Genomic DNA, 72089 nt, shown 5'->3' with positions numbered 1-72089 from the left:
GGTGAGATCCTCACTAATTCGCAAAAAAGAAAGAGAGATCCTCACTTCGGTCTCACACTTATCTGCGTACTGTCGCCATCGGCGCATCCCCACCTCACGTGCGTACGTCTGAACATCTTCAAAGATAAGTCGGCCAGTGTGGGCGTTCACCACTAACACAACAGAGGCCAGACAGATCGCGAGAGGATCATACCTTGCATACAGTATTACACTATTACTCAGTCGATTGGGCGACCTGAATCTCGGTAGATCGGCAATAATAATCCACCCATCTTGCATTGCATGCAGACCCTTCAAGGCATTTGATCGCATGCAATTGATGGCCGTGTTATTTATCACGGCAGCTAGCGCTGGTTTTAAGTTTGCAAATGCAGGGGACTAATTCACCGATCAATCGGCCCTGCCAGCACGCATTTATCAGGTAGTTAGATATAGATGCTGATGAATGATGAGCAGCCGGTAATTCATTCATCCAATTCTGCATGGTCCAAGATCTTGCTGAGTAAAACATAGATCATCATGATTCAGTCACCGATCCTTTGAAATGTCAATAGGAGGCTCGGCAGTGATCCAAATGGTGGCTACGATATGCAAGACTATGCTATCATCTTGATCTGAACTCTGAAGCGTTGAAACCCACAGCATGATAGACTCCTCTCGTGAGTACAGAACCGAACTCTGGTGGTCTTCTGTAGTCTGTACAAACAAGATAGTACATCCATAATAGTGCGAATAGTATGAAACCCTTACTTAGTCTCTTAGAGACACTGTTTCTATGCGAATAATCGAACGAGCGGACGTTACGGCGCCCGGACTCAATCCCGCGCGTCTGGTTCTGCTGGGAGATTCGTGCATCACCGTTTTGCAAAAAAGACCCCGTACTTCCTGCAAATCACGATATGGTCCAATGAAAGCTCTGTATAAATATCTCCCAGCCCCCGTAGAAACCCTAGATCGGACCATTTTTCCCCTCGCCGCCATCCCCGCCTCCCATCGCCTGTCCCCTCGACGCCGCCCCTCGCCGCCGCCCCTCGCCGCCATCCCTCTCCGACGTGCCTCGTCGCCCTCCCCGGCCGTCCCGGGGCCGCTTCCTTCTCGCCGCCACCTCGCGCCGGCTCTGCATCGGGTCCTCGGCCTCCCTTCGACGGGCGCACGCCGCCCTCGTCGGCCTGGGCCGCCTTCCGCCGGCTATCTCCGGCGCCAGCACGGCCGACCGAGGCGGAGTTCGCCGCCAGCCAGCACGGCCGAGCCGGCGGCTGGACAGGAGCCGGCGTTTTTTTCTTTTTTTTCTTTGTAAAGATCTTTGTTTGGATCTTTTTGTATCTACTGGATCCTGTTGTTGTTTGGATCTTGTTGTATCTACTGGATACTGTTTGGATCTTGTAATTTTTTGTTAGAGATACTTTCTCGTCTGTGTTTTGATCTATGAAGATCTATGAAGCATTCTACAGAGATCTGATAAATAATACTTATAATAGCAACAATGGATACCTACTACATTTTTGTGAAGAACTTTTTGACTGTTAGATCTTTATCTTCAATTTCTGAAGAACTTGATACTGACATTATTGGATCTATATGAAAAGTTGTGAAGAACTTCATACAAAATAATGGATCCACACATTATATGTGAAGAACTTTAGAACAGCATTAAGGATCTTCTGAGAGAAATTTGATAAAACATAGGAGTTTTTTGCAAAAATGAAGCACTAATCTTGATGCAGTGGACGGTGGCCGATTGGGTCCTGGCGCCATAAGGTCCGGTAGGAATCCACGTCCGAACATATACTTCGTTTCAACGCTTTTCTGCAGGAAGCTGGAAGTCGGATCTTATTTGGTCATGGCTGACGACGTAACAAATTAATAAGAAGTAACATGGTTAACTAGTACAACTCTGTGCACATCCACATCGATCAAAACAAATCTGCGAGTGTTAAATACCCACGCTGCCACGCAGTGATAACTGATACAAACAACTCTTTCTTTTTCGTTCGAGAAGGCACCATCTCTTTGCCGTCATGTGTAGGATAATCTACTTACACGAAGAGGAGCGTGACACTTAAAACCGATACCAATAAGGAATCCAGATCATAGTTTGTGCACCTGCAGAAGCACATCAGAAAATTTGCAGCTGCCGGCCTGCAGCCAGCATTTTTTTTTTTCTTATGGAGGCTGCCCTGTATCTCAAGTCTTTTTTTTCTTGAGAATTGCTCTGCGAGTGCTCACGTCATTCCTTCAAGACTGTTGCCTCAGAACGGGCCTCATTCTACCTTGGAGAAGGGAAAACATTAATCCGTATGCCTTAGAGAGGTCAGAACCAAAGCTGGCCACCAGGGCCGGCCCAGGTAAAATGGCACCGATGACCAAAGCAGCAAAGGAAAGGGGGCGAGAATACCTTTATCGCCCAGCTGCGGGCGGATTAACAGCGAGTGGGCTGCCCATCTTTTTGGTATTCCGGTTTTACCAACTTTCTAGAACTTTTTGGTTGGGGCTTTTTATTTCCAAAAAAAATTCTTTGGTTCTTCTCTGGTTTGATCTGTTTTATGCCTTTTTTATTTTTTGTCATTTTCTGTTTTTTTGAACATTTTGAATTTAAACTTTTCAAACTTGTTTTTTTAATTTGAACTTTTCAAAAAATTGAACTTTTTTAGGTTTGAACTTTTCCAGATTTGAACTTTCATGAAATTTGAAATTTGAAATTTGAAATTTGAAATTTTGAACATTTTGAAATCTATACAATTTTTCAAATCTGGATTTTCCCAAGAAAATAGAAAAAGAAATATCAGAAAAAGAAACATCAGAAAAAGAGAAAAACTTGGAGAAGATGCTTTACGTGGGTCGACCCACCGCGGGAGCCACTGCAGGCGGATGAAGCGACGCCTACTTGCACGCAGGCAGCCGATAGGGTCACCCGAGGTTCTGTATGCCGACCGGGTCGGCACGTAGGAGGTATAGCACACCCTCCTTGAAAGGACGAGATGTCACCAAGAGGGGTGGGTGAATAGGTGTTTAAAAACTCTTAGGGATTTGGCTTGTAAGAATGTGGAATTAAACTAACATTTAGTTTACAAACACAACCCCTAAATATGCTAGGCTCAACTAAGTGCAATAACAACAACTAGAGCTAAGCAAGATAGGAACAATATATATGTAGCACAAGTGAGAGCAAGATATATGTACTTCAAGCACGATGGCTATCACAAGGAAAGAAAGCTCGGGTATAGAAATAACCGAGGCACGCAGAGACGAGGATGTATTCCCGTGTTCCCTTCCTTTGCAAGAAGGTACGTCACGTTTGGAGGAGTGGAGGTCCCTCGAAGGATTCCCCAATGCCACGAAGGCTCACCTTATTCTCCGAGCCAAACCCACGAAGGATAATGATCCTTTCCTTATGGTTAGTTTTTCCTCCACTCCGGAGATGGCAAGCTCCACAACCACTTCACAAGCCCGGGCCTCTTCACAATCTTCCTTGAAGAGATCACCGGAGCACCAACCGCCAAGCCAACTAGGAGGTCTCCCTCCAAGAGTAACAAGCTCACGGTCTCTCACTCGAACTAATCGTGGTGGAGAGCTCAACACTATGCAGTGATGCAAATCAAGAACACTAGAGGTGTTCAAGTCCTTCACACTCAAATCTCACCAAAGCAACAAATGCTAGGATGAGATTAGAAAGGAAGAACAAATAGGGAATCAACAAATGAGTCCAAGATCTAGATCCAAAGGGTTCCCCTCACTTAGAGGAGAGATGGATTGGTGGGGATTGTAGATCGAGATCTCCTCTCTTAGATCTCTCAAGAATGAGCAAGAATCATGGGGAAATCAAGAGATAGGGCAAGTTCTTCAAAGACAACAATGGAGGAGAGAGAGTGTAAGAACTTAACAGCCCAAGGTGGAAGAAGGGCTATTTATAGCCCAAGGGAGAAAATAACCGTTGGGGAAGGAAGGCTTTGAGGAATCCGGTCAACCGGGCCTGGGACCGGGTGGTCCGGCACAGGGCCCGGTCAGACCGAGCCACAGACCGGGACATCCGGCCCAAACCGGACCGAGCGCCGGGCCATGAACGGGCTAAGGAGTCGGCGATACTGGATGGCGCCCGGATGGCACCGGTCCAGGGGACGGTTGCAACCGGGCCAGCCGGTGCCACGGCCGGTCCAACCGGACCACAGACCGGCCAGGGGCGAAACAACTTTTCTTCATTTTAAACAGAAAATGCTCCCGAACTTCGATTGACATGAAACCAATTTTGTTGGAAAGATAACGACAAATAGAACCCAACAAACGGTGAATTTTTTAGATGGAGACTCCTCACAGAATATTTTTAGATGAATTTAGAGAGGGAGTCTCCCACCGTCAAGAAACGGTGAAGACATCCAAACTCGAAAAACGCAATAGAAGATGCATGCAGATTCCGTTTTCGATGAACTTGGGCTTGTTGTAAAGGTAGCAACAAGCTCAAGAACCTCACACAGAGAAAAACCAAGAAGCAATAGGGATATGCAAAGTATGCAAAGGGTTGAGCTTCCTAAGATGATGTGATCAAGTTACCCAACTGAAAGTCACTCTTGATACTGCGGCTATCTATCCTATAATCCGGTCTCCCAACATCCACCTTGAGACCGGTAAAAGAAAAACCTAGCAAGGTCATACCTTTGCCTTGCGCATACCGGGTGAGGGACCGGACCGGCCGGCGCATGGCCTGGTCAGACCGGACCAGGGACCGGACCGGTCGGTCCAAACCGGGTCGGGGACCGGATCCAGACCGGATGAGCATTTTTGAAATACTAGACATCGTCCAGTTGGCACAGACGTGGCAGCCGGTTAGACGCCGGAGCGCCCAGTCCTGCACCCGGTCGACTGGGCCAGAGACCGGATCGGCCGGTTCGAAACCGGGCTGGCGACCGGACGAATCTTATGAGGGTACTGGACCCTATCCAGTTGGCACCAGTCATGGGGCCGGTCGGCGCCGGGCTGGCCGGTGCCAGGGCCGGTCTGACCGGGCCACAGACCGGCCAGGCAGAAACCTCTTGTTGATTTTTCATCGAATTGGGGGGGGGGGGGTCTCCCATTGCCTTCTTGTCCCATTGATACACCATTATACCTCTTTGGCTAATACCTGGGAATCATCTAGTAGACATGTATTAGACCAAATACTCTAGCACGATGTCATAGTTACCAAAATAATGGATAAGGGTAAAATACCCTTACAACAAGGCTTACCATACCACGTGACTTTATGTGGCACATTCTTCATGCTTCATGTGTTGACCAAGCTTGAATGTATTATTCACTCTTTGTATTGGTCAACCTTGTATCCTCTCATGCTCTATCATACTATCTTGAGGTGTATAACAAACTCTTCATTTGTTTGCATGCTCTAAATCTTAGTCAACCATGGCTCAACTCATGAACCTATCATGACACCGACTTAGAGACATATCTTGAGTTCTTCACTTGTAATCAAGCACTCAAGATCTTGATCATTCATTGCTTATCACATAAGCTAGAGCATGGATAATATTGAGTTCCACATAAGAACTCCATCTTCATTTCTTCTTCTTGATCATATCACATATATATATTCAAATCGATGATCTTGATACCAATACACAAGGTATATCTTTATCTTCATGGCATCCATACTTGAATCCAACACATGGAATACAAGTAGTACATATGGAATATTCCTTCATATAAACTCAATGAAAACATTAGTCCATAGGGGTTGTCATTAATTACCAAAACCACACATAGGGGCAATGTACCCTGATGTCTACTCATGCTTCTTTTCCTGTAGACAGTGTTGGGCCTCCAAGAGCAGAGGTTTGTAGAACAGCATCAAGTTTTCCCTTAAGTGGATCACCCAAGGTTTATCGAACTCAGGGAGGAAGAGGTCTGATGTCTACGCCCCCCTCCTTTTCCTGTAGACAGTGTTGGGCCTCCAAGAGCAGAGGTTTGTAGAACAGCAGCAAGTTTTCCCTTAAGTGGATCACCCAAGGTTTATCGAACTCAGGGAGGAAGAGGTCAAAGATATCCCTCTCATGCAACCCTGCAACCACAAAGCAAGAAGTCTCTTGTGTCCCCAACACACCTAATAGGTGCACTAGTTCGGCGAAGAGATGGTGAAATACAGGTGGTATAAATAAGTAGTAGCAACGGCACCAGAAAAGTGCTTTGCTCAGGACAGTAAACAAGCAGTAGTAACGCAGCAGTAACGCGATAAAACGAAACAAGCAGTAATAGCAGTATTTAGGAACAAGGCCTAGGGATCATACTTTCACTAGTGGACACTCTCAACATTGATCACATAACAGAATAGATAAATGCATACTCTACACTCTTGTTGGATGATGAACACCATTGCGTAGGATTACACGAACCCTCAATGCCGGAGTTAACAAGCTCCACAATTCAATGTTCATATTTAAATAACCTTAGAGTGTAAGATAGATCAACACAACTAAACCAAGTACTAACGTAGCATGCACACTGTCACCTTCATGCTAAGAAAGGAGGAATAGATCATATCAATACCATCATAGCAATAGTTAACTTCATAATCTACAAGAGATCATAATCATAGCCTACGCCAAGTACTAACACGGATGCACACACTGTCACCATTACACCGTGCAGGAGGAATAAAACTACTTTAATAACATCACTAGAGTAGCACATAGATAAATTGTGATACAAAACTCATATGAATCTCAATCATGTAAAGCAGCTCATGAGATTATTGTATTGAGGTACATGGGAGAGAGATGAACCACATAGCTACAGCGGAGCCCTCAGCCTCGGGGGTGTATTACTCCCTCCTCATCATGGAGGCAGCGATGGCGGTGAAGATGGCGGTGGAGACGGCGGTGGAGATGGCTCCGGGGGCAATTCCCCGTCCCGGCAGGGTGCCGGAACAGCGACTTCTGTCCCCCGAATTGGACTTTCGCGATGGCGGCGGCTCTGGATGGTTTTCTCTGTTTCCGTCGAACTGGTCGATGTTTTTAGGTCAGGGACAAATATATAGGCGGAGAGGCGGCACAAGGAGGCGGCTGGGGCCCCCACACCATAGGCTGGCGCGGCCAGGGGGTCACCCGCGCCGCCTTATGGTGTGGGCCCCCTGCTGCCCGCCTCCGACTCTCCTTTGGTGTTCCGGAAGCTTCCGGGAATTCTAAGACTTTCGGTGTTGATTTCGTCCGATTCCGAAAATATTTCCTTACTAGGATTTCTGAAACCAAAAACAGCAGAAAAAGAATCGGCCTTTCGGCATCTCGTCAATAGGTTAGTTACGAAAACGCATAAATATGACATAAAATGTGAACAAAACATGTCGGTATCATCAATAATGTGGCATGGAACATAAGAAATTATCGATACGTCGGAGACGTATCAGCATCCCCAAGCTTAGTTCCTGCTCGTCCCGAGCAGGTAAACGATAAACAAAGATAATTTCTGGAGTGACATGCCATCATAACCTTGATCATAATATTGTAAGCATATGTAATGAATGCAGCGATCAAAACAATGGTAATGACATGAGTAACCAAATGAACCATATAGCAAAGACTTTTCATGAATAGTACTTCCAAGACAAGCATCAATAAGTCTTGCATAAGAGTTAACTCATAAAGCAATAATTCAAAGTAAAGGTATTGAAGCAACACAAAGGAAGATGAAGTTTCAGCGGTTGCTTTCAACTTGTAACATGTATATCTCATGGATATTGTCAACATAGAGTAATATAACAAGTGCAATATGCAAGTATGTAGGAATCAATGCACAGTTCACACAAGTGTTTGCTTCTTGAGGTGGAGAGAAATAGGTGAACTGACTCAACATAAAAGTAAAAAGAATGGTCCTCCATAGAGGAAAAGCATCGATTGCTATATTTGTGCTAGAGCTTTGATTTTGAAACATGAAACAATTTTGTCAACGGTAGTAATAAAGCATATGAGTTATGTAAATTATATCTTACAAGTTGCAAGCCTCATGCATAGTATACTAATAGTGCCCGCACCTTGTCCTAATTAGCTTGGACTACCGGGATCATCGCAATGCACATGTTTTAACCAAGTGTCACAAAGGGGTACCTCTATGCCGCCTGTACAAAGGTCTAAGGAGAAAGCTCGCATTGGATTTCTCGCTATTGATTATTCTCAACTTAGACATCCATACCGGGACAACATAGACAACATATAATGGACTCCTCTTTTATGCATAAGCATGTGGCAACAATTATTTTTCTTATATGAGATTGAGGATATATGTCCAAAACTGAAACTTCCACCATGGATCATGGCTTTAGTTAGCGGCCCAATGTTCTTCTCTAACAATATGCATGCTCCAACCATAAGGTGGTAGATCGCTCTTACTTCAGACAAGACGAACATGCATAGCAACTCACATGAAATTCAACAAAGAGTAGTTGATGGCGTCCCCAGGAACATGGTTATCGCACAACAAGCAACTTAATAAGAGATAAAGTGCATAAGTACATATTCAATACCACAATAGTTTTTAAGCTATTTGTCCCATGAGCTATATATTGCAAAGGTGAATGATGGAATTTTAAAGGTAGCACTCAAGCAATTTACTTTGGAATGGCGGAGAAATACCATGTAGTAGGTGGGTATGGTGGACACAAATGGCATAGTGGTTGGCTCAAGGATTTTGGATGCATGAGAAGTAATCCCTCTCGATACAAGGTTTAGGCTAGCAAGGTTATTTGAAACAAACACAAGGATGAACTGATGCAACAAAACTCACATAAAAGACATATTGAAAACATTATAAGACTCTACACCGTCTTCCTTGTTGTTCAAACTCAATACTAGAAATTATCTAGACCTTAGAGAGACCAATTATGCAAACCAAATTTTAGCATGCTCTATGTATTTCTTCACTAATGGGTGCAAAGTATATGATGCAAGAGCTTAAACATGAGCACAACAATTGCCAAGTATCACATTATCCAAGACATTTTAGCAATTTACTACATGTATCATTTTCCAATTCCAACCATATAACAATTTAATGAAGAAGAAACTTCGCCATGAATATTATGAGTAAAGTCTAAGGACATACTTGTCCATATGCTACAGCGGAGCGTGTCTCTCTCCCACAAAGTGAATGCTAGGATCCATTTATTCAAGCAAAAAACAAAAACAAAAACAAACCGACGCTCCAAGAAAAGCACATAATATGTGATGGAATAAAAATATAGTTTCAGGGGAGGAACCTGATAATGTTGTCGATGAAGAAGGGGATGCCTTGGGCATCCCCAAGCTTAGACGCTTGAGTCTTCTTAGAATATGCAGGGGTGAACCACCGGGGCATCCCCAAGCTTAGAGCTTTCACTCTCCTTGATCATATTGCATCATACTCCTCTCTTGATCCTTTGAAACTTCCTCCACACCAAACTTAGAACAACTCATTAGAGGGTTAGTGGACAATAAAAATTAACATGTTCAGAGGTGACACAATCATTCTTAACACTTCTGGACATTGCACAAAGCTACTGAAAGTCAATGGGATCGAAATATCCATCGAACATAACAAAACTGGCAATGCGAAATAAAAGGCAGAATCTGTCAAAACAGAACAGTTCGTATTGACGAATTTTATCGAGGCACCAGACTTGCTCAAATGAAAATGCTCAAATTGAATGAAAGTTGCATACATATCTGAGGATTACTCACGTAAATTGGCATAATTTTCTGAGTTACCTACAGAGAAAACAGCCCAGATTCGTGACAGCAAAGAAATCTGTTTCTGCGCAGTAATCCAAATCTAGTATGAACTTTACTATCAAAGGCTTTACTTGGCACAACAAAACACAAAACTAAGATAAGGATAGGTTGCTACAGTAGTAAACAACTTCCAAGACACAAATATAAAACAAAGTACTGTAGCAAAATAACACATGGGTTATCTCCCAAGAAGTTCTTTCTTTTTAGCCATTAAGATGGGCTCAGCAGTTTTAATGATGCACTCGCAAGAAATAGTATTTGAAGCAAAAGAGAGCATCAAGAGGCAAATTCAAAACACACTTAAGTCTAACATGCTTCCTATGAAAAGATATCTTGTAAATAAACAAGTTCAAGAAGCATAATGCAACAAGCATAGAAAGATAAAACAAGTGTAGCTTGAAAAATTTCAGCACATAGAGAGGTGTTTTAGTAACATGAAAATTTTTACAACCATATTTTCCTCTCTCATAATAACTTTCAGTAGTGTCATGAGCAAACTCAACAATATAACTATCACATAAAGCATTCTTATTATGAGTCTCATGCATAAAATTATTACTCTCCACATAAGCATAATCAATTTTATTAGTTGTAGTGGGAGCAAATTCAACAAAGTAGCTATCATCATATATAGGAGGCATATTGTAATCATAATCAAAATTATCCTCCATAACAGGCGGTACCATAAGACTACTATCATTATAATCATCATAAATAGGAGGTAAAGTATCATCAAAGTAAATTTTCTCCTCAATGCTTGGGGGACTAAAAAGATCATGAAAACCAGCCTCCCCAAGCTTAGAACTTTCTATATCATTATCAACAATGGTGTTCAAAGCGTTCATACTAATATTACTACCAGCATGCAAATAAGATTCCATAGGTTTTTTAATTTTCGCATCAAACAATCCATGTTTTAAATCAGGAAATAGAATAAGAAGCTCATTCTTGTCCATTATGCCAAACTAGTGTAAACAAGAAACAAAAAGATGCAATTGCAGGATTGATGCGTCCAATTTGCATCACTATTTTATATCATAATTTGCTGTTATTCATTGATATATTTCATATTGGGACACAATACTTATGTTATTTCATCTATTTTGCATGTTTCATCATTATTGGAGGATCAAGCACCGGAGCCAGGATTCTGCTGGAAAAAGCACCGTCAGAACGCAATATTTCGGAAGATCAACTGTGGAAGGAAATTATACCAAAAATCCTATTTTTCAAGATGACGAAGGAAGCCAGAAGAAGGAGCCATGAGGAGCCAGGGTGGGCCCACACCCTAGGGCGGCGCGGCCCATGCCCTGGCCGCGCCGCCATGTGGTGTGGAGGGCCCACGACCCCTTTCGCCTCCTTTTCTTCGCGAAATCCTTCGTCCCGAAAACCTAAGCCACAGAGGGTACCTCGCGAAGAGTTACAGCCGCCTCTGCGGGGCGGAGAACACCAGAGAGAAAAGAGCTCTCCGGCGGGCTGAGATCCGTCGGGGAAATTCCCTCCGGGAGGGGGAAATCGACGCCATCGTCACCGTCATCGAGCTGGACATCATCTCCATCACCATCATCATCATCTCCACCATCATCACCGCCGTCTCCACCGCTGGACACCGTCACCGCCGTAGCAATTTGGGTTTGATCTTGATTGTTTGATAGGGGAAACTCTCCCGGTATCGATTTCTACTTGTTGTTGATGCTATTGAGTGAAACCATTGAACCAAGTTTATGTTCAGATTGTTATTCATCATCATATCACCTCTGATCATGTTCCATATGATGTCTTGTGAGTAGTTCGTTTAGTTCTTGAGGACATGGGTGAAGTCTAATTGTTAGTAGTGAACTATGGTTGAGTAATATTCAATGGTATGATATTTAAGTTGTGGTGTTATTCTTCTAGTGGTGTCATGTGAACGTCGACTACATGACACTTCACCATTTATGGGCCTAGGGGAATGCATCTTGTATTCGTTTGCTAATTGCGGGGTTGCCGGAGTGACAGAAACCTAAACCCCCGTTGGTATATCGATGCAGGAGGGATCGCAGGATCTCAGAGTTTAAGGCTGTGGTTAGATTTATTCTTAATTACTTTCTTGTAGTTGCGGATGCTTGCCAGGGGTATAATCACAAGTATGTATTAGTCCTAGGAAGGGCGGTGCATTAGCATAGGTTCACCCACACAACACTTATCATAACAATGAAGATTATTTAGCCGTATGTAGCGAAAGCACTAGACTAAAATCCCGTGTGTCCTCGAGAACGTTTGGTCATTATAAGTAAACAAACTGGCTTGTCCTGTGTGCTAAAAAGGATTGGGCCACTCGCTGCAATTGTTACTCTCGCACTTTACTTACTCGTACTTTATTCATCTGTTATATCAAAACCCCCTGAATATTTGTCTGTGAGCATTTACAGTGAATCCTTCATCGAAACTGCTTGTCAACACCTTCTGCTCCTCGTTGGGATCGACATTCTTACTTATCGAAAATACTACGATACACCCCCTATACTTGTGGGTCATCAAGACTATTTTCTGGCGCCGTTGCCGGGGAGTGAAGCGCTATTGGTAAGTGGAATTGGTAAGGAAAACCTTTACTGTTTGTGCTGATTTTATTTCTGCCTGCTGCTATAAGTCATTATGGAGAGATCTTCTCTTCAATTTTTATTTGGGAAATCTACTACTACTGCAACGGTAGTGGATGAGGCGCCAGGTGAGGAAGTGATACCATATAAAATACCTATGAAAATTATTGAACGTGTTATGGATAACCGCTATGAAGGGGATGGAACTGTCCATCCTGGTGATCATTTACTGTTTTTGTATGAATTATGCGGGTTATTCAAATGTGCAGGTATTGCTATGGATGAAGTGAGGAAGAAACTATTCTCTTTATCGCTGTCTGGTAAGGCGGCACATTGGTATAAATTACTGGATAATGGGGATTCTCTTGAATGGAATGATATTGTGCCCCGGTTTTATTCTAAGTTCTATCCTCCAAGTGAAATTCATAAGGATCGGAATCGCATATATAATTTTTGGCCTCATGATGGAGAGAGTATTGCCCAAGCTTGGGGGAGATTGAAGTCTTTAATGCTCAAATGCCCCATTCATGAGCTTCCTGGTAATGTTATTATTGATAATTTCTATGCAAGACTTTCTTTTCAAGACAAGACCTTGCTGGATACTTCTTGTTCTGGATCATTTACACGCAACAAAGAAGAGTTTAAAAGGGACCTTCTTGATCGGATCCAAGAAAATACTGAAGGTTGGGAGAACGACAAGGATAGAGAATCAGGTATAATTTATGATTATAAATGCATTGAAGCTTTTATGGATACTGATAAATTTCGTAATATGAGTGCTACATATGGTCTTGATTCTCAAGTTGCTGCAAATCTTTATAAAGCTTTTGCCTCTCATTATGAATTGCCAAAGAAGAATTTTGATAAGTATCATGAACCTTATAAAGATAAAATTGATTCATCTATTAATAAATACGTTGTAGTTGAAACTGCTGATCATGTTATTCCTGAAGCTTATATTGAAAAAACTCCTTTCCCTGCTAAAATGAAGGAGTACTCTGTTATAAATAGTGCGGTTCATAAAAGTGAAAAGAAACCTGTAGAACCTGAAGAACAAATAAAAGTTGAACCTGCTGTTGCAATAATTAAAGATCTTGTGACTGAAAATGTGGAGGATGGTCATATTATTTTCTGTGAAGATGCTTCTAATATTGTTTCACATCCTAATAAAGCCAAACAAGCTAGTGTTCCTATGCTATCTGTTAGAATTGGTGACCATTGCTATTATGGATTATGTGATATTGGTGCAAGTGTTAGTGCTATTCCTTATGAGCTTTACACGGAGATTATGCACGAAATTGATTCTTGCGAACTTGAAGATATTGATGTGGTTATTCAGCTGGCTAATAGAGAAACTATTTCTCCAATTGGTATTGTTCGAGATGTGGAAGTATTATGTGGTAAGATTAAATATCCTGCTGACTTTTTGGTACTTGGTTCTGCTGCTAGTGATTATTGTCCTATTATTTTTGGTAGACCTTTTCTAAATACTTGTGGAGCTATTATAGATTGCAAGAAAGAGAAAATTTTGACTAAATTTGCTGGTGAATCTTATGAGTTTAACTTCTCTAAATTTACCAAAACTCCTTATAAAGCTGACTTGCCTAGTAATGATTTTAAAATGGAGCAATGTGCATCTATTGTTCTTGTTCCTAACAATCCTTTGCAGCAACATTTGGAGGATAGCGAGAGTGAAGTTTTTAGGAAAGAAAGAGATGAGCTTGAGGAAATTTTTCTTCGCCAACCTATTCTCAAGCATGATTTACCGGTGGAAGATCTGGGTACAACACCGCCACCAAAGGAAGATCCTGTTTTTGATTTAAAGCCTTTGCCTGATAATCTTAAATATGCTCATATTGATGATAAGAAAATATATCATGTTATTATTAGTTCTAAGCTTTCAGAGTTTGAAGAAGAAAGGTTATTGGAAATATTGAAGAAGCACCGAGGAGCTATTGGCTACACTCTTGATGATTTGAAAGGGATTTCTCCTTCTATTTGCCAACATGCTATTAATATGGAAGATGATGCAAAGCCTGTTGTTGAACATCAGCGTCGTCTAATTCCGAAGATGAAGGAAGTGGTAAGGAATGAGGTATTAAGACTTCTTGAAGCTGGTATTATATATCCTATTGCTGATAGTAGATGGGTTAGTCCTGTGCATTGCGTTCCCAAGAAAGGAGGAATGATCACAGTTGTGCCTAATGATAATGATGAGCTCATCCCTCAAAGAGTAGTTGTAGGGTATAGAATGTGCATTGATTTTTGAAAAGTTAATAAAGTTACTAAGAAAGATCATTACCCTTTACCATTTATTGATCAAATGTTAGAAAGATTGTCTAAAAATACTCATTTTTGTTTTCTTGATGGTTATTCTGGGTTTTCACAAATTGCTGTTAAAGCTAAAGATCAAGAGAAAACCACCTTTACTTGTCCCTATGGAACTTATGCTTATAGACATATGCCTTTTGGTTTATGTAATGCTCCTGCTACTTTTCAAAGATGCATGTCTGCTATTTTTCATGGTTTTTGTGAAAGTATTGTAGAGGTATTCATGGATGATTTCTCCGTCTATGGGAATTCTTTTGATAGTTGCTTGCGAAACCTCGATAAAGTTTTGCAGAGATGTGAAGAAACTAACCTTGTTCTTAATTGGGAGAAATGCCACTTTATGGTTAATGAAGGAATTGTATTGGGACATAAAATTTCTGAGAGAGGTATTGAAGTTGATAGAGCTAAAGTTGAAGCAATTGAGAAGATGCCCTATCCTAGGGATGTTAAAGGTATTCGTAGTGTTCTTGGTCATGCTGGGTTTTATAGGAGATTTATTAAAGATTTCTCCAAGATTTCAAAGCCTCTTACTAATCTTCTTCAAAAAGACGTACCTTTTGTTTTTGATGATGATTGTAAGGAAGCTTTTGAAACTCTTAAGAAAGCCTTAACAACAGCTCCTATAGTTGAACCTCCTGATTGGAACTTACCATTTGAAATTATGTGTGATGCTAGTGATTTTATTTGTAGGCGCTGTTCTTGGACAGCGAGTAGATAAAAAACTGAATGTTATTCATTATGCTAGTAAAACTCTTGATGCTGCTCAACGAAATTATGCTACGACTGAAAAAGAATTATTAGCTGTAGTTTTTGCTTGTGATAAATTTAGATCTTATATTGTTGATTCAAAAGTTACTATTCATACTGATCATGCTGCAATTAGATATCTTATGACAAAGAAAGATGCTAAGCCGAGACTTATTAGATGGGTACTTCTGTTGCAAGAATTTGATTTACATATTGTAGATAGGAAAGGTGCTGATAATCCTGTTGCTGATAATTTGTCTAGATTGGAAAATATTGCTTATGATCCTATTCCTGTTAATGATAGTTTTCCAAATGAACAATTGGCTGTAATAAAGGTGAGCTCGCGAGACAGTCCTTGGTATGCTGATTACGCTAACTTTATTGTTTCCAAGTACTTGCCTCCAACCTTTTCAGCTCAGCAAAGGAGGAAATTCTTTTATGATTTGAGGCATTATTTCTGGGATGACCCACACTTATATAAAGAAGGAGTGGATGGTATTATGCGAAGATGTGTTCCCGAATATGAACAACAAGAGATATTGAGTAAATGTCATGGTAGTGCTTATGGAGGACATCACGCCGGAGAAAGAACCGCGCAAAAGGTTCTACAATCAGGTTTTTATTGGCCAACTCTCTTCAAGGATGCGAGAAAGTTTATTTTATCTTGTGATGAATGCCAAAGGGTTGGTAATATCTCCAGACGTAATGAAATGCCTATGAATTATACTCTTGTTATTGAACCGTTTGATTGTTGGGGATTTGACTTCATGGGACCTTTTCCGTCTTCAGAAGGTAACACTCATATACTTGTTGCTGTTGATTATGTTACTAAATGGGTGGAAGCCATACCTACAAAAAGTGCTGATGGTGAGACCTCTTTGAGAATGCTTTTAGATATTATTTTTCCTAGATTTGGAGTACCTAGATATATTATGACTGATGGAGGTTCTCATTTTATTCATGGAGGTTTTAGAAAAACTCTTGCTAAGTATGGTATTAATCATAGAATTGCTTCCGCTTATCATCCTCAAACTAGTGGTCAAGTAGAATTATCAAATAGAGAGATTAAATCTATTTTGGGAAAGACCGTTAATAAAACTAGAAAGAATTGGGCTAGTAAATTGAAGGATGCACTATGGGCTTATAGAACTGCTTATAAAAATCCCATGGGAATGTCACCTTATAAAATGGTTTATGGGAAAGCTTGTCATTTACCTTTAGAACTAGAGCACAAAGCTTATTGGGCTGTTAGAGAATTAAATAAAGATCCTAAACTTGCCGGTGATAAGAGGTTGTTACAATTAAGTTCTCTAGATGAATGGAGAAGTGAAGCTTATGAAAATGCTAAACTCTTTAAAGAGAAAGTTAAAAAATGGCATGATAGAAGGATTATCAAAAGAGAATTTAATATTGGGGATAAAGTCCTATTGTATCGGTCTCGTCTCAGATTCTTTGCAGGGAAATTACTCTCGAAATGGGAAGGACCATATGTTGTCGAGGAGGTGTATCGTTCAGGAGCAATCAAAATTAGCTCTCTCCAAGGCAATGCTACGCAAGTGGTGAATGGACAAAGACTCAAGCATTATATCTCGGGTGATTCTTATAATGTTGATGTTGATATTATTCAAGTGGAAACACCGGAGGCTTACATCAAAGGCCAAATTGACAAATTCGCCGTAACTCGACTTTGAATAGGTAACGATCGATAATGAAAAGTACGCAATTTACTTTCCGAACAATATTTTCGCTGTTTTTGGAAAATATGAAAAATTACGAGTTCGAAACGGAGTGGAAAGGACGCACGAGGGGGCGCCACCATAGGCCGGCGCGGCCAAGCCTGGGCCCGCGCCGCCCTATGGTTTGGCCACCCCGTCGCCCCTTTCCGACTCTGGTTTGATCTGGTACTTTCTGTTTGTCGTGAAAATTTTTGCTATATAATCCCCCGGACCCCTGGAGGTCCGTATATCGTTTTCTCGACGTCTTTTGTTTCGAGCTGTTTCTGCCAGGATCTGTTTTCAGTTTAGAAGCACCATGGTCTCCAAGAACAAGGGCAAGGGGCTTTCGGAGGAAGAAGTGAAGGAGGTGCCATCAAGACAAGAGCAGCAAGCCGGAAGGAGCAAGCAAATCTTAGTGGGATCTGTTGACACTCGACGTTCTTTTTCTCATAACCTGCAGGGACCTTTACCACCCGCTCTTAGCCTCGACTCCTTCCCCATGTTGGAAGAAGTTCTACGGACTACTGATGAGTTTTGTGATCAATATCGGGCTCTAAGAAGAGTGGGGAAATAACTCCAAGAGCTGGGACTCGCCGTCGGACAGACTCCTTAACCGCGTCGAGCACAATTCAGAGATGATTCGCAATCTCATATACAGGATTGATGAGCTTCAGGAGCTTATTGAGAAGCTTGTTAGGAATTCTTCACCACCATCGCCGAAGGAGTAATTCATCATCGGTATTGGCATCCCCTTGGTTTGTTCCAAGCTTGGGGGAGTGCCGCGGTATCACATTATCACTACCTTTTACTTTTATTGTCAAGTAGTGTCATATCATGAGTAGGGAAGTTATCATATAAGATGGGTTGCGTTTGGAAGTATCTCTCCTTTAGTTGGTTATCTATGTATCCCTTGGTGTGAGTTATCGTTATGGAATATTAATGAGAAGTTTTATCATTTACATATTGCACATCTTATTCTAGTTTGCAATCTCTATCATATGATTTACTTTGTTGTTAGTATTGGTATCACTTTGGGAGCATTGAATAAATCTATTTGGTTTTGGCAAACTTAGCATTGGTCAATAGCAACAACACTTTGAGGTTTAAATAGAAAAGAGAAATACATGTAGATGTTTCATTGTCTTTCTTTCTTGTTAGCTCATAGCTTATTATTCTGAAGATTAAAATTGTTTGTGCTTACAAGGAAGATGCATGAGTGTTTCTATCACATGTATATTTGTTTGTTTCCCTCGACTCTTATGCTTGCTAATTAACCTTGCTAGCCAAAGACCTGTACTGAGAGGGAATACTTCTCGTGCATCCAAACCTTAACCCAAACCTATGTCATTTGTGTCCACCATACCTACCTACTATATGGTATTTTCTGCCATTACAAGTAAATACTTTATGTGCTACCTTTAAACAATTCAAAACTTAGTATCTCTTATTTGTGTCAATGTTTCATAGCTCATGAGGAAGTATGTGGTGTTTTATCTTTCAATCTTGTTGGGCAACTTCCACCAATGGACTAGTGGCTTCATCCGCTTATCCAATAATTTTGCAAAAAGAGCTGGCAATGGGATTCCCAGTCCCAAATTAATTAAACTAAATAGACACTCCTCCATGGTATGTGATTGATGGACGGCACCCGAGGATTCGGTTAGCCATGGCTTGTGTAAGCAAAGGTTGGGGGGAGTGTCATCATCATAATAAAGCTAAGATAAAAAGGCACTCCTTCATGGTATGAGATTGTTGGCAGGCACCCGAGGATTCGGTTAGCCATGGTTTGTGAAAGAAAAGGTTGGAAGGAGTGCCACACAAAATGAAAATAATATGGGAGCCGCTCTTTGGAGGTTGTTTGGCAAGGGGGTTAGAGTACTCGCTACCAGTCGTTGACAACAACAAACACCTCTCAAAATGTTACTTTTATTCTCTTTATATGATTGCAAAACTGAAAAAGCTCTAGCACATGATTTAATCCCTGCTTCCCTCTGCGAAGGGCCTGTCTTTTACTTTATGTTGAGTCAGTAAACCTATTTCCCTCCATCTCAAGCAAGCATTTGAGTAGTTGTGATCAAACCATTATATTGTGATTTGCTTCATCATGTCTTTTATTCTTCCTTGTTTAGTACAAGTTTTATCTGAATGAATATAGCTTTGCAAGTTATCAATGATTATGAAAAGACCATTATGATTGAGTATGCAAGTTGTGCCTTATAAACTTTAACATGAGAGCGCTGCTCAATGAGATAAATATAATCTCTTAATTGTTCTCTGACCAAGAACGAAGTTTGCCATCACCAATTATGATTTCTTATGCACCTTTACTTGTGATTACCTTATACTTGTTTCAAGTTGAGTTATAAGAGGTTGTTTACTATAATGTCTTGTGTGAATGAATATGATGCTTCTTGTCCGTATTTTATTTATCGACTCTTCACTCCATAAACATGTGGTCCTGTCTATCGAGCTCAGTTTCGCTTGGGGACAAGCGAAGTCTAAGCTTGGGGGGAGTTGATACGTCCAATTTGCATCACTATTTTATATCATAATTTGCTGTTATTCATTGATATATTTCATATTGGGACACAATACTTATGTTATTTCATCTATTTTGCATGTTTCATCATTATTGGAGGATCAAGCACCGGAGCCAGGATTCTGCTGGAAAAAGCACCGTCAGAACGCAATATTTCGGAAGATCAACTGTGGAAGGAAATTATACCAAAAATCCTATTTTTCAAGATGACGAAGGAAGCCAGAAGGAGGAGCCAGGGTGGGCCCACACCCTAGGGCGGCGCGGCCCATGCCCTGGCCGCGCCGCCATGTGGTGTGGAGGGCCCACGACCCCTTTCGCCTCCTTTTCTTCGCGAAATCCTTCGTCCCGAAAACCTAAGCCACAGAGGGTACCTCGCGAAGAGTTACAGCCGCCTCTGCGGGGCGGAGAACACCAGAGAGAAAAGAGCTCTCCGGCGGGCAGGAATCCGCCGGGGAAATTCCCTCCGGGAGGGGGAAATCGACGCCATCGTCACCGTCATCGAGCTGGACATCATCTCCATCACCATCATCATCATCTCCACCATCATCACCGCCGTCTCCACCGCTGGACACCGTCACCGCCGTAGCAATTTGGGTTTGATCTTGATTGTTTGATAGGGGAAACTCTCCCGGTATCGATTTCTACTTGTTGTTGATGCTATTGAGTGAAACCATTGAACCAAGTTTATGTTCAGATTGTTATTCATCATCATATCACCTCTGATCATGTTCCATATGATGTCTTGTGAGTAGTTCGTTTAGTTCTTGAGGACATGGGTGAAGTCTGGAAGGAAGTAGGTAAACTGACTCAACATAAAGTAGGAGAATGGCCCTTAGCAGAGGGAAGCATGGATTGCTATATTTGTGCTAGAGCTTTTATTTTGAAAACAAGAAACAATTTTGTCAACGGTAGTAATAAAGCATATGTATTATGTATAAGATATCCTACAAGTTGCAAGCCTCATGCATAGTATACCAATAGTGCCCGCACCTTGTCCTAATTAGCTCGGATTACCTGGATTATCATTGCAATACATATGTTTTAACCAAGTATCACAAAGGGGTACCTCTATGCCGCCTGTACAAAGGTCTAAGGAGAAAGCTCGCATTGGATTTCTCGGTTTTGATTATTCTCAACTTAGACATCCATACCGGGACAACATAGACAACAGATAATGGACTCCTCTTTAATGCATAAGCATTCAACAACAGATAATATTCTCATAAGAGATTGAGGATTGTTGTCCAAACTGAAACTTCCACCATGGATCATGGCTTTAGTTAGCGGCCCAATGTTCTTCTCTAACAATATGCATACTCAAACCATTCAACTCATGGTAAATCGCCCTTACTTCAGACAAGACGAACATGCATAGCAACTCACATGATATTCAACAAAAGGTAGTTGATGGCGTCCCCAGGAACATGGTTATCGCACAACAAGCAACTTAATAGGAAATAAGATACATAAGTACATATTCAATACCACAATAGTTTTTAGGCTATTTTTCCCATGAGCTATATATTGCAAAGACAAAGAGTAGAATTTTAAAGGTAGCACTCAAGCAATTTACTTTGGAATGGCAGAGAAATACCACATAATAGGTAGGTATGGTGGACACAAATGGCATAGTTTTTGGCTCAAGGATTTTGGATGCATGAGAAGTAATCCCTCTCAATACAAGGCTTAGGCTAGCAAGGTTGTTTGAAGCAAACACAAGTATGAACCGGTACAGCAAAACTCACATAAGAACATATTGCAAGCATTATAAAACTCTACACCGTCTTCCTTGTTGCTCAAACCCTTACTAGAAAATATCTAGACCTTAGAGAGACCAATCATGCAAACCAAATTTTAGCAAGCTCTATGTATTTCTTCACTAATAGGTGCAAGGTATATGATGCAAGAGCTTAAACATGATCCTTATGAGCACAACAATTGCCAAGTATCTGATTATTCAAGACATTATACCAATTACTACATGTAGCATTTTCTGTTTCCAACCATATAACAATGAACGAAGCAGTTTCAACCTTCGCCATGAACATTAAAAGCTAAGAACACATTTGTTCATATGAACCAGCGGAGCGTGTCTCTCTCCCACACAAGCATTTATTCAGAAAATGAAAATAACAAAAACGAAAATAAAAGCACACAGACGCTCCAAGTAAAGCACATATGATGTGACGGAATAAAAATATAGTTTCACTAGAGGAACCTGATAATGTTGTTGATGAAGAAGGGGATGCCTTGGGCATCCCCAAGCTTAGATGCTTGAGTCTTCTTGAAATATGCAGGGATGAACCACCGGGGCATCCCCAAGCTTAGAGTTTTCACTCTTCTTGATCATATGTCATCCTCCTCTCTTGACCCTTGAAAACTTCCTCCACACCAAACTCAAAACAAACTCATTAGAGGGTTAGTGCATAATCAAAATTCACATGTTCAGAGGTGACATAATCATTTTTAACACTTCTGGACATTGCACAAAGATACTGAAAGTTAATGGAACAAAGAAATCCATTCAACACAGCAAAACCGGCAATGTGAAATAAAAGGCAGAATCTGTCAAAACAGAACAGTCCATAAAGATGAATTTTTAAGAGGCACCAGACTTGCTTAGATGAAAATGCTCAAATTGAATGAAAGTTGCGTACATATCTGAGGATCACTCACGTAAATTGGCAGAATTTTCTGAGTTACCTACAGAGAATTCAACCCAGATTCGTGACAGCAAGAAATCTGTTTCTGCGCAGTAATCCAAATCTAGTATGAACCTTACTATCAAAGACTTTACTTGGCACAACAATGCAATAAAGTAAGATAAGGAGAGGTTGCTACAGTAGTAACAACTTCCAAGACACAAATATAAAACAAAAGTACTGTAACTGACATAGGCATCCCCAATGGGCCTGCCGAAGATAGTACCCGGGGTTTACTGAAGGCCCACGACTCGAAGAATAAGAAGAATCGGAAGCCCAAATTGTTATTAAGGAAAGTTAGAGTTGTATTAGGAGATAATATTTGTAATCTTGCGGGATGAGTTGGAAACCCTCCCGGACTCTGTAACTTGTACAATACGATGGAGCCGAGGGACAAAGAAAGCATCGAATCATTGTCTCACAAACCCTAGTTTTCATATCGTCGAGTACTTTTCGGCTGAAACCTTCGAGATCTACTTGCCCTCTACTTCCAACTAAACCCTAGTCTACAACCCGTAGGCATTGACAAGTTAATCCCTTGTCAATTGGCGCCGACCGTGGGGATTAGAGGTGTCAAGGATCTGATCTCGATGGCACGTTCAAGATCGTCGACTTCATCAACAGCAAGCAACGCGATGGATCGAGGTAAACAGATCGCAACTGGACCTGTCGATTTTGTTCCTCACCCGCCCTCCCGTTTGGATGCATATGCGTATCTGGAGGAGCCTATGGAGATGACGTTCGGAAGATTCCACTTTTGCGTCGAGAAGGAGGGAGCGTATCGTCTCGAAATTCCGATCTCATCGGGATTGTCGGCGGTCGATTCCGATTTTTCAAACTTCACGTCGTCAATCGAGTCAGGCGAAGAGGAGACTTCATCGCCACGCTTCATCAGCACCAGGGCAAGCGAAAAGCTTGCCAAGATCTTCAGCGACATGTCCTTCGAGTCATCCGTGGACTCCTATATAAGCGATGACTCGAGCAGTGTCGACAGTTTCAACTTCATCGACAAATCCACTACAGTGGGCAAGGTCTTCACCAATCTTTATGATGGTGTCACCAAACCCAGCAGAGATCTGAATACAAAATATCATCAGATTTATGCCATCGGAGAGCCAAGCCGCGATCAGGAGGAAACGTCTGAGGTTTTCGACGATTTGGGAAATCCATACGTTGATCCCTCTGATTTACGACGAGGTCTAGGCAGCAAATATGTTGGACCTACACCACGAGTAGGGGGAGTTCACTTGGGACTCCTCCCCCTCTAGGGTTGGCCGGCCATGGAGGTGGAGTCCCTTTGGGACTCCGCCTTCCATAGTGGTTTCTTCCGGACTTTTCCAGAACCTTCTAGAACCTTCCATAGAACCTTCCGGATCATTTTAAATCTCATAAAATGACTTCCTATATATGAATCTTATTCTCCGGACCATTCTGGAACTCCTCGTGATGTCTAGGATCTCATCCGGGACTCCAAACAAATATTCGAACTCCATTCCATATTCAAGTTCTACCATTTCAACATCCAACTTTAAGTGTGTCACCCTACGGTTCGCGAACTATGCGGACATGGTTGAGTACTCACTCTGACCAATAACCAATAGCGGGATCTGGAGATCCATAATAGCTCCCACATATTCAACGATGACTTTAGTGATCGAATGAACCATTCACATACGATACCAATTCCCTTTGTCACATGATATTTTACTTGTCCGAGGTTTGATCATCGGTATCACTTCATACCTTGTTCAACCTCGTCTCCTGACAAGTACTCTTTACTCGTACCGTGGTATGTGGTCTCTTATGAACTTAATCATATGCTTGCAAGACATTAGACGACATTCCACCGAGAGGGCCCAGAGTATATCTATCCGTCATCGGGATGGACAAATCCCACTGTTGATCCATATGCCTCAACTCATACTTTCCGGATACTTAATCCCACCTTTATAACCACCCATTTACGCAGTGGCGTTTGGTGTAATCAAAGTACCTTTCCGGTATAAGTGATTTACATGATCTCATGGTCATAAGGACTAGGTAACTATGTATTGAAAGCTTATAGCAAATAACTTAATGACGTGATCTTATGCTACGCTTAATTGGGTGTATCCATGATGTCTACGGGAGCTTCTATTCTTGTCGACAGTGTTGGGCCTCCAAGAGCAGAGGGTTGTAGAACAGCAGCAATTTTCCCTTAAGTGGATCACCCAAGGTTTATCGATCTCAGGGAGGAAGAGGTCAAAGATATCCCTCTCAAGCAACCCTGCAACCACAAAGCAAGAAGTCTCTTGTGTCCCCAACACACCTAATACACTTGTCAGATGTATAGGTGCACTAGTTCGGCGAAGAGATAGTGAGATGCAAGTAATATGGATGAGTATGAGTGGTAATAGCAATCTGAATAAAATATGGCAGCGAGTAAACATGCAACAAAACAGTAAACAAACGGAGATTCGATGCTTGGAAGCAAGGCCCAGGGATCCTGCTTTCACTAGTGGACACTCTCAACGATGATCACATAATAGGACTACTCTACTGAAGGAGATATGCCCTAGAGGCAATAATAAAGTGGTTATTATTTATATCTTTATGTTTATGATAAATGTTTATATATCATGCTATAATTGTATTAACCGAAACATTAGTACATGTGTGATATGTAGACAACAAGAAGTCCCTAGTATGCCTCTTAAACTAGCTTGTTGATTAATGGATGATTAGTTTCATAATCATGAACATTGGATGTTATTAATAACAAGGTTATGTCATTGTATGAATGATGTAATGGACACACCCAATTAAGCGTAGCATAAGATCTCGTCATTAAGTTATTTGCTATAAGCTTTCGATACATAGTTACCTAGTCCTTATGACCATGAGATCATGTAAATCACTTATACCGGAAAGGTACTTTGATTACACCAAACACCACTGCGTAAATGGGTGGCTATAAAGGTGGGATTAAGTATCCGGAAAGTATGAGTTGAGGCATATGGATCAACAGTGGGATTTGTCCTTCCCGATGATGGATAGATATACTCTGGGCCCTCTCGGTGGAATGTCGTCTAATGTCTTGCAAGCATATGAATGAGTTCATAAGAGACCACATACCACGGTACGAGTAAAGAGTACTTGTCAGGAGACGAGGTTGAACAAGGTATAGAGTGATACCGAAGATCAAACCTCGGACAAGTAAAATATCGCGTGACAAAGGGAATTGGTATTGTATGTGAATGGTTCATTCGATCACTAAAGTCATCGTTGAATATGTGGGAGCCATTATGGATCTCCAGATCCCGCTATTGGTTATTGGTCGGAGTGAGTACTCAACCATGTCCGCATAGTTCACGAACCGTAGGGTGACACACTTAAAGTTGGATGTTGAAATGGTAGTACTTGAATATGGAATGGAGTTCGAATATTTGTTCGGAGTCCCGGATGAGATCCCGGACATCACGAGGAGTTCCGGAATGGTCCGGAGAATAAGATTCATATATAGGATGTCATTTTATGTGAATTAAATTGACGCGGAAGGTTCTATGGAAGGGTCTAGAAGGTTCTAGAAAAGTCCGGAAGAAACCACCAAGGAAGGTGGAGTCCACATGGGACTCCACCTCCATGGCCGGCCAACCCTAGTGGGGGAGGAGTCCCAAGTGGACTCCCCCTTAGGGGGTCGGGCCACCCCCCATATGGGAGGTGGAACTCCCACCTCTAGTGGGAGTCCTAGCTTGGCTAGGTTTCCCCTCCATATGGAAGGATTTTGGTTCGGGTCTTATTCGAAGACTTGGAGACCAACTCTTGGGGTTCCACCTATATAATGAGGGCCAAGGGGGAGGGGGCCGGCCACCTCAAACACCACCAAGGTGGCCGCACCCCATAGTGGCCGGCGCCCCCCTCTCCCCAAACCCTAGCCGCCCCGCTCCTCCACTTCCCGCACGCTTAGCGAAGCTCCGCCGGACTTCTCCACCACCACCGACACCACGCCGTCATGCTGTCGGATTCAAGAGGAGCTACTACTTCCGCTGCCCGCTGGAACGGGGAGGTGGACGTCATCTTCATCAACAACCGAACGTGTGACCGAGTACGGAGGTGCTGCCCGTTCGTGGCGCCGGAACCGATCGTGATCAAGATCTTCTACGCGCTTTTGCAAGCGGCAAGTGAACGTCTACCGCAGCAACAAGAGCCTCCTCTTGTAGGCTTTGGAATCTCTTCAAGGGTGAGACTCGATACCCCCTTGTTGCTACCGTCTTCTAGATTGCATCTTGGCTTGGATTGCGTGTTCGCGGTAGGAAATTTTTTGTTTTCTATGCAACATTATCCTACAGTGGTATCAGAGCCGTGTCTATGCATAGATGGTTGCACGAGTAGAACACAATGGTTTTGTGGGCGTTGATGCTCTTGATATCTTTAGTTTGAGTACTTTGCATCTTTGTGGCATAGTGGGATGAAGCGGCTCGGACTAACTTTACATGACCGCGTTCATGAGACTTGTTCCTCGTTCGACATGCAACTTGTATTGCATAAGAGGCTTTGCGGGTGTCTGTCTCTCCTACTATAGTGAAGATTCAATTTACTCTTCTATTGAAAACATTAGTATCAACGTTGTGGTTCATGTTCGTAGGTAGATTAGATCTCTCTCGAAAACCCTAAACCACGTAAAATATGCAAACCAAATTAGAGACGTCTAACTTGTTTTTGCAGGGTTTGGTGATGTGATATGGCCATTATGTGATGATGAATATGTATGAGATGATCATTATTGTATTGTGGCAACCGGCAGGAGCCTTATGGTTGTCTTTAAATTTCATGTTGAGTAGTATTTCAAAGTAGTTGTAATAGTTGCTACATGGAGGACAATCATGAAGACGGCGCCATTGACCTTGACGCTACGCCGACGATGATGGAGATCATGCCCGAAGATGATGGAAATCATGTCCGTGCTTTGGAGATGAAGATCAAAGGCGCAAAGACAAAAGGGCCATATCATATCACATATGAACTGCATGTGATGTTAATCCTTTTATGCATCTTATTTTGCTTAGGTCGCGACGGTAGCATTATAAGATGATCCCTCACTAAAATCTCAAGATAATAAAGTGTTCATCCTTAGTAGCACCGTTGCCAAGACTTGTCGTTTCGAAGCATCTCGTGATGATCGGGTGTGATAGAATCAACAAGTGCATACAACGGGTGCAAGACAGTTTTGCACATGCGGATACTAAGGTGGCCTTGACGAGCCTAGCATGTACAGACATGGTCTCGGAACACGTGATACCGAAAGGTAGAGCATGAATCATATGGTTGATATGATGAACACTTTGAGTGTTCGCCATTGAAATCACACCTTGTCTCGTGATTATCGGACATAGGTGCGGTGGATTTGGTTCGTGTGATCACTAAGACAATGCGAGGGATATTGTTTTGAGTGGGAGTTCACCTAGATTTTTAATTATGTTGAATTAAAATTTGAACTCAATTTGTCATAAACTTAGTCTAAACTTTTGCAAATATATGTTGTAGAGATGGCGTCCCCAATCAATTTTAATCAGTTCCTAGAGAAAGAGAAACTTAAGAGCAACGGTAGCAACTTCATCGGCTGGTTCCGACATGTGAGGATCTTCCTCTCTGGCGGAAATCTGCAATATGTGCTTGATGCACCGCTAGGTGACCCTCCTGCAGAAACTGAAACCGATGAAGTAGCAGCTGTTTACGAGACTCGGAAAATACGGTACTCTCAAGTTCAGTGTGCCATCCTATGCAGTCTGGAATCCGATCTTCAAAAACGTTTTGAGCACCACGATCCTCATGAGTTGATGAAAGAGCTGAAAGCTATTTTTGAGACTCATGCGGCCGTGGAATGCTATGAAGCATCGAAACAATTCTTCAGCTGCATGATGGAAGAAGGCAGCTCCGTTAGTGAGCAGATGTTCGCCATGACCGGGCATGCGAAGAAACTCAGGGTGTGTTTGGTAGCTCGGCTCACCTCAGAAATTCCCATCTCAACCTAGCTCAAGCCACTTTTTCTTGTTTGTTAGCCCGGGTCGGGTCAGCTCAGCAGTGCCCACCTCATACCAAAAACAGCTCTCAGCCAGGCCAGGATGAGAAGCTCAAATCGAGCTTCACAACCCAGCCAGGCTGAACTCATACCCGCAAAGCACTGTAGCATAGCCCCGCAGACCCCCAGACCCCTCACCCCACGTTTTTTCCTCTCTCATTTCCCCCCTTCTCTCCTTTTCACATCCGGCCAAGCTGGAGGTATGAGAGCAGCCGCCGCCGATGCCCTCCGGCCCGACGCCGTCGCCGGCGCCCTCCGGCCCGCCGCCGTCGACGAGGTCATTTCCCCTCCCGCTCCGGCCCTCCTCCAACTGCAGCAATGGGGACGAGGCGCCAGGGTCGCACCGAGCTCTGCCCGCGTCCGAGCTCCACTCCGCGCGCCCTCACCTTGACGTCGGGCTCCGCCGTCGACTCCTAGCCGGAGCTCCCTCGCTGGCGCCCTCCGGCATGCCGCCGTCGACGAGGCCGCTTGCCCTCCCGCTCCGGACCTCCTCCGCCTGCAGCGACGGGGACGAGGCGCCATGGCCGCGCCCGAGCTCGCCCCGAGCCTCCACTCCACGCTCGCGTCCGAACTCGAGAAGGAGCAGGGCGGCAGCAGCTCGCCAGCATAGGCAGCAAGTCGCGCCGGCGCGCCACCGCCCACCGCCCACCGCCGGTGCCCCGCGGCCCGCCGCCGCCAACAAGCTGGGTGTGGACGTGAGGTGGAGATGAGGGGCCCGATTGCTTTTTATTTATTTTATTTAGGGTCTTTTGTGTAATAGTTAGGACCTCTCTGTAATTGCTACTTTCTGGACCAAGCTCAACCCATACATGCCAACCAAACAAAGTATCAGCTCAGCTTATCTCAACACACACAGGCTACCAAACACATCACAAAATCTTAGGTAAGCTTGTATGAGATCAGATATCTCAAGTGAGAAAGAGAATCTGAACTGGCACAGGCTACCAAACACACCCTCAGTGACTTGGGAATAGTGATTCCTAACAGACTGGGGATTAATCGTGTCCTTCAATCACTGCCACCAAGTTACAAGAACTTTGTGATGAACTACAATATGCAGAACATGAACAAGGAGTTACCTGAACTCTTTGGCATGCTAAAAGCTGCTGAGATTGAGATCAAGAAAGAGCACCAAGTGTTGATGGTCAACATGACCACCAGTTTCAAGAAACAGGGCAAGTCTAAGGGAAAATTCAAGAAGGGTGGCAAGAAAGCTGCCACGCCTCCTGTGAAACCTAAGAACGGCCCTAAGCCTGATGCTGAGTGCTATTACTGCAAGGAGAAGGGACACTGGAAGCGTAATTGCTCCAAGTATCTGGCTGATCTGAAGAGCGGCCTTGTCAAGAAGAAGAAAGAAGGTATATCTGATATACATGTTATAGATGTTTATCTCACTGGTTCTCGTTCTAGTACCTGGGTATTTGATACTGGTTCGGTTGCTCATATTTGTAACTCGAAACAGGAACTAAAGAATAAACGAAGACTACTGAAAGATGAAGTGACGATGCGCGTTGGAAATGGATCCAAAGTCGATGTGATCGCTGTCGGCACACTTCCTCTACATCTACCTTCGGGATTAGTTTTAAGCCTAAATAATTGTTATTTTGTACCCGCGTTGAGCATGAACGTTATATCTGGATCTTGTTTAATGCAAGACGGTTATTCATTCAAGTCTGAGAATAATGGTTGTTCTATTTTTATGAATAATATCTTTTATGGTCGAGCACCACAAAAGAATGGCTTATTTCTATTAGATCTCGATAGTAGTGATACGCATATACATAACATAGATGCTAAGCGAATTAAATTGAATGATAATTCTACTTATATGTGGCACTGTCGTCTTGGTCATATTGGAGTGAAACGCATGAAGAAACTCCATACTGATGGATTACTTGAATCACTTGACTTTGAGTCACTTGATAGATGCGAAGCATGTCTAATGGGAAAAATGACAAAGACTCCATTTTCTGGTATGATGGAGCGAGCTACTGACTTATTGGAAATCATGCATACTGATGTATGTGGACCAATGAGCGTAGCATCGCGCGGTGGTTATCGTTATGTTCTAACCTTCACAGATGATCTGAGTAGATATGGGTATATCTATTTCATGAAACATAAATCCGAAACTTTCGAGAAGTTTAAGGAATTCCAAAGTGAAGTAGAAAATCAACGTAACAAGAAGATCAAATTTCTACGATCTGATCGTGGAGGTGAATATCTGAGTTATGAGTTTGGCATGCATTTAAAGAAATGCGGAATACTTTCACAATTGACACCGCCGGGAACACCTCAACGTAACGGTGTGTCCGAACGTCGTAATCGAACTCTCTTAGATATGGTTCGTTCTATGATGTCTCTTACTGATTTGCCGTTATCATTTTGGAGTTATGCATTAGAGACAGCCGCATTCACTTTAAATAGAGCACCATCAAAATCCGTAGAAACGACACCGTATGAATTATGGTTTAATAAGAAACCTAAGTCAGTTGCTCTGAAAGTTTGGGGTTGCGAAGCCTATGTAAAGAAGTTACAACCGGACAAGCTAGAACCCAAAGTGGAGAAATGCGTCTTCATAGGATACCCTAAGGAAACTATAGGGTATACTTTCTATCACAAATCCGAAGGCAAAATCTTTGTTGCTAAGAACGGAACCTTTCTTGAGAAAGAATTTATCACTAAAGAAGTGACTGGAAGAAAAGTAGAACTCGATGAGATTGATGAATCTATACTCGTTGATCAGAGTAGCGCAGTACCGCCTACACCGGCAACAGAGGAAGCTAATGATAATGATCATGAAACTTCGAACGAGGAAACTACTGAACCTCGCAGATCGACAAGGGAACGTACCACTCCTGATTGGTATGATCCTTGTCTAAATGTCATGATTGTGGATAACAATGATGAGGACCCTGCGACGTATGAAGAAGCGATGATGAGCCCAGATTCCAACAAATGGCAAGAAGCCATGAAATCCGAAATGGGATCCATGTATGATAACAAAGTATGGACTTTGGTAGACTTACCTGATAGCCGAAAGGCTGTCGAGAATAAATGGATCTTCAAGAGAAAAACAGATGCAGATGGTAATATTACTGTTTATAAAGCTCGACTTGTCGCAAAGGGTTTCCGACAAATTCAAGGAGTTGACTACGATGAGACTTTCTCACCTGTAGCGAAGCTAAAATCTGTGAGGATTTTGTTAGCAATAGCTGCATTTTTCGATTATGAGATTTGGCAGATGGATGTCAAAACGGCGTTCCTTAATGGAGACATTGAGGAAGAGTTGTATATGGTACAACCCAAAGGTTTTGTCGATCCTAAAAATGCTGACAAAGTATGCAAACTTCAGCGTTCAATCTATGGACTGAAGCAAGCATCAAGAAGTTGGAACCGACGCTTTGATAAGGTGATCAAAGACTTCGGGTTTATACAGTGTCATGGAGAGGCTTGTATTTACAAGAAAGTGAGTGGGAGCTCTGTAGCATTCCTGATATTATATGTAGATGTCATATTGTTGATCGGGAATGATATAGAACTATTAAGCAGTGTTAAAGGTTATTTGAATAATAGTTTTTCAATGAAAGACCTTGGTGAAGCATCGTATATATTAGGCATCAAGATTTATAGAGATAGATCAAGACGCCTAATAGGGCTATCACAGAGTACATATCTGGACAAGATTCTAAAGAAGTTTAGAATGGACGAAAGTAAGAAAGGATTCTTACCTATGTTACCAGGCAAAGTCTTGAGTAAGACTCAAGGACCGGCTACTACAGAAGAAAGAGAAAGGATGAGTAAAATCCCCTATGCCTCGGCGATAGGATCTATCATGTATGCCATGCTATGTACTAGACCGGATATAGCACATGCCGTTAGTTTGACTAGCAGATATCAAAGTGATCCAGAATGGAACACTGGACAGCGGTCAAGAATATCCTGAAGTACTTGAAAAGAACTAAGGATATGTTTCTTTGTTATGGAGGTGACCAAGAGCTCGTTGTAAGTGGTTACACCGATGCAAGTTGGAACACTAATCCTGATGACTCTAAGTCACAATCTGGGTACGTGTTTATATTGAATGGTGCTGCAGTAAGCTGGGCAAGCTCGAAGCAAAGGCACGGTGGCGAAGTCTTCAACAGAATCAGAGTACATAGCGGCTTCAGAGGCTTCATCAGAAGCGGTATGGATGAAGAGGTTCATTGTAGAGCTCGGTGTGGTTCCTAGTGCATTGGACCCATTAATCATATACTGTGATAACATGGGTGCCATCGCCAATGCACAAGAGCCAAGGTCACACAAGAGGCTGAAGCATATCAAGCTGCGTTACCACTCGATTCGTGAGTACATCGAAGATGGAGAAGTAAAGATTTGCAAAGTACACACTGATCTGAATGTAGCAGATCCGTTGACTAAAGCTCTCCCTAGGGCAAAGCATGACCAACACCAGAATGCCATGGGTGTTAGGTATATTACAATGTAATCTAGATTATTGACTCTAGTGCAAGTGGGAGATCAAGGAGATATGCCCTAGAGGCAATAATAAAGTGGTTATTATTTATATCTTTATGTTTATGAAAAATGTTTATATATCATGCTATAATTGTATTAACCGAAACATTAGTACATGTGTGATATGTAGACAACAAGAAGTCCCTAGTATGCCTCTTAAACTAGCTTGTTGATTAATGGATGATTAGTTTCATAATCATGAACATGGGATGTTATTAATAACAAGGTTATGTCATTGTATGAATGATGTAATGGACACACCCAATTAAGCGTAGCATAAGATCTCGTCATTAAGTTATTTGCTATAAGCTTTCGATACATAGTTACCTAGTCCTTATGACCATGAGATCATGTAAATCACTTATACCGGAAAGGTACTTTGATTACACCAAACACCACTGCGTAAATGGGTGGCTATAAAGGTGGGATTAAGTATCCGGAAAGTATGAGTTGAGGCATATGGATCAACAGTGGGATTAGTCCATCCCGATGACGGATAGATATACTCTGGGCCCTCTCGGTGGAATGTCGTCTAATGTCTTGCAAGCATATGAATGAGTTCATAAGAGACCACATACCACGGCATTTAGTAAAGAGTACTTGTCAGAGACGAGGTTGAACAAGGTATAGAGTGATACCGAAGATCAAACCTCGGACAAGTAAAATATCGCGTGACAAAGGGAATTGGTATTGTATGTGAATGGTTCATTCGATCACTAAAGTCATCGTTGAATATGTGGGAGCCATTATGGATCTCCAGATCCCTCTATTGGTTATTGGTCGGAGTGAGTACTCAACCATGTCCGCATAGTTCACGAACCGTAGGGTGACACACTTAAAGTTGGATGTTGAAATGGTAGTACTTGAATATGGAATGGAGTTCGAATATTTGTTCGGAGTCCCGGATGAGATCCCGGACATCACGAGGAGTTCCTGAATGGTCCGGAGAATAAGATTCATATATAGGATGTCATTTTATGTGAATTAAATTGACGCGGAAGGTTCTATGGAAGGTTCAAGAAGGTTCTAGAAAAGTCCAGAAGAAACCACCAAGGAAGGTGGAGTCCACATGGGACTCCACCTCCATGGCCGGCCAACCCTAGTGGGGGAGGAGTCCCAAGTGGACTCCCCCTTAGGGGGCCGGCCACCCCCCCCCATATGGGAGGTGGAACTCCCACCTCTAGTGGGAGTCCTAGCTTGGCTAGGTTTCCCCTACATATGGAAGGATTTTGGTTCGGGTCTTATTCGAAGACTTGGAGACCAACTCTTGGGGTTCCACCTATATAATGAGGGCCAAGGGGGAGGGGGCCGGCCACCTCAAACACCACCAAGGTGGCCGCACCCCATAGTGGCCGGCGCCCCCCTCTCCCCAAACCCTAGCCGCCCCGCTCCTCCACTTCCCGCACGCTTAGCGAAGCTCCGCCGGACTTCTCCACCACCACCGACACCACACCGTCGTGCTGTCGGATTCAAGAGGAGCTACTACTTCCGCTGCCCGCTGGAACGGGGAGGTGGACGTCGTCTTCATCAACAACCGAACGTGTGACCGAGTACGGAGGTGCTGCCCGTTCGTGGCGCCGGAACCGATCGTGATCAAGATCTTCTACGCGCTTTTGCAAGTGGCAAGTGAACGTCTACCGCAGCAACAAGAGCCTCCTCTTGTAGGCTTTGGAATCTCTTCAAGGGTGAGACTCGATACCCCCTCGTGGCTACCGTCTTCTAGATTGCATCTTGGCTTGGATTGCGTGTTCGCGGTAGGAAATTTTTTGTTTTCTATGCAACGTTATCCTACATCTACACCCTCTTGTTGGATGGTGAACACCACTAATTGTGTAGGATTACACGAACCCTCAATGCCGGAGTTAACAAGCTCCACAATATTCAATGTTCATATTTAAATAACCTTAGAGTGCAAGATAGATCAACACAACCAAACCAAGTACTAACATAGCATGCACACTGTTACTGTCACACTATGAAAGGAGGAATAGATCACATCAATACCATCATAGTAATAGTTAACTTCATAATCTACAAGAGATCACAATCATAGCATATACAAAGTACTTCATGATGCACACACTGCCAACATTACATCATGGAGGAGGAATAGACTACTTTAATAACATCACTAGAGTAGCACATAGATGATATTCAACTAGATCACAAAGAGAGAGAGATGAACCACATAGCTACAGCGGAGCCCTCAGCCCCGGGGGTGAATTACTCCCTCCTCATCATGGAGGCAGCGATGGCGGTGAAGATGGCGGTGGAGATGGCGGTGGAGATGACTCCGGGGGCAATTCCCTGTCCCGGCAGGGTGCCGGAATAGAGACTTTTGTCCCCCGAATTGGAGTTTCGCGATGGCGGCGGCTCTGGATGGTTTTCTCTGGTTTCGTCGAACGGGGGCGAGGTTTTAGGTCAGGGACGACTAAATAGGCGAAGAGTCAGAGTCGGAGGGGTCACAGAGGGCCCACACACTAGGGGGGCGCGCCCCCCCCTTGGCAGCGCCGCCCTGTGGGGTGGGGCCCCCCTGGCTCCCCTCTGTCCCTTCTTCGGTGCTCTGGAAGCTTCCGGGAATTCTAAGATCTTCGGTGTTGATTTCGTCCGATTCCGAAAATATTTCCTTACTAGGATTTCTGAAACCAAAAACAGCAGAAACAAAGAATCGGCCCTTCGGCATCTCGTCAATAGGTTAGTTCCGGAAAACGCATAAATATGACATAAAGTATGCATAAAACATGTAGATATCATCAATAATGTGGCATGGAACATAAGAAATTATCGATACGTCAGAGACGTATCAGCATCCCCAAGCTTAGCTTTCGTCGTCCCGAGCAGGTAAACGATAACAAAGATAATTTCTGGAGTGACATGCCATCATAACCTTGATCATACTATTGTAAGCACATGTAATGAATGCAGCGATCCAAACAATGGTAAATGACATGAGTAAACAAATGAATCATATAGCAAAGACTTTTGATGAATAGTACCTTCAAGACAAGCATCAATAAGTCTTGCATAAGCGTTTAACTCATAAAGCAATAATCTCAAAGTAAAGGTATTGAAGCAACACAAAAGAAGATTAAGTTTCAGCGGTTGCTTTCAACTTGTAACATGTATATCTCATGGATAGTTGTCAATGCAAAGTAATATAATAAGTGCAATATGCAAGTATGTAGGAATCAATGCACAGTTCACACAAATGTTTGCTTCTTGAGGTGGAGAGAAATAGGTGAACTGACTCAACATAAAAGTAAAAGAAAGGCCCTTCGCAGAGGGAAGCATCGATTGCTATATTTGTGCTAGAGCTTTGGTTTTGAAAACAAGAAACAATTTTGTCAACGGTAGTAATAAAGCATATGTGTCATGTAAATTATATCTTACAAGTTGCAAGCCTCATGCATAGTATACTAATAGTGCCCGCACCTTGTCCTAATTAGCTCGGATTACCTGGATTATCATTGCAATGCATATGTTTTAACCAAGTGTCACAAAGGGGTACCTCTATGCCGCATGTACAAAGGTCTAAGGAGAAAGCTCGCATCGGATTTCTCGCTATTGATTATTCTCAACTTAGACATCCATACCGGGACAACATAGACAACAGATAATGGACTCCTCTTTTATGCATAATCATTTAGCAACAATTAATTTTCTCATATGAGATTGAGGATATTTGTCCAGAACTGAAACTTCCACCATGGATCATGGCTTTAGTTAGCGGCCCAATGTTCTTCTCTAACATTATGCATGCTCTAACCATTCTAGCGGTAAATCTCCCTTACTTCAGACAAGACGGACATGCATAGCAACTCACATGATATTCAACAAAGAGTAGTTGATGGCGTCCCCAGGAACATGGTTATCGCACAACAAGCAACTTAATAAGAGATAAAGTGCATAAGTACATATTCAATACCACAATAGTTTTTAGGCTATTTGTCCCATGAGCTATATATTGAAAAGGTAGAGGATAGAAATTTTAAAGGTAGCACTCAAGCAATTTACTTTGGAATGGCGGAGAAATACCATGTAGTCGGTAGGTATGGTGGACACAAATGGCATAGTGGTTGGCTCAAGGATTTGGATGCATGAGAAGTATTCCCTCTCGATACAAGGTTTAGGCTAGCAAGGTTATTTGAAACAAACACAAGTATGAAGCGGTGCAGCAAAACTTACATAAAAGACATATTGTAAACATTATATGACTCTACACCGTCTTCCTTGTTGTTCAACTCTTACTAGAAATTATCTAGACCTTAGAGAGACCAATTATGCAAACCAGATTTTAGCATGCTCTATGTATTTCTTCATTAATAGGTGCAAAGTATATGATGCAAGAGCTTAAACATGAGCACAACAATTGCCAAGTATCACATTATCCAAGACATTTTACCAATTACTACATGTAGCATTTTCCGTTTCCAACCATATAACAATTTAACGAAGCAGTTTCAACCTTCGCCATGAAAATTAAAAGCTAAGAACACATGTGTTCATATGAACCAGCGAAGCGTGTCTCTCTCCCACACAAGCATGCATTTATTCAAACAAAAACAAAAACAAAAACAAACAGACGCTCCAAGTAAAGTACATAAGATGTGACCGAATAAAAATATAGTTTCAAGAGAAGGAACCTGATAATTTGTCGATGAACAAGGGGATGCCTTGGCATCCCCAAGCTTAGATGCTTGAGTCTTCTTGAAATATGCAGGGATGAACCACCGGGGCATCCCCAAGCTTAGACTTTTCACCCTTCTTGATCACATTGTATCATCCTCCTCTCTTGACCCTTGAAAACTTCCTCCACACCAAACTCGAAACAAACTCATTAGAGGGTTAGTGCATAATCAAAAATTCACATGTTCAGAGGTGACACAATCATTCTTAACACTTCTGGACATTGCCCAAAGCTTCTGAAAGTTAATGGAACAAAGAAATCCATTCAACACAGCAAAAGAGGCAATGCGAAATAAAAGGCAGAATCTGTGAAAACAGAACAGTCCGTAAAGACGAATTTCTAAGAGGCACCAGACTTGCTCAAATGAAAATGCTCAAATTGAATGAAAGTTGCGTACATATCTGAGGATCACTCACGTAAATTGGCATAATTTTCTGAGTTACCTACAGAGAATTAGGCCTAGATTCGTGACAGAAAGAAATCTGTTTCTGCGCAGTAATCCAAATCTAGTATGAACCTTACTATCAAAGACTTCACTTGGCACAACAATGCAACAAAACTAAGATAAGGAGAGGTTGATACAGTAGTAACAACTTCCAAGACTCAAATACAAAATAAAATTACTATAGCAAAATAAACACATGGGTTATCTCCCAAGAAGTTCTTTCTTTATAGCCATTAAGATGGGCTCAGCAGTTTTAATGATGCACTCGCAAGAAATAGTATTTGAAGCAAAAGAGAGCATCAAGAAGCAAATTCAAAAAAAAATTAAGTCTAACCCACTTCCTATGCAAAGGAATCTTGTACACAAATGAATTCATGAAGAACAAAGTGACAAGCATAAGAGGATAAAACACGAGTAACTTCAAGATTCTCAACATAAAGAGGGGAAACTTAATATTATTAAGATGCATATAACCATGTTTCCCTCTCTCATAATAACTTTCAGTAGCATCATTGATGAAATCCACAATATACCCATCACTTAAAACATTCTTATCATGGTTCATATGCATAGAAGTATCATTAATTTTGGCATAAGAAGAGTTCTTCTCATTAATAGTAACTGGAGCAGGATTATTATCAAGAATTTGAACATGGTAAACAAGTTGCATATTAAGGGAATTGTTTTTGGTAATCCAATCATGACTATGACAAGTTTCATAAGGATAGTTATAACCTATATCATAGCATTCTTTATAATAATCATCAAAGGTCGAAGGCACAGTGTCATCATAAGAAATAGAATAGTTATCTTTCACAGTCGGTTTATCTGTGACCATACCATCATTGTTATTAGAAGGAGATGTATCAAACACATAATGATTAGTAGCAAAAGGATTTTCAAATACCTCTTCCCCAAGCTTAAAGCTTTCTATATCATTATAGGAGGAAGCATGGATAGCACTGATACTATGGCAATTATTATCATCATCATTTTCAGAATTAGTTTCCCAGAGATTTGCAATATCAAAAGTAGTGTGCTCATTCAAATCATGATCACTAATGTATGTAAAGGGAATAGGAAGATCATTGTATTCAGATTCATTATCATAATAATCATTAGGAGCAACATACTTACGGTTACCTAGCGTTATCTCATTCACGCGGGGATATGCCGTTACCTCTTTCTCTTTATTCTCCTTCTTCTCCTTCTTTCCCTTCTTCTTCTTCTTCTCTTCCTTCTCCTCGTTCCCTTCTTTAGGAGGAAGAGGCTTGAAGGGTGGCTTGTCCGCATAACCTGATTTACTTTCAGAAACAATAGAAGAAACTTGGGAGGATTCCTCCTTTTCATTAATTAGTTCAAAACACACAACGGTCCTATCATATTTTGGGAAGGTGTCATCTTCTAAAATATTTTGTATGTAAGTATTTGTATGGCTATTATCAATGCAATAAGAAAAACACCCATGCAGGACGTCATCAATATCAAGATCACTCATATGTAACAAAGAGATTTTTCTTGAGAGCTCTTCACACCACAAAAATAAAGTAAGTTCGTCATGCTGATTAGGAGTAATTTCATCATCACAATACCAATTTGTAGCACTCATGGGGTTCAAATTATCATTGGAGGAGCATTGAAAATTAAAATGACCCACTCCATGGCAAAGTTCACAAATAAAAGGATAGAGGGCACACACTTTTTTACCAAGATCATCTAGAGCCCTAAACCACTTTCTAGTTTTTTCATTAATATGATGGATACAATATTCATCTTTGATTTGATTAATTCCACAAGGTCTATGCATTCCACAAAAGTTAACATGCTTATAGGAAATAGCATTCTTAGGAGTTTGAGCATGCTTATTGCAATCATTAACAACAATTTCATTCTTCATGCAAGCCTCTTTAAAAGGTTCATGATACTTATCAAAATTCTTTTTAGGCAATTCAAAATGAGAAGCAAAGGCTTTATAAAGATTTGCAGCAACTTGAGAGTCAAGACCATAAGTAGCACTCATATCTCGAAATTTATCAGTATCCATAAAAGCTTCAATGCATTCATAATCATAATTTATACCTGACTCTTTACCTTTGTTGTTCTCCCATCCTTCAGCGTTCTCCTCAATCCGATCAAGAAGATCCCACTTAGCTTCAACCTCCTTGCTTGTGAAAGATCCCTCCGAACAGGCATCTAGATAGTCCTTGTGATGTCCTGAAAGTCTTGCATAAAAATTATTAATAATAACATTACGGGGGAGCTCATGGATGGGACATTTGAGCATTAGTGACTTCAATCTCCCCCACGCTTGAGAAATACTCTCTCCATCACGAGGATAAAAGTTATAAATGTAATTCCTATCAATATGCACTTCATGAGGAGGATAAAATTTAGAAATAAAGAGAGATACAATTTCCTCCCAACCAAGAGAATGACTATTCTTCAACAATTTATACCAATGCGCCGCTTTACCAGACAGCGAAATAGAGAATAGCTTCTTCCTCACTTCATCCATAGAGATACCTGCACACTTGAATAACCCGCATAATTCATGCAAAAACAGTAAATGATCTCCAGGATGGACAGTTCCATCCCCTTCATAGCGGTTATCTATAACACGTTCAATAATTTTCGTGGGTATCTTGAAAGCAGTGCTTGCAGTTGGTGGATTTAAAATATCACAAGCGTCATTAGAGTTATCGCATATGGGAGATAAAGCATTATCAGAACAAATTTTCTCCCCTAAAGATGGGAAGCTAAAAAGATCACAGAAACTAGCTTCCCCAAGCTTAGACTTATCCATAGCATTAGCAGTGATTGCGTTCATACTAATAACATTGCTACTAGCATGCAATTGAGGCTCCATAGGTTCTTTAATTTTCGCATCACACAATTCATGTCTTAACTTAGGAAATAAATTAAAAAGCTCATAGTTATATTCCATTATGCCTAACTAGTGTAAAACAAGAAACAAAAAGATGCAATTGCAGGATCTAAAGGAAATAGCTTCGAGCACACACACAATGGCGCCAGAAAATCATATCTGAACCGGAGTATGAGTGCCTTTTACCTTTCCTCCCCGCAACGGCGCTTTAAAAGTGCTTGATGTCTACGGGAGCTTCTATTCTTGTAGACAGTGTTGGGCCTCCAAGAGCAGAGGGTTGTAGAACAGCAGCAAGTTTCCCTTAAGTGGATCACCCAAGGTTTATCGATCTCAGGGAGGAAGAGGTCAAAGATATCCCTCTCAAGCAACCCTGCAACCACAAAGCAAGAAGTCTCTTGTGTCCCCAACACACCTAATACACTTGTCAGATGTATAGGTGCACTAGTTCGGCGAAGAGATAGTGAGATGCAAGTAATATGGATGAGTATGAGTGGTAATAGCAATCTGAATAAAATATGGCAGCGAGTAAACATGCAACAAAACAGTAAACAAACGGAGATTCGATGCTTGGAAGCAAGGCCCAGGGATCCTGCTTTCACTAGTGGACACTCTCAATGATGATCACATAATAGGACTAATCTACACCCTCTTGTTGGATGATGAACACCACTAATTGTGTAGGATTACACGAACCCTCAATGCCGGAGTTAACAAGCTCCACAATATTCAATGTTCATATTTAAATAACCTTAGAGTGCAAGATAGATCAACACAACCAAACCAAGTACTAACATAGCATGCACACTGTTACCGTCACACTATGAAAGGAGGAATAGATCACATCAATACCATCATAGTAATAGTTAACTTCATAATCTACAAGAGATCACAATCATAGCATATACCAAGTACTTCATGATGCACACACTGCCAACATTACATCATGGAGGAGGAATAGACTACTTTAATAACATCACTAGAGTAGCACATAGATGATATTCAACTAGATCACAAAGAGAGAGATGAACCACATAGCTATAGCGGAGCCCTCAGCCCCGGGGGTGAATTACTCCCTCCTCATCATGGAGGCAGCGATGGCGGTGAAGATGGCGGTGGAGACGGCGGTGGAGATGACTCCGGGGGCAATTCCCCGTCCCGGCAGGGTGCCGGAACAGAGACTTCTGTCCCCCGAATTGGAGTTTCGCGATGGCGGCGGCTCTGGATGGTTTTCTCTGGTTTCGTCGAACGGGGGCGAGGTTTTAGGTCAGGGACGACTAAATAGGCGAAGAGTCGGAGTCGGAGGGGCCACAGGGGGCCCACACACTAGGGGGGCGCCCCCCTTGGCCGCGCCGCCCTATGGGGTGGGCCCCCCTGGCTCCCCTCTTGCCCTTCTTCGGTGCTCTGGAAGCTTCCGGGAATTCTAAGATCTTCGGTGTTGATTTCGTCCGATTCCGAAAATATTTCCTTACTAGGATTTCTGAAACCAAAAACAGTAGAAAACAACAACTGGCCCTTCGGCATCTCGTCAATAGGTTAGTTCCGTAAAACGCATAAATATGACATAAAGTATGCATAAAACATGTAGATATCATCAATAATGTGGCGTGGAACATAAGAAATTATCGATACGTCGGAGACGTATCAATCCATTACATCATTCATACAATGATATAACCTTGTTATTAATAACATCCAATGTTCATGACTATGAAACTAATCAGCCATTAATCAACAAGCTAGTTAAGAGGCATACTAGGGACTCTTTGTTGTTTACATATCACACATGTACTAATGTTTCGGTTAATACAATTATAGCATGACATATAAACATTTATCATAAACATAAAGATATATAATAACCACTTTTATTATTGCCTCTTGGGCATATCTCCTTCAGTCTCCCACTTGCACTAGAGTCAATAATCTAGATTACATTGTAATATACCTAACACCCATGGCATTCAGGTGTTGGTCATGCTTTGTCCTAGGGAGAGCTTTAGTCAACGGATCTGCTATATTCAGATCAGTGTGTACTTTGCAAATGTTTACTTCTCCATCTTCGATGTACTCACGAATCGAGTGGTAACGCAGCTTGATATGCTTCAGCCTCTTGTGTGACCTTGGCTCTTGTGCATTGGCGATGGCACCCATGTTATCACAGTAAATGATTAATGCGTCCAATGCACTAGGAACCACACCGAGCTCTACAATGAACCTCTTCATCCATACCGCTTCTGATGAAGCCTCTGAAGCCGCTATGTACTCTGATTTTGTTGAAGACTTCGCCACCGTGCACTGCTTCGAGCTTGCCCGGCCATCGCAGCACCATTCAATATAAACACGTACCTGCATCGTGACTTAGAGTCATCAGGAACAGTGTTCCAACTTGCATCGGTGTAACCATTTACAACGAGCTCTTGGTCACCTCCATAACAAAGAAACATATCCTTAGTTCTTTTCAAGTACTTTAGGATATTCTTGACCGCTGTCCAGTGTTCCATTCCTGGATCACTTTGATATCTGCTAGTCAAACTAACAGCATGTGCTATATCCGGTCTAGTACATAGCATGGCATACATGATAGATCCTACTGCCGAGGCATAGGGGATATTACTCATCCTTTCTCTTTCTTCTGCCGTAGCCGGTCCTTGAGTCTTACTCAAGACCTTGCCTGGTAACATAGGTAAGAACCCTTTATTACTTTCGTCCATTCTAAACTTCTTTAGAATCTTGTCCAGATATGTACTCTGTGATAGCCCTATTAGGCGTCTTGATCTATCTCTATAAATCTTGATGCCTAATATATACGATGCTTCACCAAGGTCTTTCATTGAAAAACTATTATTCAAATAACCTTTTACATCGTTTAATAGTTCTATATCATTCCCAATTAATAATATGTCATCTACATATAATATCAGGAATGCTACAGAGCTCCCACTCACTTTCTTGTAAATACAGGCCTCTCCATGACACTGTATAAACCCGAAGTCTTTGATCACCTTATCAAAGCGTCGGTTCCAACTTCTTGATGCTTGCTTCAGTCCATAGATTGAACGCTGAAGTTTGCATACTTTGTCAACATTTTTAGGATCGACAAAACCTTTGGGTTGTACCATATACAACTCTTCCTCAATATCTCCATTAAGGAACGCCGTTTTGACATCCATCTGCCAAATCTCATAATTGAAAAATGCAGCTATTGCTAACAAAATCCTCACAGATTTTAGCTTCGCTACAGGTGAGAAAGTCTCATCGTAGTCAACTCCTTGAATTTGTCGGAAACCCTTTACGACAAGTCGAGCTTTATAGACAGTAATATTACCATCAGCATCTGTTTTTCTTTTGAAGATCCATTTATTCTCGACAGCCTTTCGGCTATCAGGTAAGTCTACCAAAGTCCATACTTTGTTATCATACATGGATCCCATTTCGGATTTCATGGCTTCTTGCCATTTGTTGGAATTTGGGCTCATCATCGCTTCTTCATACGTCGCAGGGTCCTCATCATTGTTATCCACAATCATGACATTTAGACAAGGATCATACCAATCAGGAGTGGCACGTTCCCTTGTCGATCTGCGAGGTTCAGTAGTTTCCTCGTTCGAAGTTTCATGATCATTATCATTAGCTTCCTCTGTTGCGGTGCAAAGTGTACAGAACAGCTTTCCGCATCGCGCTACTCTGATCAACGAGTATAGATTCATCAATCTCATCGAGTTCTACTTTTCTTCCAGTCACTTCTTTAGTGAGAAATTCTTTCTCAAGAAAGGTTCCGTTCTTAGCAACAAAGATTTTGCCTTCGGATTTGTGATAGAAAGTGTACCCTATAGTTTCCTTAGGGTATCCTATGAAGACGCATTTCTCCGCTTTGGGTTCTAGCTTGTCCGGTTGTAACTTCTTTACATAGGCTTCGCAACCCCAAACTTTAAGGAACGATAGCTTAGGTTTCTTATTAAACCATAATTCATACGGTGTCGTTTCTATGGATTTTGATGGTGCTCTATTTAAAGTGCATGCGGCTGTCTCTAATGCATAACTCCAAAATGATAACGGCAAATTGATGACCCACAAGTATAGGGGATCGCAGCAGTCTTCGCGGGAAGTAAATCCCAATTTATTGATTCGACACAAGGGGAGACAAAGATTACTTGAAAGCCTTAACAGCGGAGTTGTCAATTCAGCTGCACCTGAAAACAGACATGCTCGCAAGAGTTTATCAGTAGCAACAGTTTTATAGCAGTAGCAGTAGTGAAATAACAGTAGCAGAGTAACAGAGACAGCAGTAGTGATTATAGTAAACAGCAGGATTAAAATACTGTAGGCACGGGGACGGATAACGGGCGTTGCATGGATGAGAGAAACTCATGTAACAATCATAGCAGGGCATTTGCAGATAATAATAAAACGGTGTCCAAGTACAAAGCAATCAATAGGCATGTGTTCCAATTATAGTCGTACGTGCTCGCAATGAGAAACTTGCACAACATGTTTTGTCCTACCAGCCGGTGGCAGCCGGGACTCAAGGGAATCTACTGGATATTAAGGTACTCCTTTTAATAGAGTACCGGAGCAAAGCATTAACACTCCGTGAACACATGTGATCCTCACATCACTACCATCCCCTCCGGTTGTCCCGATTCTTGTCACTTCGGGGCCATTGGTTCCGGACAGCGACATGTGTATACAACTTGCAGGTAAGACCATAAACAATGAATATCATGATGAAATAATAACATGTTCAGATCTGAGATCATGGCACTCGGGCCCTAGTGACAAGCATTAAGCATAGCAAGTTGCAACAATATCATCAAAGTACCAATTACGGACACTAGGCACTATGCCCTAACAATCTTATGCTATTACATGACCAATCTCATCCAATCCCTACCATCCCCTTCGGCCTACAGCGGGGGAATTACTCACACATGGATGGGGGAAACATGGCTGGTTGATGGAGAGGCGTCGGTGGTGATAATGGCGATGATCTTCTCCAATTCCCTGTCCTGGCGGAGTGCCAGAACGGAGACTTCTGGCTCCCGAGACGGAGTTTCGCGATGTGGCGGCGTTCTGGAGGCTTTCTGGCGACTTCGACTTCTCTCTGTGCGTTTTTAGGTCGAAGGCAATAAATAGTCCGAAGGAGGGCGTCGGGGGCTGACCGAGGCCGCCACACAGTAGGGCCGCGCGAGCCCCTCCTGGGCCGCGCCGGCCTATTGTGTGGGGCCCTCGGGCCCCCACCTGGCTTGCCCTTCTGGCTCCGCCAATATTCTGGGAAAATAGGACCTTCTGCATAAATTCTGAGGATTTTCCTGAAAGTTGGATTTCTGCACAAAAACGAGACACCAGAACAGTTCTGCTGAAAACAGCGTTAGTCCGTGTTAGTTGCATCCAAAATACACAAATTAGAGGCAAAACAAAAGCAAAAGTGTTCGGGAAAGTAGATACGTTTTGGACGTATCAACTCCCCCCAAGCTTAGCTTATTGCTTGTCCTCAAGCAATTCATTTAACAACTGAGCGATAAAAGAACTTTCACGAACACATTTGTTCATATGATGTATATATTCTCATGCTATGGCTAACACTTAGGCAGATCATAATGAGATGCATACAAATAAGATCATCTAACAGCTATGTCAATCATGGAGAGGTACCAACAATTAATAATAAGCATCATGAATCATGTATATAAGCAGGATTGCAATGTTCATAAGAGAGTATGATAGAGTGGTATCTCGCTTGCCCATATTTGATCAGCAAAACATAAATGCCCAGGCACCTCTGAAGTTCATAGAAAGACTAGAAGTAGTGATTGTCAAAGATAAAAGCATCAAAGTTATACCACAATCAATCATATTTTGAGACAAGCATATTGTACTAAGAATGATAGTTGTGCTCTCAAGATAGTGCTCAAAGAAAGAATGGAGACACAACATAAAAGTAAAAGATTGACCCTTCGCAGAGGGAAGCAGGGATTAACATGCGCTAGAGCTTTTCATTTAAAAAAAACAGGAGTAAAATTATTTTGAGAGGTGTTTGTTGTTGTCAACGAATGGTAATGGGTACACCAACTACCTCGCCAACCGGACTTCCAAGAGCGGCTGCCATGAATTATTTTTATGTTTATGTGGCACTCCTTCCAACCTTTCTTTCACAAACCATGGCTAACCGAATCCTCGGGTGCCTGCCAACAATCTCATACCATCAAGGAGTGCCTTTTTATTTTAGTTTTATTATGATGACACTCCCCCCAACCTTTGCTTACACAAGCCATGGCTAACCGAATCCTTCGGGTGCCGTCCAACAATCACATACCATGGAGGAGTGTCTATTTAGGTTAATTAATTTGGGACTGGGAATCCCATTGCCAGCTCTTTTTGCAAAGTTATTGGATAAGCGGATGTGCCACTAGTCCATAATGAAAGTCCGTCAAAAGTAAATGACAAGGTTGAAAGTTAAACACCACATACTTCCTCATGAGCTATGAAACATTAAAACAAATTGAGAAGCATTTTGAAGGTTTTAAAGGTAGCGCATGAGAATTTACTTTGAATGGTTTGAAATGCCATGCATAGGTATTTATGATGGACACTTTGGAACAACTTGGTTTTCAGGTGTTTGGAAGCACGAGCAGCGTTCCCGCTCAGTACAAATGAAGGCTAGCAATAGACTGGGGAGCGACAAATCAAGAGAGCAGTCACTGTCATAATCATGCTTGCGGCAAAATAAATTAACGGAGGCATAAAAGTGATACAAGAACTCTGAAGCAATGTAAATCATCGAGGCTTAATTGACTTTTGTTCAGTCATATGCATGCGTGAGCATGTGCCAAGTCGATATAAATGAATTATTCAGAGGAGGATACCACAATGCCATACCTACTTATGAATAAAACAATGCAAGCAAACATCCATGACATGCTACTCATATTAATAAATTGGAGCTAAACATGAGAGATCATGAACTACTAGACTTTCTCAAATGACATATACCTCACATGAACCAACTAAGCATGCTCACATGGATGAGTATATGTACAAAAATGAAAACAAATAGAGTTCATACCAGCCTCTCACCACAATCCAATTGTCGTAAATCGTCATTATTGCCTTTCACTTGTGTAGCTTGGATAATATGAAGTGAAAACCACGCTCCAGCCACCGAAGACCATTGAACTCATAATGAACTTTACAAACCAAAGAAGAAAAGCAAATATTTTTGGTGTTTTCAAATTGGAAACAAGAACAAAAGGAAACAAGCAAACAAAGCAAAATCTTTTTGGGTTTTCTTATAGCAAACCAACGATAGCAAATAAAGCGAAATAAATGCAAGAAACCAAAGAAAACAAATGATGAAGAGAAACAACAGAAATATTTTTGGTCTTTTTGTGTTTTAGGAAAGAAACAAAGCAAAAACAAGAAAATGGCAAACTAGAAAACTCACATAAACACAAAGCAGCAGAAATTCGTCAAACTTGACAGCAGTACAGTACTTGATTTTTAAGAAATTCTTCCACTGCTCAAACCGAAAATTGTTAAACTAATGAAAGTTAGATAACAACCTGGGGAACATGCACAAAAATTGGCTTTGCAAAATACTGTTCTGGATATTTTTGAGAATTTTTCCGGTAACAGTCCAGAATCTGTTTTCAGGCAGCACTTCCCCAAATATCATCTTCCTCTCATTAGAAAACCACTTAAACAAACTAAACAAGTATATACAAGTATCCAGCAATCATAATATGCAAAGAATGAGTGATGCCGGTATAACTCCCCCCAAGCTTAGGCTTTTGGCCTAAGTGGAGTTCAATCCCAGCGAGGGTCGCTATTCCTCGCCGGTGGATAATGCATGGCGTAGTCATAGTAAGGTTCCTGTGCGGAAGAAAAACGTGGAGGCTCCACATGCCCAAAATGTTGATGTGAGGAACTTGCTGCATCGGATTATGAGTCGAGGTGTTCCTCGGCCTCCTCCGTGTTGCCTCTTGCATGATGGCCTCCTCCCTCTATGTGTGCATTTAGTGCACCTTCTGTGACTGACCAATCCTCCCTGGAATCAAGGTTAAATAGAACAGGTGCAGGCAATCTCACTAGTTTTTCAGTTTTCTTAGTTGTTCTCCAAGTCTTCTTGTAAAATGTTATCTTATAAGACAGGTTTCCCAAGTTAGATGAATCAGAAACAAATTCATGTTTAATCATGGAGACTATGTCAAGTTTTTCTATGGAAAGTTGAATATCAAGATGGTGAGGTTCTACTCCATGCAAAGCTAATAAACGAGAGGCGATGAGACCTCCACAAATTCCACCTTTCTCACGGTTAGTAGCAAGTCTATAAGCTATCAATGCCCCCAAATTATAAGTCTTACTCCCTTGCAGTGCAACAGTTAGAAAAGCTAAATCCTGGATAGATAGTTTACCACCATTCTTTCTAGCAAGAACGCATTTAGAAATGAAATAAGCAAAGTAGCGGATAGCTGGGAGTTGAATGCTAGTGATTTTACCACCATCCTCTGAGAAACTCCTTCCATGACAAATCATCTCGAAGAGGCTTAAGAGCTCTCACGGCGATCCCCTTATCTTCTCGCATGACCCCCATTGCGGTACTCTAATTGCTGTACAAAAATCATTGAATGGCAAGTTGACAGTTTTATTATAAATCTTATACTGAACCATGGGGTTAGATCGCGACCAATTGAACTTAAAATCCTGCACAACAGACATAGTTAATTTTGCATATTGGCATGGTTCTCCATCAACAAAATCATTCAACCCTGCACGAGAAATTAGATTCTGAACATCATCCAATATTTCTGCGCTTCTCATGAAATCTGTGCACGGGTAGTAAGAGGGGTATACTCCCTCTTCGCGGTTCACTCTCATGACTTGTTGCACCTCCAATTCTTGTTGGTTTAGTTGATATCTATTCCACTCCATTTTCTGAAATTTTTCAACAAACAATATAAAATTTGATTTGGTGACATATAATCAAGGGGAACTACTATAGGAACTTTCTAGAGTACTAATCATGCATCAAAACTAGTTTATACAACTTAGAACAAGCATGCAAGCTCACTAAACATGTTACCTACAACAGCAAAATATTCAAGATATACTCAACCAAACAAAATTCTACTTGGATAGACGGAGGAGTCACATATCGGAGAGCAAATGTGCCAAATTTCAGACAGAAATCTGGGCTGAGCAAAGAGATCGAAAAATCCTGAGCTCTTGAGCAAAAACGCGAGTGAGAGAAAGCTGGTGTCGATTTTTTCGGGAGAGAGAAGAGTCTGGGAGGAAGAGATGCTGAAGTGGGGTAAAGGGGGGCCCACACGCCAGGGTGGCGCGCCCCCCTTGCTGGCCGCGCCAGCCTGTGGGGTGCCACCCTAGGGTGCCCCACAGGTCATTTACAGGTGCTCCCAGGTGCATTTTCGAAAAATAGGACCAACGGTATAATTTTTGTGAATTTTTGAAAACTTTGAAAAATGCACATTTCTGGGTATTAAGTTTATTATTACTGGGCAGGAAAAAATTTGAAATCTCTAATTAACTAAGGAACTTTGCAAATCAAAAGTGCTACAGCAAGTAAAGACAAGTGGAGGAAGAAAGAGATGTTGTTTACCTCCTCTATGCATACAAAAAGTATTTGTTAACAAGGTTGATCAGGTCTTGCCACCAAATAAATTTTACATAGCATATGAAGAAATAAACTTCAAATCAATCATGTTACCTTGAATTGTATTGATATGGATCCAATCATAAGACTTTGATAACCTTCTTTAGGCTCATATATAGGACAATCAATAGTTCCAATTTTGATAGTTCTCACATTAGAAATAGTATTGACTCCACATACTTTATCAATCCTCTTGGGGAAATAGACGGTATGCTCCTTATCATCAACATTGAAAGTAACCTTTCCTTTATTGTAATCAATAACAGCCCCTGTGGTGTTAAGAAAAGGTCTCCCAAGAATAATAGACATATTATCATCTTCAGGCATTTCCAACACAACAAAATCAGTTAATATCAAGCAGTTATTAGTAACTTGAACAGGAACATCCTCACATATACCAACAGGAATAGCAGTAGATTTATCAGCCATTTGCAAAGATATATCAGTAGGTATCAACTTATCTAAATAAAGTCTTTTATAAAGAGAAAAAGGCATAACACTAACACCGGCTCCCAAGTCACATAGAGCAGTTTTAACATAATTATTCTTCATAGAACAAGGAATAGTAGGTATACCTGGGTCACCCAACTTCTTTGGCACTTTGCCATTGAAAGAGTAATTAGCAAGCATAGTGGAAATTTCCTCATTGGGGATTTTCCTTTTGTTAGTAACAATATCTTTCATATACTTTGAATAAGGAGGCAATTTAATAGCATCATTCAAAGGGATTTGCAAGAATAAAGGTTTCATCCAATCACAAAAATTATTATAATGTTCTTCTTCCTTTGATTTTAGTTTCTTAGCAGGAAAAGGCATTTGCTTTTGCACCCAAGGTTCTCTTTCATTACCATGTTTCTTAGCAATAAAATCTTCTTTAGTATACTTTTTATTTTTAGCATGCTTTTCAGGTTCATCTTCAACTTCTTCTTTATCAGAGGCATCATTCTTATCATTATCATTATCATTATCATGTTCATTACCACTTTCAGTTTCAGCATCGGAAATAGAAATACTAGGATCATTAGCAGGTTCAGAGGATTCTACAACATTTTTATGTTTCTTCTTCTTCTTTTTCTTGGAAGGAGCACTAGGTTCAATTCGTTGAGAATCTTGTTCAATTCTTTTGGGATGCCCTTCAGGATATAAAGGATCCTGGGTAGAGACACCACCTCTAGTTGTTACTTCATAAGCATGTTTCTCTTTAGAATTATTTTTTAGCAAGTCACTTTGCACTTTAGTGAGTTGATCAATTTGAGTTTGAATCATTTGAAAATGTTTAACAAGCATCTTAACATCATTGGAGGTTCTCTCCACAATATCATGCAAATTGCTAATAGCTTGAGAATTTTCCATTAGATGATTCTCTACTCTCATATTAAAATTTTCTTGCTTAACAATATAATTATCAAACTCATCTAAGCATTGCGCAGGAGGTTTTGAATACGGAATATCTTCCCTAGTAAAGCGTTGAAGGGAGTTTACCTCAATCATGGGTGAAGGGGGAATTATCTCACATATATCTTCTATGGGAGGTAGATTCTTCATATCTTCGGATTTAATACCTTTCTCCTTGAGAGACTTCTTAGCTTCCCTCATATCTTCATCATTCAATTCAATTAAACCCCTCTTCTTCAATATTGGCGTTGGAGTTGGTTTAGGTGTATTCCAATCATCATGATTCCGGCTTATTCTAGCCAATAATTCTTCAAATTTCTGTCTGGAGTTCTTTTCCTGAAAACACAACCAGCACAACTATCCAAATATGCTCTAGACTCAATGGTTAGTCCACTATAAAATATATCAAGTAGATCATTCTTTTCTAAATCATGTCCAGGTCGAGCTCTGATAAGAGAACAAAATCTTGCCCACGCCTCAGGCAATTTCTCTTCATCTCCCTGGTCAAATCTATAAATTTTCTGTAAAGCAATATGTTGAGCACTAGCAGGAAAGTATTTTCGAAAGAAAACATCACGCAAGTCAGTTGGACTTTTAATAGAACCAAGAGGCAAATTATTATACCAAGTTTTAGCATCATCCTTTAATGAGAAAGGAAAATTTTTAGCGACAAAGTAAGTACGCATCTTGACATCTTCAGAAAACAAGCTACTCATAGAAGAAAGTTCAATCATGTGTTCTACAACACTTTCTTTCTCAGTACCACAAAAGGGTGCTTTCTCTACAATATCTATATGAGATAGATCAAGAGAAAAATCATAATCTTTATCCTTAATGCATATAGGAGATGTGGCAAATTTAGGATCAGGAGATAACTTATGTCTAACAGTATATTGTGTGAGAAACTTTTTAATTTTTCTTGCATCAGCAGTAGCATTGCATCTATTAATAAAATCATCATTAAGCTCCACATAATCTTCATCAGGATCATCACTAGAATAATCAAGTTCAGGTGAATAAACAGGTGTAGTAGCATTTTCATTAGGAGTTTCAGCGTTTTCAATTTGTCTAGACCTAGCAATTGTAGTATCTAGAAAGGATCCCAATGAACCACTATCATCAAGCACAGCAGAAACATTATCAATATTATGAGAGTTTTCAGATTCAAATAGACGTACAGAAGTGAAGCTTGCGGCGGTGAAACAAGTTGACTTATCACAGATGGTGAATCAAGAGTAGCAGAGGTACTCAGAGTTGTACCTTTTCTTGTAGTGGATGGTAATATGGCGACTTTAGGATCGCGAGTTTTACCCATGATGGAGAATTTGCAGCGAACAATATCAATCCAAGTGAACTTCCAAATAAAGCTATGCTCCCCGGCAACGGCGCCAGAAAACAGTCTTGATGACCCACAAGTATAGGGGATCGCAGCAGTCTTCGCGGGAAGTAAATCCCAATTTATTGATTCGACACAAGGGGAGACAAAGATTACTTGAAAGCCTTAACAGCGGAGTTATCAATTCAGCTGCACCTGGAAATAGACTTGCTCACAAGAGTTTATCAGTAGCAACAGTTTTATAGCAGTAGCAGTAGTGAAATAACAACAGCAGAGTAACAGAGACAGCAGTAGTGATTATAGTAAACAGCAGGATTGAAATACTGTAGGCACTGGGACGGATAACGGGCGTTGCATGGATGAGAGAAACTCATGTAACAATCATAGCAGGGCATTTGCAGATAATAATAAAACGGTGTCCAAGTACAAAGCAATCAATAGGCATGTGTTCCAATTATAGTCGTACGTGCTCGCAATGAGAAACTTGCACAACATGTTTTGTCCTACCAGCCGGTGGCAGCCGGGCCTCAAGGGAATCTACTGGATATTAAGGTACTCCTTTTAATAGAGTACCGGAGCAAAGCATTAACACTCCGTGAACACATGTGATCCTCACATCACTACCATCCCCTCTGGTTGTCCCGATTCTTGTCACTTCGGGGCCATTGGTTCCGGACAGCGACATGTGTATACAACTTGCAGGTAAGACCATAAACAATGAATATCATGATGAAATAATAACATGTTCAGATCTGAGATCATGGCACTCGGGCCCTAGTGACAAGCATTGCATAGCAAGTTGCAACAATATCATCAAAGTACCAATTACGGACACTAGGCACTATGCCCTAACAATCTTATGCTATTACATGACCAATCTCATCCAATCCCTACCATCCCCTTCGGCCTACAGCGGGGGAATTACTCACACATGGATGGGGGAAACATGGCTGGTTGATGGAGAGGCGTCGGTGGTGATGATGGCGATGATCTCCTTCAATTCCCCGTCCCGGCGGAGTGCCAGAACGGAGACTTCTGGCTCCCGAGACGGAGTTTCGCGATGTGGCGGCGTTCTGGAGGCTTTCTGGCGACTTCGACTTCTCTCTGTGCGTTTTTAGGTCGAAGGCAATAAATAGTCCGAAGGAGGGCGTCGGGGGCTGACCGAGGCCGCCACACAGTAGGGCCGCTGATGGCGTGTATTTCACACGTTCGTTGGGCAACCCCAAGAGGAAGGTATGATGCGCACAGCAGCAAGTTTTCCCTCAGAAAGAAACCAAGGTTTATCGAACCAGGAGGAGCCAAGAAGCACGTTGAAGGTTGATGGCGGCGAGATGTAGTGCGGCGCAACACCAGGGATTCCGGCGCCAACGTGGAACCTGCGCAACACAACCAAAGTACTTTGCCCCAACGAAACAGTGAGGTTGTCAATCTCACCGGCTTGCTGTAACAAAGGATTAACCGTATTGTGTGGAAGATGATTGTTTGCAGAAAACAGTAGAACAGTATTGCAGTAGATTGTATTTCAGTAAAGAGAATTGGACCGGGGTCCACAGTTCACTAGAGGTGTCTCTCCCATAAGACGAACAGCATGTTGGGTGAACAAATTACAGTTGGGCAATTGACAAATAAAGAGAGCATGACCATGCACATACATATCATGATGAGTATAGTGAGATTTAATTGGGCATTACGACAAAGTACATAGACCGTCATCCAACTGCATCTATGCCTAAAAAGTCCACCTTCAGGTTATCATCCGAACCCCCTCCAGTATTAAGTTGCAAACAACAGACAATTGCATTAAGTATGGTGTGTAATGTAACTAGTGACTACATCCTTGAACATAGCACTAATGTTTTATCCCTAGTGGCAACAGCACAACACAACCTTAGAACTTTCTGTCATCCGTCCCCTGTGTCAATGCAGCATGAACCCACTATCGAGCATAAGTACTCCCTCTTGGAGTTACAAGCATCTACTTGGCCAGAGCATCTACTAGTAACGGAGAGCATGCAAGATCATAAACAACACATAGCATAACTTTGATAATCAACATAACAAGTATTCTCTATTCATCGGATCCCAACAAACACAACATATAGAATTACAGATAGATGATCTTGATCATGTTAGGCAGCTCACAAGATCCGACAATGATAGCACAATGGGGAGAAGACAACCATCTAGCTACTGCTATGGACCCATAGTCCAGGGGTAGACTACTCACACATCACACCGGAGGCGACCATGGCGGCGTAGAGTCCTCCGGGAGATGATTCCCCTCTCCGGCAGGGTGCCGGAGGCGATCTCCTGGATCCCCCGAGATGGGATCGGCGGCGGCGGCGTCTCTGGAAGGTTTTCCGTATCGTGGCTCTCGGTGCACGGGGGTTTCGTCACGGAGACTTTTTATAGGCGGAAGGGCAGGTCAAGAGGCGGCACGGGGGCCCCACACTACAGGCCGTCGCGGCCAAGGGGGCCGCGCCGCCCTATGGTGTGGCCCCTCCGTGGCCCCTCTTCGTCTCTCCTTCGGACTTCCGGAAGCTTCGTGAGAAAATAGGCCCCCTGGGCTTTGATTTCGTCCAATTCCGAGAATATTTCCTTACTAGGATTTCTGAAACCAAAAACAGCAGAAAAACAGAATCGGCACTTCGGCATCTTGTTAATAGGTTAGTTCCAGAAAATGCACGAATATGACATAAAGTGTGCATAAAACATGTAGATAACATCAATAATGTGGCATGGAACATAAGAAATTATCGATACGTCGGAGACGTATCAGCATCCCCAAGCTTAGTTCTGCTCGTCCCGAGCAGGTAAAACGATAACACAGATAATTTCTGGAGTGACATGCCATCATAATCTTGATCATACTATTTGTAAAGCATATGTAGTGAATGCAGCGATCGAAACAATGTGTATGACATGAGTAAACAAGTGAATCATATAGCAAAGACTTTTCATGAATAGCACTTCAAGACAAGCATCAATAAGTCTTGCATAAGAGTTAACTCATAAAGCAATAATTCAAAGTAAAGGCATTGAAGCAACACAAAAGAAAATTAAGTTTCAGCGGTTGCTTTCAACTTGTAACATGTATATCTCATGGATATTGTCAACATAGAGTAATATAATAAGTGCAATAAGCAAGTATGTAGGAATCAATGCACAGTTCACACAAGTGTTTGCTTCTTGAGGTGGAGAGAAATAGGTGAACTGACTCAACATTGAAAGTAAAAGAATAGTCCTCCATAGAGGAAAAGCATCGATTGCTATATTTGTGCTAGAGCTTTGATTTTGAAAACATGAAACAATTTTGTCAACGGTAGTAATAAAGCATATGCATCATGTAAATTATATCTTATAAGTTGCAAGCCTCATGCATAGCGTACTAATAGTGCCCGCACCTTGTCCTAATTAGCTTGGACTACCGGATCATCACAATGCATTGTTTTTACCAAGTGTCACAAAGGGGTACCTCTATGCCGCCTGTACAAAGGTCTAAGGAGAAAGCTCGCATTGGATTTCTCGCTATTGATTATTCTTCAACTTAGACATCCATACCGGGACAACATAGACAACAGATAATGGACTCCTCTTTTATGCATAAGCATATAACAACAATTAATAATTTTCTCATTTGAGATTTGAGGATTGTTGTCCAAAACTGAAACTTCCACCATGGAGCATGGCTTTAGTTAGCGGCCCGATGTTCTTCTCTAACATATGCATGCTTAACCATATGGTGGTAGATCTCTCTTGCTTCAGACAAGACGAACATGCATAGCAACTCACATGAAATTCAACAATGAAAAGTTGATGGCGTCCCCAGTGAACATGGTTATCGCACAACAAGCAACTTAATAAGAGATAAAGTGCATAATTACATATTCAATACCACAATAGTTTTTAAGCTATTTGTCCCATGAGCTATATATTGCAAAGGTGAATGATGGAATTTTAAAGGTAGCACTCAAGCAATTTACTTTGGAATGGCGGGAAAATACCATGTAGTAGGTAGGTATGGTGGACACAAATGGCATAGTGGTTGGCTCAAGTATTTTGGATGCATGAGAAGTATTCCCTCTCGATACAAGGTTTAGGCTAGCAAGGCTTATTTGAAACAAACACAAGGATGAACCGGTGCAGCAAAACTCACATAAAATACATATTGAAAACATTATAAGACTCCACACCGTCTTCCTTGTTGTTCAAACTCAATACTAGAAATTATCTAGACCTTAGAGAAACCAAATATGCAAACCAAATTTTAGCATGCTCTATGTATTTCTTCATTAATGGGTGCAAAGCATATGATGCAAGAGCTTAATCATGAGCACAACAATTGCTAAGTATCACATTACCCAAGACATTTATAGCAATTAGTACATGTATCATTTTCCAATTCCAACCATATAACAATTTAACGAAGGAGAAACTTCGCCATGAATACTATGAGTAGAAACCAAGGACATACTTGTCCATATGCTACAGCGGAGCGTGTCTCTCTCCCATAAAGTGAATGCTAGGATCCATTTTATTCAAACAAAACAAAAAAACAAAAACAAACCGACGCTCCAAGAAAAAGCACATAAGATGTGATGGAATAAAAATATAGTTTCAGGGGAGGAACCTGATAATGTTGTCGATGAAGAAGGGGATGCCTTGGGCATCCCCAAGCTTAGACGCTTGAGTCTTCTTGATATATGCAGGGGTGAACCACCGGGTGCATCCCCAAGCTTAGAGCTTTCACTCTCCTTGATCATGTTGCATCATACTCCTCTCTTGATCCTTGAAAACTTCCTCCACACCAAACTCGAAACAACTCATTAGAGGGTTAGTGCACAATATAAATTGACATATTCAGAGGTGACACAATCATTCTTAACACTTCTGGACATTGCATAATGCTACTGGACATTAGTGGATCAAAGAAATTCATCCAACATAGCGAAAGAGGCAATGCGAAATAAAAGGCAGAATCTGTCAAAACAGAACAGTTCGTATTGACGAATTTTAAAATGGCACCAGACTTGCTCAAATGAAAATGCTCAAATTGAATGAAAGTTGCGTACATATCTGAGGATCATGCACGTAAATTGGCTTAATTTTCTGAGCTACCTACAGGGAGGTGGACCCAGATTCGTGACAGCAAAGAAATCTGGAACTGTGCAGTAATCCAAATCTAGTACTTACTTTTCTATCAACGGCTTAACTTGGCACAACAAAACACAAAACTAAGATAAGGAGAGGTTGCTACAGTAGTAAACAACTTCCAAGACACAAAATAAAAACAAAGTACTGTAGCAAAATAACACATGGGTTATCTCCCAAGAAGTTCTTTCTTTATAGCCATTAAGATGGGCTCAGCAGTTTTAATGATGCACTCGCAAGAAATAGTATTTGAAGCAAAAGAGAGCATCAAGAGGCAAATTCAAAACACATTTAAGTCTAAAATGCTTCCTATGCATAGGAATCTTGTAAATAAACAAGTTCATGAAGAGCAAAGTAACAAGCATAGGAAGATAAAACAAGTGTAGCTTCGAAAATTTCAGCACATAGAGAGGTGTTTTAGTGACATGAAAATTTCTACAACCATATTTTCCTCTCTCATAATAATTTTCAGTAGCATCATGAGCAAACTCAACAATGTAACTATCACATAAAGCATTCTTATCATGAGTCTCATGCATAAAATTATTACTCTCCACGTAAGCATAATCAATTTTATTAGTTGTAGTGGGAGCAAATTCAACAAAGTGGCTATCATCATATATAGGAGGCATATTGTAATCATAAAAGAAAATTTTCTCCTCAATGCTTGGGGGAATAAAAAGATCATGCTCATCAGAGCCAGCTTCCCCAAGCTTAGAATTTTCCATAGCATTAGCAACAATGGTGTTCAAAGCATCCATAGTAATAACATTCCCATTAGCATGCATATAAAGTTCCATGGGTTTTTTAATTCTCTCTTCAAACACATCATGTCCTAATTCAAGATAAAGTTCATAAAGATCTCTCATGTTTTTGTTGTTTTCCATTATGCTTAACTAGTGAAATAAAAACATGCATGATATTAAGTAAAGTAAACAAGTAACTAATTTTTTTGTGTTTTTGATATAGCAAACAAGATAGCAAATAAAGTAAAACTAGCAACTAATTTTTTTGTATTTTGATTTAGTGCAGCAAACAAAGTAGTAAATAAAACTAAGCAAGACAAAAACAAAGTAAAGAGATTGAGAAGTGGAGACTCCCCTTGCAGCGTGTCTTGATCTCCCCGGCAACGGCGCCAGAAATCTAGCTTGATGGCGTGTATTTCACACGTTCGTTGGGCAACCCCAAGAGGAAGGTATGATGCGCACAGCAGCAAGTTTTCCCTCAGAAAGAAACCAAGGTTTATCGAACCAGGAGGAGCCAAGAAGCACGTTGAAGGTTGATGGCGGCAAGATGTAGTGCGGCGCAACACCAGGGATTCCGGCGCCAACGTGGAACCTGCGCAACACAACCAAAGTACTTTGCCCCAACGAAACAGTGAGGTTGTCAATCTCACTGGCTTGCTGTAACAAAGGATTAACCGTATTGTGTGGAAGATGATTGTTTGCAGAAAACAGTAGAACAGTATTGCAGTAGATTGTATTTCAGTAAAGAGAATTGGACCGGGGTCCACAGTTCACTAGAGGTGTCTCTCCCATAAGACGAACAGCATGTTGGGTGAACAAATTACAGTTGGGCAATTGACAAATAAAGAGAGCATGACCATGCACATACATATCATGATGAGTATAGTGAGATTTAATTGGGCATTACGACAAAGTACATAGACCGTCATCCAACTGCATCTATGCCTAAAAAGTCCACCTTCAGGTTATCATCCGAACCCCCTCCAGTATTAAGTTGCAAACAACAGACAATTGCATTAAGTATGGTGCGTAATGTAACTAGTGACTACATCCTTGAACATAGCACTAATGTTTTATCCCTAGTGGCAACAGCACAACACAACCTTAGAACTTTCTCACACTGTCCTGTGTCAATGCAGGCATGAACCCACTATCGAGCATAAGTACTCCCTCTTGGAGTTACAAGCATCTACTTGGCCAGAGCATCTACTAGTAACGGAGAGCATGCAAGATCATAAACAACACATAGCATAACTTTGATAATCAACATAACAAGTATTCTCTATTCATCGGATCCCAACAAACGCAACATATAGAATTACAGATAGATGATCTTGATCATGTTAGGCAGCTCACAAAATCCGACAATGATAGCACAATGGGGAGAAGACAACCATCTAGCTACTGCTATGGACCCATAGTCCAGGGGTAGACTACTCACACATCACACCGGAGGCGACCATGGCGGCGTAGAGTCCTCCGGGAGATGATTCCCCTCTCCGGCAGGGTGCCGGAGGCGATCTCCTGGATCCCCCGAGATGGGATCGGCGGCGGCGGCGTCTCTGGAAGGTTTTCCGTATCGTGGCTCTCGGTACTGGGGGTTTCATCACGGAGACTTTTTATAGGCGGAAGGGCAGGTCAAGAGGCGGCACGGGGGCCCCACACTACAGGCCGGCGCGGCCAAGGGGGGGGCCGCGCCGCCCTATGGTGTGGCCCCTCCGTGGCCCCTCTTCGTCTCTCCTTCGGACTTCTGGAAGCTTCGTGAGAAAATAGGCCCCTGGGCTTTGATTTCGTCCAATTCCGAGAATATTTCCTTACTAGGATTTCTGAAACCAAAAACAGCAGAAAAACAAAGAATCGGCACTTCGGCATCTTGTTAATAGGTTAGTTCCAGAAAATGCACGAATATGACATAAAGTGTGCATAAAACATGTAGATAACATCAATAATGTGGCATGGAACATAAGAAATTATCGATACGTCGGAGACGTATCAGCCGCGCGAGCCCCTCCTGGGCCGCGCCGGCCTATTGTATGGGGCCCACGGGCCCCCACCTGGCTTGCCCTTCTGGCTCCGCCAATATTCTGGGAAAATAGGACCTTCTGCATAAATTCCGAGGATTTTCCTGAAAGTTGGATTTCTGCACAAAAACGAGACACCAGAACAGTTCTGCTGAAAACAGCGTTAGTCCGTGTTAGTTGCATCCAAAATACACAAATTAGAGGCAAAACAATAGCAAAAGTGTTCGGGAAAGTAGATACGTTTTGGACGTATCACAAATCAGTAAGAGACATCATAGAACGAACCATATCTAAGAGAGTTCGATTACAATGTTCGGACACACCGTTTCGTTGTGGTGTTCCTGGCGGTGTCAATTGTGAAAGTATTCCGCATTTCTTTAAATGCATGCCAAACTTATAACTCAGATATTCACCTCCACGATCAGATCGTAGAAATTTAATCTTCTTGTTACGTTGATTTTCTACTTCACTTTGGAATTCCTTAAACTTTTCGAAAGTTTCGGATTTATGTTTCATGAAATAGATATACCCATATCTACTCAGATCATCTGTGAAGGTTAGAACATAACGATAACCACCGCGCGATGCTACACTCATTGGTCCGCACACATCGGTATGTATGATTTCCAATAAGTCAGTAGCTCGCTCCATCATACCAGAAAATGGAGTCTTAGTCATTTTTCCCATTAGACATGCTTCGCATCTATCAAGTGACTCAAAGTCAAGTGATTCAAGTAATCCATCGGTATGGAGTTTCTTCATGCGTTTCACTCCAATATGACCAAGACGACAGTGCCACATATAAGTAGAATTATCATTCAATTTAATTCGCTTAGCATCAATGTTATGTATATGCGTATCACTACTATCGAGATCTAACAGAAATAAGCCATTCTTTTCAGGTGCTCGACCATAAAAGATATTATTCATAAAAATAGAACAACCATTATTCTCAGACTTGAATGAATAACTGTCTTGCATTAAACAAGATCCAGATATAATGTTCATGCTCAACGCGGGTACAAAATAACAATTATTTAGGCTTAAAACTAATCCCGAAGGTAGATGTAGAGGAAGTGTGCCGACAGCGATCACATCGACTTTGGATCCGTTTCCAACGCGCATCGTCACTTCATCTTTTAGTAGTCTTCGTTTATTCTTTAGTTCCTGTTTCGAGTTACAAATATGAGCAACCGAACCAGTATCAAATACCCAGGTACTAGAACGAGAACCGGTGAGATAAACATCTATAACATGTATATCAGATATACCTTCTTTCTTCTTCTTGACAAGGCCGCTCTTCAGATCAGCCAGATACTTGGAGCAATTACGCTTCCAGTGTCCCTTCTCCTTGCAGTAATAGCACTCAGCATCAGGCTTAGGGCCGTTCTTAGGTTTCATAGGAGGCGTGGCAGCTTTCTTGCCACCCTTCTTGAATTTTCCCTTAGACTTGCCCTGTTTCTTGAAACTGGTGGTCTTGTTGACCATTAACACTTGGTGCTCTTTCTTGATCTCAATCTCAGTGGCTTTTAGCATGCCAAAGAGTTCAGGTAACTCCTTGTTCATGTTCTGCATATTGTAGTTCATCACAAAGTTCTTGTAACTTGGTGGCAGTGATTGAAGGACACGATTAATCCCCAGTCTATTAGGAATCACTATTCCCAAGTCACTGAGTTTCTTCGCATGCCCGGTCATGGCGAGCATGTGCTCACTAACGGAGCTGCCCTCTTCCATCATGCAGCTGAAGAAATGCTTCGATGCTTCATAGCATTCCACGGCCGCATGAGTCTCAAAAATAGCTTTCAGCTCTTTCATCAACTCATGAGGATCGTGGTGCTTAAAACGTTTTTGAAGATCGGATTCCAGACTGCACAGGATGGCACACTGAACTTGAGAGTACCGAGTTTTCCGAGTCTCGTAAACAGCTTTTACTTCATCGGTTTCAGTTTCTGCAGGAGGGTCACCTAGCGGTGCATCAAGCACATATTGCAGATTTCCGCCAGAGAGGAAGATCCTCACATGACGGAACCAGTCGGTGAAGTTGCTACCGTTGCTCTTAAGTTTTTCTTTCTCTAGGAACTGGTTAAAATTGATTGGGGACGCCATCTCTACAACAAAAGTTTAGACTATGTTTATGAAAAATTGAGTTCAAATTTTAATTCAACATAATTAAAAATCTAGGTGAACTCCCACTCAAAACAATATCCCTCGCATTGTCTTAGTGATCACACGAACCAAATCCACCGCACCTAAGTCCGATCATCACGAGACAAGGTGTGATTTCAATGGCGAACACTCAAAGTGTTCATCATATCAACCATATGATTCATGCTCTACCTTTCGGTATCACGTGTTCCGAGACCATGTCTGTACATGCTAGGCTCGTCAAGGCCACCTTAGTATCCGCATGTGCAAAACTGTCTTGCACCCGTTGTATGCACTTGTTGATTCTATCACACCCGATCATCACGAGATGCTTCGAAACGACAAGTCTTGGCAACGGTGCTACTAAGGATGAACACTTTATTATCTTGAGATTTTAGTGAGGGATCATCTTATAATGCTACCGTCACGATCTAAGCAAAATAAGATGCATAAAAGGATTAACATCACATGCAGTTCATATGTGATATGATATGGCCCTTTTGTCTTTGCGCCTTTGATCTTCATCTCCAAAGCACGGACATGATCTCCATCATCTTCGGGCATGATCTCCATCATCGTCGGCGTAGCGTCAAGGTCAATGGCGCCGTCTTCATGATTGTCCTCCATGTAGCAACTATTACAACTACTTTGAAATACTACTCAACATAAAATTTAAAGACAACCATAAGGCTCCTGCCGGTTGCCACAATACAATAATGATCATCTCATACATATTCATCATCACATTATGGCCATATCACATCACCAAACCCTGCAAAAACAAGTTAGACGTCTCTAATTTGGTTTGCATATTTTACGTGGTTTAGGGTTTTCGATAGAGATCTAATCTACCTACGAACATCAACCACAACGGTGATACTAATGTTGTCAATAGAAGAGTAAATTGAATCTTCACTATAGTAGGAGAGGCAGACACCCGCAAAGCCTCTTATGCAATACAAGTTGCATGTCGAACGAGGAACAAGTTTCATGAACGTGGTCATGTAAAGTTAGTCCGAGCCGCTTCATCCCACTATGCCACAAAGATGCAAAGTACTCAAACTAAAGATAACAAGAGCATCAATGCCCACAAAACCATTGTGTTCTACTCGTGCAACCATCTATGCATAGACACGGCTCTGATACCACTGTAGGATAACGTTGCATAGAAAACAAAAAAATTCTACCGCGAACACGCAATCCAAGCCAAGATGCAATCTAGAAGACGGTAGCAACGAGGGGATTATCGAGTCTCACCCTTGAAGAGATTCCAAAGCCTACAAGATGAGGCTCTTGTTGCTGCGGTAGATGTTCACTTGCCGCTTGCAAAAGCGCGTAGAAGATCTTGATCACGGCGCCACGAACGGGCAGCACCTCCGTACTCGGTCACACGTTCGGTTGTTGATGAAGACGACGTCCACCTCCCCGTTTAGTGGGCAGCGGAAGTAGTAGCTCCTCTTGAATCCGACAGCACGACGGCGTGGTGTCGGTGGTGGTGGAGAAATCCGGCGGAGCTTCGCTAAGCGTGCGGGAAGTGGAGGAGCGGGGCGGCTAGGGTTTGGGGAGAGGGGGCGCCGGCCATCTAGGGGGTGCGGCCACCTTGGTGGTTCTTGGGGTGTGGCCGGCCCCCTCCCCTTGGCCCTCATTATATAGGTGGAAGCCCCAAGTGTTGGACTACAAGTCTCCGAATAAGACCCGAACCCAAAACCTTCCATGTGATAGGGAAACCTACCCAAGGTGGGAATCCCACTTGGGGTGGGATTCCCCCCTTCCATGTGGGGGGGTGGCCGGCCCCCATAGGGGGAGTCCACTTGGGACTCCTCCCCCTCTAGGGTTGGCCGGCCATGGAGGTGGAGTCCCTTTGGGACTCCGCCTTCCATAGTGGTTTCTTCCGGACTTTTCTAGAACCTTCTAGAACCTTCCATAGAACCTTCCGGATCATTTTAAATTTCATAAAATGACTTCCTATATATGAATCTTATTCTCCGGACCATTCCGGAACTCCTCGTGATGTCCGGGATCTCATCCGGGACTCCGAACAAATATTCGAACTCCATTCCATATTCAAGTTCTACCATTTCAACATCCAACTTTAAGTGTGTCACCCTACGGTTCGCGAACTATGCAGACATGGTTGAGTACTCACTCCGACCAATAACCAATAGCGGGATCTGGAGATCCATAATAGCTCCCACATATTCAACGATGACTTTAGTGATCGAATGAACCATTCACATACGATACCAATTCCCTTTGTCACGTGATATTTTACTTGTCCGAGGTTTGATCATCGGTATCACTTCATACCTTGTTCAACCTCGTCTCCTGACAAGTACTCTTTACTCGTACCGTGGTATGTGGTCTCTTATGAACTTATTCATATGCTTGCAAGACATTAGACGACATTCCACCGAGAGGGCCCAGAGTATATCTATCCGTCATCGGGATGGACAAATCCCACTGTTGATCCATATGCCTCAACTCATACTTTCCGGATACTTAATCCCACCTTTATAACCACCCATTTACGCAGTGGCGTTTGGTGTAATCAAAGTACCTTTCCGGTATAAGTGATTTACATGATCTCATGGTCATAAGTACTAGGTAACTATGTATCGAAAGCTTATAGCAAATAACTTAATGACGTGATCTTATGCTACGCTTAATTGGGTGTGTCCATTACATCATTCATACAATGATATAACCTTGTTATTAATAACATCCAATGTTCATGATTATGAAACTAATCATCCATTAATCAACAAGCTAGTTAAGAGGCATACTAGGGACTCTTTGTTGTTTACATATCACACATGTACTAATGTTTCGGTTAATACAATTATAGCATGACATATAAACATTTATCATAAACATAAAGATATATAATAACCACTTTTATTATTGCCTCTTGGGCATATCTCCTTCAGCCTCCGCATCAAGCAGGCGAAGGGCGGAGTTAAGTCGCCAATCTGGAACTTCGGGAGATAGCCACAGGGAAGCTCGAAATAGAGCAAGATCAAGGCTACAAAACATACCTGAAGGAGAAAGAGAGCACTTGGTTCAAAACCTCGACATGTCTTTTATGTCGATAGACACGAGAGGGAATATTATCCCCAAGACACCAGAAGCCGGGTATATGGCGACACATGCCTTTATCCTTGCATCCAGGCCGCCTCCAGGAGATCCAAGGGAGGCACTGTACAACATGGCGATGTCAGGAGTTGGAGCCATGGGAACAGCGTTTGCATCAACACCTCCCGAAGGAACAGCAAGGCAAAATAGTCCAAGACCTGCGGCAGCAGCAATAGTTCCCGAAGGAACGAGTGGGGCAAGAGACACGGCAGCTCAAGCAAGGGTGGATAGAGCAAGGCAAAATAGAAGAGAACATCGGCATTCCCCAGAGCTAAACGATGAGGATATGTGTGGTTTGCCATGCTTCACAAGGAGGGTCCGAAAAACTCGGGTCCCTTTGGGGTTTAAGTTGCCTGATAACTTCAAAAAATTCGACGGCCTGCAAGATCCAGAGGACTGGCTAGTTGATTACCTCGAGACGGTGAAACTCACAGGAGGAACCAGAGCAACAGCTATGCAAAGCATCCAGGTGCATTTAAGTGGAGCCGCGCGATCTTGGATAAAGAAGCTTCCTCCAGGATCTATCGACAGCTGGGATAGTTTCGAGGACATGTTCGTCAAGAATTTCTGATCCACCTGCAAAAAACCAGCACCGCTAGAGGAATTGAGGGCGTGTCGACAAAAGCCAGACGAATCAATGAGAAAATACATCCAAAGGTGGAATATCATCAAAAACTCGGCAGAGAATATATCTGACGAGAGAGCGATAGATGCGTTTGTCGCAGGAATCAGGCGAGGAGATTTTGTCGAGGACTTGGGGAGGACTAACCCAAAGACAGTATCCGCATTAATGGAGATAGCAAACAGATGGGCAGATGGAGAAGATGCTGTTCACAACAAACGGCATAGGTCACCAGAGGAGGACCGTGGCCGAAACTATCAAAATAGGCGACGATTCCCTCGGCAGTACTCGGGCTACGATGCTCCTGGGCAAATTTCGGCTGGCTTCCGAGCAAGCGCCGGAGGAAACAATAGAGATGATTATCAGAGAAGCAACGAGCAGCGAGGCGACAATAGAGATGACTCTCGAAACAACAGGCAAAATACAGGGTCAAGGTTTCAGAGACCTTTCGTGTCTCCTGAAGAGATGATGAACGGGCCGTGTCAGATGCATTTTTATCTCGAAAATAACGGAAAAAGACAGTCAGGACACTTGCAAAAGGATTGCCGAAATTTCCAGGCAATGTTAAGGTGGGCAGGGCATGCCAATGCTCAGGCAGCACACAGAAATCCTCAAGGACCCAGGAGTGAGATTCACCTGCCACCTCCTCCCGCAATTACGGACGACAATCGACATCAGCTCAGAATAGCGGCAGCACCTGCACCACCGCCTTATGTTGATCCCAATTCCAACGGAGCGGTCTCGATGATTCAGAAAGGCAGGCCATCCAATAGAGCTCAGAAAGTAATCTCACGACAGGTGTTCATGGCAGAGAAGATGCCTCCACCAACGGTTGAGTATCTTAATTGGTCAGGGCAAGATATCGGATTCACAATAGCGGATCATCCACAGCAAGTTCCTCGACCAGGGCAATCAACACTTATCTTACTAGCAGTAATTGCAAGATTCGATGTATCTCGAGTGTTCATAGATGGCGGCAGCAGTTTAAACCTTATGTATGCAGATACATTAAGGAAGATGAACATATCCCTAGCAAACCTGAAACCAACCGACACGCGATTCCACGGTATTACACCGGAGAAGCCAAGCTATCCGCTGGGTAAGATTAATCTCGACGTTCAGTTTGGGACACGAGAAAACTACAGGATAGAGAAGCTGGAATTTGAAGTTGTGGATTTCCCATCACAATACCACGCTTTGTTGGGACGACCAGCATATGCTCGGTTTATGGTGGTACCACATTATACGTACCTGTTGTGGAGGATGCCTGGACCTAAGGGACCAATCACAGTCAAAGGAAGCTTTGCGCTAGCCGATAAGTGTGATAAGGATTTTCATCGACTGTCAGAAACCTTCGGGATGCAAGCAGAATACATGGCGTCAAGGCTCACGAATGACTATGATGTGTTGCCAGATGTAGGAAGACCCAACAAAGAATCAGCTTTTAACACCGAGAAAAATTCTAAGGAGGTGCAGATTCACCCGACAGACCCGAAAAAGACGACGTCCATTGCGACAAACATGGACCTCGCATAGGAAAACGCGCTCGTCGAGTTCCTCCGTGAGCACTGGAAAATATTTGCATGGTGTCCAGCTGACATGCCAGGAGTACCCAGAGAACTTGCCGAGCACCACCTAAACTTGGATCCATTAGCGAGACCAATAAAACAACCTTTGCGGCGTTTTTCGGAGCCAAACCGCAAAGCTATGCTGTCAGAAATCGATCGACTGAGAGAAGCTGGTTTATCAAGGAGCTGCATACAGAAGCCACATGGGTAGCGAACCCAGTGTTGGTGCCGAAGAAAAACACTAAAGTCCTTCGCATGTGTGTCGACTTAACGTGTCTCAATAAACATTGTCCAAAGGATCAGTTTCCCCTCCCAAGGATCGATCAAATCATCGACTCCACTGCAGGATGTGAACGTCTTTCCTTCCTGGATGCATATTCTGGTTATAACCAGATCAGATTGAAAGAAGAAGATGAGGTCAAAACAGCGTTCATTACACCTTATGGCGTGTTTTGCTACCGAACAATGCCTTTTGATCAGAAAAACGCAGGGGCAACATACCAGAGGATGATGCAGAAGTGCTTAGCAACGCAGATTGGGAAAAACGTACAAGTGTACATCGACGATGTCGTCATAACATCAAAAAAGAGGACGACGTTAATCGAGGATCTGAAGGAAACCTTCGACAACCTCGACAAATTCTGCCTCAAGTTGAACCCAACGAAGTGTTCCTTTAGTGTCCCTGCAGGAGAACTTCTTGGTTTTCTCGTTTCAGCAAGAGGGATTGAAGCAAATCCCGAAAAAATTCAAGCTATCGTAACAATGAGGAAGCCAACAAAGTTGAAAGAAATACAGCAGTTAACTGGGCGAGTCGCAGCTTTAAGCAGATTTGTCGCCAGACTGGGAGAAAAAGCGTTACCGTTCTATGCTTTAATCAAGCAAGGAGAGAAATTCCAGTGGAACGAAGAGGCCGATAGAGCCTTCGAGGATTTGAAGCGCACAATTTCGACACCACCAATCTTGGTGGCGCCGAAAGAAAAGGAACCTCTCCTGTTATACATCGCAGCCACACCTCAGGTGGTTAGCACGGCGCTAGTCGTTGAAAGAGAGGAAGAAGGAAAACTCCATGGAGTGCAAAGGCCGGTATATTTCATCAGTGAAGTTTTATCGCCTTCCAAACAGCGGTACCCGCAATACCAGAAGTTAGCATATGGAGTATTCACAACAGCAAGAAAATTGCGCCACTATTTTTTGGCACACCCGATAATAGTGGTCAATGAAGCACCTCTATCAAATACACTGAACAATCCAGAAGCTACAGGGCGTGTCTCCCTTTGGGGAATAGAACTTTCCCCTCGGGACATCTGATACGTCTCCAACGTATCGATAATTTCTTATGTTCCATGCCACTTTATTGATGATACCTACATGTTTTATGCATACTTTATGTCATATTTATGCATTTTCCGGCACTAACCTATTAACGAGATGCCGAAGAGCCAGTTGTTGTTTTCTGCTGTTTTTGGTTTCAGAAATCCTAGTAAGGAAATATTCTCGGAATTGGACGAAATCAACGCCCAGGGTCTTAAAATCCCACGAAGCTTCCAGAACACCCGAGAGCCACCAGAGGGGAGCCCTGAGGGCCCCATACACCACCCTGGCGCGGCCAGAGGGGGAGGCGCGCCCCCCTAGTGTGTCATCGCCTCGTCAGCCCTCCGACTCCGCCTCTTCGCCTATATAAAGGTCCCTGACCTAAAACATCGAGACGAAAAAAGCCACGGTACGAGAAACCTTCCAGAGCCACCGCCATCGCGAAGCCAAGATCTGGGGGACAGGACTCTCTGTTCCGGCACGCCGCCGGGATGGGGAAGTGCCCCCGGAAGGCTTCTCCATCGACACCGCTGCCATCTCCACCGCCATCTTCATCAACGCTGCTGTCTCCCATGAGGAGGGAGTAGTTCTCCATCGAGGCTAAGGGGCTGTACCGGTAGCTATGTGGTTAATCTCTCTCCTATGTACTTCAATACAATAATCTCATGAGCTGCCTTACACGATTGAGATTCATATGATGATGCTTGTAATCTAGATGTCATTATGCTAGTCAAGTGGATTTTACTTGTGTGATCTCCGGAGACTCCTTGTCCCACGTGTGTAAAGGTGACAGTGTGTGCACCGTGTGGGTCTCTTAGGCTATATTTCACAGAATACTTATTCACTGTTATGAATAGCATAGTGAAGTGCTTATTTATATCCCTTTATGATTGCAATGTGTTTTGTATCACTATTCATCTATCATGCACTCTAAGGTTATTTAAATATGAATATCGAATATTGTGGAGCTTGTTAACTCCGGCATTGAGGGTTCGTGTAATCCTACACAATTAGTGGTGTTCATCATCCAACAACAGAGTGTAGAGTGGTTTTATTATGTGATCAATGTTGAGAGTGTCCACTAGCGAAAGTATAATCCCTAGGCCTTGTTCCCAAATACTGAAATCGCTACTTGTTTACTGTTTTACTGCATCTGTACTGCCTGCAATATTACCACCATCAACCACACGCCAGTTGTAGCATCAAGCTATTTTCTGGTGCCGTTACTACTTCTCATATATATTCATACCACCTGTATTTCACTATCTCTTCGCCGAACTAGTGCACCTATACATCTGACAAGTGTATTAGGTGTGTTGGGGACACAAGAGACTTCTTGCTTTGTGGTTACAGGGTTGCTTGAGAGGGATATCTTTGACCTCTTCCTCCCTGAGTTCGATAAACCTTGGGTGATCCACTTAAGGGAAAACTTGCTGCTGTTCTACAAACCTCTGCTCTTGGAGGCCCAACACTGTCTACAGGAAAAGAAGCGTGAGTAGACATCAAGCATATTTTCTGGCGCCGTTGCCGGGGAACGAAGGAAAGCTACACCATTTCCTCCCTCGTCAACCACGCGCCAGTCCTGGACAGCATCAAGTATTTTCTGGCGCCGTTGCCGGGGAGGAAAGGTAAAAGGTACTCACACTCCGGATCTCGGCTACTAAGCTTTTTTCCGGCGCCGTTGTAAGTACTCGAAGCTATTTCCTTTAGATCCTGCAATTGCATCTTTTTGTTTCTTGTTTTACACTAGTTTGGCATAATGGAAAGCAACATGGAGCTTTTTATTCTATTTCCTGAGTTAAGACATGGATGGTTTGATGCGAAAATTAAAAAACCCATGGAACATATTAGTATGAACACTTTGAATACCATTGTTGCTAATGATATAGAAAATTCTAAGCTTGGGGAAGCTGGTTTTGATGAGCATGATCTTTTTAGTCCCCCAGGCATTGAGGAGAAAATTTACTTTGATGATACGTTGCCTCCTATTTATGATGATTATAATGATAATAGTCTTTTGGTGCCGCCTGTTATGGAGGATAAATTTGAT

The sequence above is a fragment of the Lolium perenne genome, chromosome 4 (genome assembly GCF_019359855.2).
Source record: "Lolium perenne isolate Kyuss_39 chromosome 4, Kyuss_2.0, whole genome shotgun sequence".
In the NCBI taxonomy this organism is placed as follows: Eukaryota; Viridiplantae; Streptophyta; class Magnoliopsida; order Poales; family Poaceae; genus Lolium; species Lolium perenne.
This window is presented reverse-complemented; position numbering follows the sequence as displayed.